The 72,089-nt window shown below is 37.1% G+C and overlaps 1 protein-coding gene and 1 pseudogene across 2 annotated transcripts; both read left to right on the top strand.

Annotated features, from left to right (window-relative positions):
• Window positions 1-19,066: 19,066 nt before the first annotated feature.
• Window positions 19,067-19,712, top strand: LOC110287245 (high mobility group protein B1 pseudogene; annotated as a pseudogene).
• A 1,200-nt stretch (window positions 19,713-20,912) lies between these two features.
• Window positions 20,913-49,834, top strand: LOC110286832 (vomeronasal type-2 receptor 116-like). Of its 2 annotated transcripts, XM_021153449.2 has the most exons (6): window positions 20,913-21,281; window positions 29,955-30,249; window positions 30,572-31,363; window positions 32,013-32,228; window positions 35,581-35,704; window positions 45,643-49,834. In XM_021153449.2, exons 1-6 carry the CDS (start codon window positions 21,064-21,066, stop codon window positions 46,572-46,574), a joined length of 2,577 nt encoding a protein of 858 aa, XP_021009108.1. In that variant the 5' UTR covers window positions 20,913-21,063; the 3' UTR covers window positions 46,575-49,834. The 2 variants fall into 2 exon arrangements, with proteins under 2 accessions (XP_021009108.1, XP_085688771.1); XM_085832645.1 differs by lacking the exon at window positions 32,013-32,228.
• The last annotated feature ends 22,255 nt before the right edge of the window (window positions 49,835-72,089 follow it).

The following is a 72,089-nucleotide window of genomic DNA, read 5'->3' as shown; positions in this document are numbered from 1 at the left end:
CTGTATACTGTTACAAAGTTATGTCAAAATTATTAGTAGCCATCCTGTATATAAATGATTAACAGGCTGTAAAAGAAATCAATGAAACAGCACCCATCACAGTAGTTACAAATAATAGAAAATTATCATATTATAATTCTCACAAAGGGAGTATAAGTCCAGTGTGACAAGACCTTCAAGACATTGAGGAAAAAAGAAATAATGATATGAGAATATGTAAAAATCCCCTGTCATGGTTTGGAAGAATTAACAGAAGTAAATGCCATCCTAGTAAAAGCAATGTACAGATTCAATTCAATTTTCACTAAAATTCTAGCACAATTTATTATATAACTTGAAAGAACAAATCTCAGGGTCGTATTGAAAAGCAAATAACTCAGTACAGCTACAATAATAAGGCACATTAAATGACCTATTAGAGATAACACCATCCTGATATCAAGTCGTACTACAGATCAAGAATTTTTAAAAAATGCACAGTATTGGTATGGACATAGATACATTGATTAATAAAATAGATTTGAAGACATAGAAATAAACCCACATACCTAGGGACACATGATCTCCTTGACAAAGAAGCCATAAATATACAAGGAATAAAAGAGAGCATCTTCAACAAATGGTGCTGGTATATTTGAATCTCTGCATGTTGAAGAATGAATACAGATGAATATTCATCACTCTGCAGAAAATTCAAGTAGAAGTGGATAAAATACATCAAGATAAAACATAAATAATAAAGCTAATTGAAGAGAAATTGGAAAAGAGCCATGAATATATTGGCATAGAAGACAACTTCCTGAGATCATGAAGAGCTCAGTCAGTAAGATCAACAGTTAATAAATCAACCTTATAAAAACAAAATATTTTATAAGATAAGAGATAATGACAAAAGTCCCAAACTGCAACCTATAAAATTGGAAAAGTCATTCTTTTCTTTTTTCTTTAGTTTTATATATTTATTTGGTTGGTTGGTTAACTTATTCACTTTACAACCTACTCAGTGTCCCCTTTAGTTAATCTCCTTCCACGATTCACCTCCCCATGCAATTGTCTCCTTCTCATCTGAGCATGAGTTTTCTCCACTTGGTATCCCACAATTTTGGCTTTTCAAGTGTACAAGGCTATAAAATCTTCTCCCATGGAGGCCAGCCAAGTTAGCCCAGTTAGAAGAACCTATATGACAGCAAGCAAAAGCTTTTGGGATATCCCTCTCTCCAACTGTTTAGGATCCACAAATAGACTAAATGCACATATACTTCAAATGTGCTGGAAGGCCAAAGTATGGACCATGTATCTCCTTTGGTTGATAGTAAAGTCTCCAAGTGATCCAAGATTTCAGGTATTTGACTCTATTGGCCTTCCTGTGGAGTTTCTATTCCCCTCAGAAACTCCCAATCCTTCCTCCAATTCTTCCATAAGAGTCATCAAACTCTATCTACTCTTTGGAAGTGGGTGTCTGCATCTCTCTGATTTAGCTACTATGCAGAGCCTCTCACAGGACAACAAAGCTAAACTCATGTCTGCAAACATAAAAGAGTATGATTAACAGTATCAGCTATGTGTGCTTAACCATGGGAAGGATATCAATTTGGCAAGATTATTGATTCACTATTCTGTAAGTCTCTGCACCATCCCTTACCCATTCACTTCTTTCAGAGAGTATAAATTCAGGATGATTTTTTTTCTTTGCTGCACATCATAAAAGACATAATTTATGAATAATAGGTATAGAAGAAGAAAAGAGGCCCACCTCCAAGCTCCCTTCCCCCCAAAAAAAACCATTTTAAATAAAATCAGAGAAGATAATTTTCTGACCTAAAAAATGAAATACCTATAAACAATGTCATCAAGAATGCCAAGTAGGTTGACCAGAAAAGACAATCACCCACAACCTAAAAATAGCAACACAAAACTAAACAATAAAGAGAAACATATTAAAAGAGACATTGGAAAAAGATCACATAACATATCAGAATTAAACTTGTTTTCAATAGACTCCCAAGTCAAAAACGGCCTGAATAGGTGCCTTGAAACATCTAATAAACCATATGTGTTATAATAGAATACTAGACACAGAAAAAAATTCAGTCATCATACATGGAGAAAACAAGATAGTCCAAAACAAATCCAAAATCACACAATATCTATCAAATTCAGCCCTACAAAATATACTCAAAGGAAAACTCCAATCCACCAAGGAAAACTACATCTAAGAAAATACAGGAAATAGGTAATTCAGTACCAGCAAAATCAAAGGAAACATGTCTGCACACACACACACACACAGACACACACACACTTGAATTGACAATCACTGGTCATTAACATCTTTGAACATTAATGTAGTTTATTCCTTAATTAAACAGCACAAGCTTACAGAAAAGATGTGAAAACAGGATTCTTCATTCTGACACATATAAGAAAAACAGCAGCAAAATGAAACTAACACATTATAAATCAAAAGAAACTAAGCATATCTATACAATGTATAGAATGTTTTATCCAATCAGCACCTCCTAAATCTTCTCCAAAGTTGACCATATAGTCAGTCACTAAGCAAGCCTCAACAAACACAGAAATTTGAAATGATGACTTTTGTTTTATCAGCCCCCCCTTGGATTAAAGCTGGACTTCAACAGCAAAAGAAACACCAGAAACTCTAAACACTCATGGGGAAATATTGTTACCAGGTATATGTTGTCGATGGCCTTTGTGCTGCCTGTATTTTGATGTAATTCTGCTTTCCCAGGAGGAGTTGTCTGGAATGAGGAAAGAGTCATGTTCTCAGAAGCCTTCTTGTGAACCTTCTCCTTAATGAATAAAGGGACCAAGTGAGTAGGTGTTACTTCCAATTTCCATGGCAAAAGAGAGGAAGCAAGACAGAGTGAGAGGATTTTAGAGGGGGATAGCAAAAGGACAAGACATAGCTGCTTTGTCTCCAAGTTTCAGTAGCAGATCAACCAGGATTTGCTGCCAGAATGTTTGGATTAAATATGGTTTACAAGATCAGGATTCAAGTTTCTCCCAGCAATTATGTTAACATTGGTTCTGAACTAAGTTTGTTTGGTATGTTCCTTCAAGGGGCATTCCAGAGAAATTGGTACAGTGTCAAAGCAATGGTTTTCCAGATTTGCACCACAAAGGCCTTGGAGGTTTTGTAGTTTGGGGCTGGCATGGTAGCAACCCACCAGCTAGAACTTAGCAAGTAGTGTGGAGAGACTTTGAGAGCTCCAGGCTCCTGAGTCTGTCTAGATGAGAATACCGTACTGATGCCATCTGGCCTGCTCCTTCTGGTCATAGTGTGGTATACTGTCATTTTCAAAAAAAATATTTCCCACAACAGCTACATATCTGTCAGCATGAAGATTTCCGAATTATATAATAAACTCAAGAAACTAGACAACAACAAACCAAATAACCCAATTTCTAGACAAAAATTTTCAGTGAAGGACACTTTAATGGCAAAAGAACACAAAGGGTGGAAAGAAGTAAATGGCAAACTGAATTTGAAAATTTTCACAAAAACTACCCAATATTTTAAAGTTATCAAATATTGCCAAAAAAATGACAGGAATGGTCACAAGATGGCTTAGTTAGAGCACTTGTTTCTATTACAGTGATAAAAAAAATAACTGAATTTTTAAAAATAATCATTCATCTCCTTTACATCTCAAATGATATCCTACTTCACTGTTAACCCCTCCACCACACCAGGTTCCTGTCACCAAACACCTCTTGACCATGGTAATAGTGTTGGATTTGTTGTCTGCATACATGACGAATCCCCAGGTGGGGCAGTTCCGGGTTGACCCCACCTTCAGTCGCTGTTCCATTTTTTCTTCTAGTTCTTTGTTTGGACAGGAACATTTCTGTGTTAAAAACTTTGAGATGGGTGGATGACTTCATCCCTTGACCAGGGCCATGTCTATCTACTCAATGTGGTCACTACAGGTTCTATCTTCCACTTCCTTGGGCATTATGGTTAAAGTCAATTCCATTGGGTCCTAGGAGCCTCCAGATTCTAAGGTATTTGTGACCCTCAAGTGTTGTCCCTAGTTCTTCATCCTCCCTGCTTCTAATTTTTGTCCAATTTCCTGACCCTCAGTACCTCTCTCACTTCTCCAGTATCTAATATTGCCACATTTATTTCCTGCTCCTCCGTTCACTCTCCTTGTCCTCATTTCCTTCCACCTTCCATAACTGCCCAATTCTCCCCTAAGTATAACACTGAAGCATCCAACTACTGCTCTACCTTCAGTACTCCATATGGTCTATAGGTTGTATTACAGGCATTGTAAGCTTTTGGGTTAGTATCTATATATTAGTGAGTACATAAAATGTGTGTAATTTTTTGGTCTGGGTTACCTCATTCAGGTTGATAGTACCATGCAAATTTCATCAAGTCATTGATTTTAGTGGCTATGTTGTACTCCATTTATCTATATGTACGACATTTCCTGTACCTGTTCTTCTGTAGAGGGACATCTGGTTTATTTCCAACTTCTGGTTCTTACAAATAAGAGTGCTATGAACATAGTGGACCATATGACCTTTTTATATGATGGAGCATAATTTGGGTATATGTCCAGGAGTGATATGGCTAGGTCTTCAGGTAGAAATAATTGCAGTTGTTTCAGAAACTGCCAGACTCTTTTCCAAAGTGGTTTTTATTAGCTCATAATACCATCAACAATGGAAGAGAAGTATTCTTAAGTATCCACATGTTAACAACTGCTGTGACTTGCATTTTTTTTATATTTTTATTAGGTATTTTCCTCATTTACATTTCCAATGCTATCCAAAAAATCCCCAATACACTCCACCCCCACTCCCCTACCCACCCACTCCCACTTTTTGGCCTTGGCATTCTCCTGTACTGGGGTATATAAAGTTTGCAAGTTCAATGGGCCTCTCTTTCCAGTGATGGCCGACTAGGCCATCTTTTGATACATATGCAGCTAGAGTCAAGAGCTCTGGGGTACTGGTTTGTTCATAATGTTGTTCTGCCTATAGGGTTGCAGATCCCTTTAGCTCCTTGGGTACTTTCTCTAGCTCCTCCACTGGGGGCCGTGTGATCCATCCAATAGCTGACTGTAAGCATCCACTTATGTGTTTGCTAGGCCCCTGCATAGTCACAGAAGAGATAGCTATATTAGGGTCCTTTCAGCAAAATCTTCCTAGTGTATGCAATGGTGTCAGCGATTGGAAGCTGATTATGGGATGGATCCCTGCATATGACATTCTTTAGATGGTCCATCCTTTCGTCACAGCTCCAAACTTTATCTCTGTAACTCCTTCCATGGGTGTTTTGTTCCCAATTCTAAGAAGGGGCAAGTGTCCACACTTTGGTGTTTGTTCTTCTTGAGTTTCATGCGTTTAACAAGAAGTATTTTATATCTTGGGTATCCTAAGTTTTGGGACTAATATCCACTTATCAGTGAGTACATATTGTGTGAGTTCCTTTGTGATTGTGTTACCTCACTCAGGATGATGCCCTCCAGGTCCATCCATTTGCCTAGGAATTTCATAAATCCATTCCTTTTAATAGCTGAGTAGTACTCCATTGTGTAAATGTACCACATTTTCTGTATCCATTCCTCTGTTGAGGGGCATCTGGGTTATTTCCAGTTTCTGGCTATTATAAATAAGGCTGCTATGAACATAGTGGAGCATGTGTCTTTCTTACAAGTTGGAACATCTGGATATATGCCCAGGAGAGTTATTGGGTGATCCTCTGGTAATATTATGTCCAATTTTCTGAGGAACCACCAAACTGATTTCCAGAGTGGTTGTACAAGCTTGCAATACCACCAACAATGGAGGAGTGTTCCTCTTTCTCCACATCCTCGCCAGCATCTGCTGTCACCTGAGTTTTTGATCTTAGCCATTCTGGCTGGTGTGAGGTGGAATCTCAGGGTTGTTTTGAGTTGCATTTCCCTGATGATTAAGGATGTTGAACATTTTTTCAGTTGCTTCTCTGCCATTAGGTATTCCTCAGGTGAGAATTCTTTGTTCAGTTCTGAGCCCCATTTTTTAATGGGGTTATTTGATTTTCTGGAGTCCACCTACTTGAGTTCTTTATATATATTGGATATTAGTCCCCTATCTGATTTAGGATAAGAAAAGATACTTTCTCAATATGTTGGTGGTCTTTTTGTCTTATTGACGGTGTCTTTTGCCTTGCAGAAGCTTTGCAACTTTATGAGGTCCCGTTTATCAATTCTCGATCTTACAGCACAAGCCATTGATGTTCTATTCAGGAATTTTTCCCCTGTACCCACATCTTCGAGGCTTTTCCCTACTTTCTCCTCTATAAGTTTCAGTGTCTCTGGTTTTATGTGGAGTTCCTTAATCCACTTAGATTTGACCTTAGTACAAGGAGATAGGAATGGATCAATTCACATTCTTCTACATGATAACCTCCAGTTGTGCCAGCACCATTTGTTGAAAATGCTGTCTTTGTTCCACAGGATGGTTTTTGTTCCCTTGTGAAAGATCAAGTGACCATAGGTGTGTGGGTTCATCTCAGGGTCTTCAATTCTGTTCCATTGGTCTACTTGTCTGTCGTTATACCAGTACCATGCAGTTTTTATCACAATTGATCTGTAGTACAGCTTTAGGTCAGGCATGATGATTCCAACAGAGGTTCTTTTATCCTTGAGAAGAATTTTTGCTATCCTAGGATTTTTGTTGTTCCAGAAAAATTTGCAGATTGCCCTTTCTAATTCCTTGAAGAATTGAGTTGGAATTTTGATGGGGATTGCATTGGATCTGTAGATTGATTTTGGCAAGATAGCCATTTTTACAATGTTGATCCTACCAATCCATGAGCATTGGAGATCTTTCCATCTTCTGAGATCTTCTTTAATTTCTTTCTTCAGAGACTTGAAGTTCTTTTCATACAGATCTTTCGCTTCCTTAGTTAGAGTCATGCCAAGGTATTTTATATTGTTTGTGACTATTGAGAAGGGTGTTATTTCACTAATTTCTTTCTCAGCTTGTTTATCCTTTGGGTACAGAAAGGCCATTGACTTGCTTGAGTTAATTTTATATCCAGGATGAAAAAGAAAACAACAAAGTAGATGAAGATCTGAAATTTGAACCCATTACATGGGAATAACTCAAAGAAAGAGAAGTGGAAAAACCTTTGAATGCTTAAAACTTCATTCTGGTTATGGTATTTATACTAACTATTCAGGTCATAATGCTTTTTTTTTTTTTCCAGAACAACCACAACTATCATTGGTATAAGTAGAGGAAACATAACCATCTATCCAGTTCCTAATGAAACTTTTTGGTAACCAGGTTTTCTTGATTTACTATTACAGGTCATCCATTAATAAAGTACATTTGGGGATATGACCCACTATTATAGTTTCTTTATGCAGGCCAAAATGGCTTAAAAAGATGGATAGATGCCATTCACATGCTCATGCATAGTTCAGAGGAAATATTAGTTGCTTTGTGCATACCACACTTTTCATTAATATATAAATACAAAAAAGATCCAACAATATTACTTTTAAAACATTGTTGATTTTCAGAACAAAAGCACTAGATAACAAGAAAGTTAATATTATCCTGACAATATTCTCTCTAACATGGTAAGACCAACATCTCTTCCAGACTTCTGTCAGGTAGAGGTATTCCCTCAAAATCTGCATCCAAGACAGTTTTGAAGACAGGAGCCATAGATGTTCCAGACTCTATGACTGCATCAGATAGACTTGTTGTTTTCTGATTACAGATGTTACCAAAAGGTTTGTACACTGCATGAAAGAGCCAGATCTCCTAATACTTGGCCAATATCCCTATTTTCTTAGTATCTACAAACATGTTGTTGTTGATACGTAACAGGAAACTTTCCATAGAGAACAATTCTTTCATTACTGGGAGAGTTGGAGAGGATGGTTACTGTTGCCAGATTTTGGTCATATAGGAAGGTTGGTTGCAGTTTTTAGATGGTCAAGAATGAAAGCATTCATGGATCTCTTTGTGTGCCTCTCTCTCTCTCTCCTCTGTCCTTTCTCTTTTGTCTAGTGTTAGGGTGTGAAACTAGGGGCAATTATGTGAGGAAAAGAAAAGAAAGGTGTAGTATCTCATTTTAAAATATGAAAGTAATATAAGTCTAAAACTTCTTGTTAGTAATGATTTTAGAAGATGATTGAAAAGTTATTGTCATAAAGATCTAATTAGATTAAGAATAATTAATGTAAGATGTATGTTTAACTACTTATGCCTTTGAGATTTGCTCCTCAGAAAGCTGTTAAATACTTTACATGAGTAAAAACACAGATTTTTTTGGTTCCCAAGAAAATCTTTTCCCAAAGTCATTCATTTAGACAGGAGACCAAATCCACCAGAAGGCTTAAGAAGGTGGATTATTGCTAAAATGAGAGTAATTTCTCTTATCTTTTGGATGAGAAACTTGTGTCCCTTCAACTAATATAGGACTGGTACCTGTTGCCATGTCATAGTCAATGCTGGATCCAAGAATTTCTGTATGAATTCCTGGAAGAGAGTTTTGGCAACTTAGAATTTCCATTTATCCCATGGAGTGACTATATTTGGGGGGGGGGGGTACAGGGTTTCCCTGTGTAGCCCTGACTGTCCTATATCTCATTCTCTAAACCAGGCTGCCCTCAAACTCAGAAATCTGCCTGCCTCTGCCTCCCAAGTGCTGGGATTAAAGGTGTGAGCCACCATGCCCAGCTTTTTTAGTTTCTTTATTGTGTCTGTTTTCATGTTCATTTAAGTGGCCCGTTTCCTTATAGACTTTGTCCATGATTACATGTTTAAATTGATAATAAAAGAGTTTGAGACAAGCCTCTTCCGGTCAGAAAAGCACCGGGGCAGCTGGGGCGCAGGGTCGGCTGACACTCGCCAGCTACCCATAACACCCGCCACAGGATCTAAAGACTTCTGGTGAGTGGAGCACAGCTTCTGCTCCAATCCAATTGCGCAAGGGACCTGAGACTGCATTAGTTAGGGAAGCAGAAACCGGCCTGAGTAGGGCCACAGGCCTCATCCGGCCGGATCAGCACCGGGGTAGCTGGAGTGCAGGGTTGCCTGACACCCGCCAGCTACCCACGACCCCCGCCGCAGGATTTTGGGACTGCTGGTGAGTGGAACACAGCTTCTGCTCCAGTCCAATCACGCGGGACCTGAGACTGCTCTGGTTGGGGAGAGAGAAATCCGGCCTACATAGGGCCACAAGCCTCTTCCGGTCAGAAAAGCACCAGGGCAGCTGGGGCGCAGGGTCGGCTGACACTCGCCAGCTACCCACAACACCCACCACAAGATCTTAAGACTTCTGGTGAGTGGAACACAGCTTCTGCTCCAATCCAATTGTGCGCAGGACCAGAGACTGCATTAGTTAGGGAAGCAGAAAACTGGCCTGAGTAGGACCACAGGCCTCTTCCGGCTGGACCAGCACCAGGGTACCTTCAGCTACCCACGACCCCCACCGCAGGATTTTGAGACTGCTGGTGAGTGGAACACAGCTTCTGCTCCAATCTTTAAACAGTGACAACGATAACAACTAACCCCAGAGATTACCAGATGGCAAAAGGTAAATGTAATAATCTTACTAACAGAAACCAAGACCACTCACCATCATCAGAACCCAGCACCCCCACTTCGCCCAGTCCAGGGCACCCCAACACACCGGAAAAGCTAGACACGGATCTAAAAGCATATCTCCTGATGATGGTAGAGGACTTCAAGAAGGACTTTAATAACACACTTAAAAAAATACAGGAAAACACTGCTAAACAGGTAGAAGACACTAAAGAGGAAGCACAAAAATCCCTTAAAGAATTGCAGGAGAACACTGCTAAAGAGTTACAAATCCTTAAAGAAAAACAGGATAACATAATCAAACAGGTAGAAGTCCTTACAGAAAAACAGGAAAACACATCCAAACAGATGATGGAAATGAACAAAACCATCCTAGACCTAAAAAGGGAAGTAGACACAATAAAAAAAACCCAAAATGAGGCAACACTGGAGATAGAAACCCTAGGAAAGAAATCTGGAATCATAGATACGAGCATCAGCAACAGAATACAAGAGATGGAAAAGAGAATCTCAGGTGCAGAAGATTCCATAGAGAACATCGGCACAACAATCAAGGAAAATGTAAAATGCAAAAAGATCCTAACTCAAAATATCCAAGAAATACAGGACACAATGAGAAGACCAAACCTACAGATAATAGGAGTGGATGAGAATGAAGATTTTCAACTCAAAGGACCAGCAAACATCTTCAACAAAATTATAGAAGAAAACTTCCCAAATCTAAAGAAAGAGATGCCCATGAACATACAAGAAGCCTACAGAACTCCAAATAGACTGGACCAGAAAAGAAATACCTCCCCACACATAATAATGAGAACAACAAATGCTCTAAATAAAGATAGAATACTAAAAGCAGTAAGAGAAAAAGGCCAAGTAACATATAAAGGCAAGCCTATCAGAATTACACCAGATTTTTCACCAGAGACTATGAAAGCCAGAAGATCCTGGACGGATGTTATACAGACACTAAAAGAACACAAATTCCAGCCCAGGCTACTATACCCAGCCAAACTCTCAATTAACATAGATGGAGAAACCAAAGTATTCCACGACAAAAACAAATTCACACATTATCTCTCCACGAATCCAGCCCTTCAAAGGATAATAACAGAAAAAAACCAACACAAGGACAGGAACCACGCCCTAGAAACAACAAGAAGGTAATCCATCAACAAACCTAAAAGAAGACAGCCACAAGAACAAAATGCCAACTTTAACAACAAAAATAACAGGAAACAACAATTACTTTTCCTTAATATCTCTTAATATCAATGGACTCAACTCCCCGATAAAAAGACATAGACTAACAAACTGGCTACACAAACAAGACCCAACATTTTGCTGCTTAAAGGAAACTCATCTCAGAGAAAAGGATAGACACTACCTCAGAATGAAAGGCTGGAAAACAATTTTCCAAGCAAATGGCATGAAGAAACAAGCTGGAGTAGCCATTCTAATATCTGATAAGATTGACTTCCAACCCAAAGTCATTAAAAAAGACAGGGAGGGGCACTTTATACTCATCAAAGGTAAAATCCTCCAAGAGGAACTATCAATCCTGAATATCTATGCTCCAAATACAAAGGCAGCCACATTCATTAAAGAAACTTTAGTAAATCTCAAAGCACACATTGCACCTCATACAATAATAGTGGGAGACTTCAACACACCACTTTCACCAATGGACAGATCATGGAAACAGAAACTAAACAGGGACACAGAGAAACTAAGAGAAATTATGAATCAAAAGGATCTGGCAGATATCTACAGAACATTCTATCCTAAAACAAAAAGATATACCTTCTTCTCAGCACCTCATGGTACCTTCTCCAAAATTGACCACATAATTGATCACAAAACAGGCCTCAACAGATACAAAAATATTGAAATTGTCCCATGCATCCTATCAGATCACCAGGCTGATCTTCAATAACAAAATAAATAATAGAAAGCCAACCTTCACGTGGAAACTGAACAAAACTCTTGTCAATGATACCTTGGTCAAGGAAGGAATAAAGAAAGAAATTAAGGACTTTTTAGAGTTCAATGAAAATGAAGCCACAACATACCCAAACTTATGGGACGCAATGAAAGCTTTTCTAAGAGGAAAACTCATAGATCTGAGTGCCTCCAAAAGGAAACTAGAGAGAGCACACATTAGCAGCTTGACAACACACCTAAAAGCACTAGAACAAAAGGAAGCAAATTCACCCAAGAGGAGTAGATGGCAGGAAATAATCAAACTCAGGGGTGAAATCAACCAAGTGGAAACAAGAAAAACTATTCAAAGAATCAACCAATCAAGGAGCTGGTTCTTTGAGAAAATCAACAAAATAGATAAACCCTTAGCCAGACTCACTAGAGGGCACAGGGAAAGCATCCTAATTAACAAAATCAGAAATGAAAAAGGAGACATAACAACAGATCCTGAAGACATCCAAAACACCATCAGATCCTTCTACCAAAGGCTATACTCAACAAAACTGGAGAACCTGGATGAAATGGAGAAGTTCCTAGACAGATACCAGGTACCAAAGTTGAATCAAGATCAGGTTAATGATCTAAACAGCCCTATATCCCCCAAAGAAATAGAAGCAGTCATTAATAGTCTCCCAACTAAAAAAAGCCCAGGACCAGATGGGTTTAGTGCAGAGTTCTATCAGACCTTCAAAGAAGATCTAATCCCAGTTCTTCACAAACTATTCCACAAAATAGAAACAGAAGATACTCTACCCAACTCATTCTATGAAGCCACAATTACTCTGATACCTAAACCACAAAAAGACCCAACAAAGATAGAAAACTTCAGTCCAATATCCCTTATGAATATTGATGCAAAAATCCTCAATAAAGTTCTTGCTAACCGAATCCAAGAACACATCAAAACAATCATCCATCCTGACCAAGTAGGTTTCATCCCAGGGATGCAGGGATGGTTCAATATACGGAAATCCATCAACGTAATCCAGTATATAAACAAACTCAAAGACAAAAACCACATGGTCATCTCCTTAGATGCGGAAAAAGCATTTGACAAGATCCAACACCCATTCATGATAAAAGTCTTGGAAAGATCAGGAATTCAAGGCCCATACCTAAACATGATAAAAGCAATCTACAGCAAACCAGTAGCCAACATCAAAGTAAATGGTCAGAAGCTTGAAGCAATCCCTCTAAAATCAGGGACTAGACAAGGCTGTCCACTTTCTCCATACCTATTCAACATTGTACTTGAAGTCCTAGCCAGAGCAATTCGACAACAAAAGGAGATCAAGGGGATACAAATTGGAAAAGATGAAGTCAAAATATCACTTTTTGCAGATGATATGATAGTATATATAAGTGACCCTAAAAATTCCACCAGAGAACTCCTAAGCCTGATAAACAGCTTCGGTGAAGTAGCTGGATATAAAATTAACTCAAACAAGTCCATGGCCTTTCTCTACACAAAGAATAAACAGGCTGAGAAAGAAATTAGGGAAACAACACCCTTCTCAATAGTCACAAATAATATAAAATATCTTGGCGTGACTCTAACTAATGAAGTAAAAGATCTGTATAATAAAAACTTCAAGTCTCTGAAGAAAGAAATTATAGAACATCTCAGAAGATGGAAAGATCTCCCATGCTCATGAATTGGCAGGATCAACATTGTAAAAATGGCTATCTTGCCAAAAGCAATCTACAGATTCAATGCAATCCCCATCAAAATTCCAACTCAATTCTTCAACGAATTAGAAAGTGCAATCTGCAAATTCATCTGGAATAACAAAAAACCTAGGATAGCAAAAACTCTTCTCAAGGATAAAAGAACCTCTGGTGGAATCACCATGCCGGACCTAAAGCTCTACTACATAGCAATTGTGATAAAAACTGCATGGTACTGGTATAGTGACAGACAAATAGACCAATGGAATAGAATTGAAGACCCAGAAATGAAGCCACACACCTACGGTCACTTGATCTTCGACAAGGGAGCTAAAAACATCCAGTGGAAGAAAGACAGCATTTTCAACAAATGGTGCTGGCACAACTGGTTGTTAACATGTAGAAGAAAGCGAATCGATCCATTCCTATCTCCTTGTACTAAGGTCAAGTCTAAGTGGATCAAGGAACTTCACATAAAACCAGAGACACTGAAACTTATAGAGGAGAAAGTGGGGAAAAGCCTTGAAGATATGGGCACAGGGGAAAAATTCCTGAATAGAACAGTAATGGCTTGTGCTGTAAGATCGAGAATTGACAAGTGGGACCTCATGAAACTACAAAGCTTCTGCAAGGCTAAAGACACCATCAATAAGACAAAAAAACCACCAACAGATTGGGAAAGGATCTTCACCTATCCTAAATCAGATAAGGGACTAATATCCAATATATATAAAGAACTCAAGAAGGTGGACTCCAGAAAGTCAAATAACCCCATTAAAAAATGGGGCTCAGAACTGAACAAAGAATTCTCACCTGAGGAATACCTAATGGCAGAGAAACACCTGAAAAAATGTTCAACATCCTTAATCATCAGGGAAATGCAAATCAAAACAACCCTGAGATTCCACCTCACACCAGTCAGAATGGCTAAGATCAAAAATTCAGGTGACAGCAGATGCTGGCGAGGATGTGGAGAAAGAGGAACACTCCTCCATTGTTGGTGGGATTGCAAGCTTGTACAACCACTCTGGAAATCAGTCTGGCGGTTCCTCAGAAAATTGGACATAGTACTACCGGAGGATCCAGCAATACCTCTCCTGGGCATATATCCAGAAGATGTCCCAACCGGTAAAAAGGACACATGCTCCATCCACTATGTTCATAGCAGCCCTATTTATAATAGCCAGAAGCTGGAAAGAACCCAGATGTCCCTCAACAGAGGAATGGATACAGAAATTATGGTACATTTACACAATGGAGTACTACTCAGCTATTAAAAAGAATGAATTTATGAAATTCCTAGCCAAATGGATGGACCTGGAGGGCATCATCTTGAGTGAAATAACACAATCACAAAAGAACTCACACAATATGTATTCACTGATAAGTAGATATTAGCCCAAAACTTAGGATACCCAAGATATAAGATACAATTTGCTAAACGCATGAAACTCAAGAAGAATGAAGACCAAAGTGTGGACACTGTGCACCTTCTTAGAATTGGGAACAAAACACCCAGGGAAGGAGTTACAGAGACAAAGTTCATAGCTGTGATGAAAGGATGGACCATTTAGAGACTGCCGTATCCAGGGATCCATCCCATAATCAGCTTCTAAACGCTAACACCATTGCATACACTAGCAAGATTTTGCTGAAAGGACCCAAATATAGCTGTCTCTTGTGAGACGATGCCGGGGCCTAGCAAACACAGGAGTGGATGTTCACAGTCAGCTATTGGATGGATCACAGGGCTCCCAATGGAGAAGCTAGAGAAAGTACACAAGGCGTTAAAGGGATATGCAACCCTATTGTTGGAACAACATGATGTACTGACCAGAACCCCGGAGCTCTTGTCTCTAGCTGCATATGTATCAAAAGATGGCCTAGTCGGCCATCAATGGAAAGAGAGGCCCATTGGACTTGCAAACTTTATATGCCCCAATATAGGGGAATGCCAGGGCCAAAAGAATGGGAATGGGTGGGTAGGGAAGTGGGGGGCTCTATGGGGGACTTTTGGGATAGCATTGGAAATGTAATTGAGGAAAATATGTAATAAAAATATTAAAAATCAAAAAAAAAAAGAGTTTGAACTTAAAATCCTTAAAAAGATACTGTTCCATATTAGCATGGCTACTCCAGCTTGTTTTTTCAGACTGTTTGCTTGGAAATTGTTTTCCAGCCTTTCACTCTGAGGTAGTATCTGTCTTTCTCCCTGAGATGGGTTTCCTGTAAGCAGCAAAATGTTGGGTCCTATTTGTGTAGCCAGTCTGTTAGTCTATGTCTTTTTATTGGAGAATTGAGTCCATTGATATTAAGAGATATTAAGGAAAAGCAATTGTTGCTTCCTGTTATTTTTGCTGTTAGAGTTGCGATTCTGTTCTTGTGGCTGTCTTCTTTTAGGTTTGCTTAAGGATTATTTTCTTGCCTTTTCTAGGGTGTAGTTTCTGTCCTTGTATTGGTGTTTTCTCATTATTATCCTTTGAAGGGGGGATTTGTAGAAAGATAATTGTGTGAATTTGGTTTTGTAGTGGAATACTTTGGTTTCTCAAGCTATGCTAATTGAGAGTTTTACCCAGGTATATTAGCCTGGGCTGGCATTTGTGTTATCTTAGTGTCTGTATAACATTTGTCCAGGATCTTCTGGCTTTTATAGTCTCTGGTGAGAAGTTTGGACTAATTCTAATAGGCCTGCTTTTCTATGTTGCTTGATCTGTTTCCCTTACTGCTTTTAATATTCTGTCTTTATTTAGTGCATTTGTTGTTCTGATTATTATGTGTCAGGAGGAATTTCTTTTCTGGTCCAGTCTATTTAGAGTTCTGTAGGCTTCTTGTATGTTCATGGGCATCTCTTTCATTAAGTTAGGGAAGTTTTCTTCTATATTTTTTTGAAGATTATAGAAGATTGTAGAAGATTGTAGAAGATTATTGCTGTCCCTTTAAGTTGAAAATCTTTATTCTCATCTAATCCTATTATCCGTAGGTTTGGTCTTCTCTTTGTTTCCTTGATTTCCTAGATGTTTTGAGTTAGGATCTTTTTGCATTTTGCACTTTCTTTGATTATGTCCAAGATTTCTATGGTGTTTTCTGCACCTGAGAGCCTCTCTTCTATCTCTTGTATTCTGTTGCTGATACTTGCATCTATGGTTTCTTTCCTAGGGTTTCTGTCTCCAGAGTTGTCTCTCTTTGTGACTTCTTAAAAATTTTTTCTACTTCCATTTTTAGATCCTGGATGGTTTTGTTCAATAACATAACCTGTTTGGTAGTGTTTTAATCTAACTCTTTAAGGGCTTTTTGAGTTTGCTCTTTAAGGGATTCTAGCTGTTTAACTGTGTTTTCCTGCATTTCCTTCTTAAAGTCCTCCTTCACCATCATGAGAAGTGACTTTAGATCCACGTTTTGCTTTTCCGTTGTGACCCTGAATCCAGAACTTGCTATGTACAACAACTCTGAAAATCAGTCTGGCTGGCGGTTCCTCAGAAAATTGGACATAGTACTACTGGAGAATCCAGCAATACCTCTCCTGGGCATATATCCAGAAGATGTTCCAACTGGTAATAAGAACACATTCTCCACTATGTTCATAGCAACCTTATTTATAATAGGCAGAAGCTGGAAAGAACTCAGATGTCCCTCAACAGAGGAATGGATACAGAAAATATGGTACGTTTACACAATGGAGAACTACTCAGCTATTAAAAACAATGAATTTATGAAATTCCTAGGCAAATGGATGGATCTGGAGGATATCATCCTCAGTGAGGTAACCTAATCACAAGAGAACTCACAGAATATGCACTCACTGATAAGTGGATATTTGCCTAGAAACTTAGAATACCAAAGATACAATTTATAAAACACATGTAACTCAAGAAAAAGGAAGACCAAAGTGTGGACACTTCCCCCCTTCTTAGAATTTGGGACTAAACACCCATTGAAAGAGTTACAAAGACAAAGTTTGGAGCTGTGATGAAAGGATGCAGCATGTAGAGACTGCCCCACCTGAGCATGGCTGTGAAATGCAGTTACTGTTGCATACACAAACAAGATTTTTCTGAAAGGACCCTGATATAACTGTCTCTTGTGAGGTTATGCCAGTGCCTGGCAAATACAGAAGTGGATGCTCACAGTCAGCGATTGGATGGAACACAGGGCCCTCAATGGAGGAGCTAGAGAAAGTACCCAAGGAACTAAAGGGTTCTGCAACCCTATTGGTGGAACAACTATATGAACTAACCAGTACCCCTAGAGCTCGTGTCTCTAGCTGCATATGTAGCAGAAGTTGGCCTAGTGGGCCATCATTGGAAAGAGAGGCCCTTTGGTCTTGTACACTTTATATGCTCCAGTACAGGGGAACACCAGAGCCAAGAATTGGGAGTAGGAGAGTAGAGGAGCTGGTGGTGGAGGGGAGGGTATAGGGGACTTTCTGGATATCATTTGAAATGTTAATGAATAAAATGCCTAATATAAAGAAATAATATAATATACCTAATTGGATAAAGAAAGAAATCTACTTTATAAACTGTTAGTAACAATTAAGAAATTCTTGTTGGAAGTCAGTCATCTTACAAATGATAAAGTCCATTAGTGCATTAAGAGCAAATGCTGTGGCCATGCTCACTGAAATATGTGGATAAGCCTAACATTATCTGCTGTACATGTACTGCATCTTATGCTTAGAATAACTAACAAGCAAAACGAATTTTTTTTAATGTTGATAGACTTTATACAGGTAGGTAGTTCTCACACACTCAGTGACCTTGAGAATGTGGCATTTAAGATATTTTTATAAACAAGCTTTTTTGTGATAGACAAATCAAATAAGGCAGCACTCTGTATCTGCTCCAAAGAAAATTATGGGCAAAAGTCAATTTTCCTCTTGAGTTTGCTACAAATGTGTGAGAACTGCCCACTAGGCTATAAAGTGCCCATTATCTTGACTGATGAAAGTATACAGTACAAACTGTGGACAAGCAAGATACTGAATAGGCAATTACCCCATATTTCCTAGAAAAGATAGGAGATTCCTAAAAATTTCTGCTTCATAGTCAGAAGTTCTGAGAATGGCTGCCAAAATAGATGTCTGCACTGACACAGATAAATTTGAGTGACTGTCTCAGGAGTCATTATGTCTCTGTCTTTTTATATAAAACAGAAGCTACTTGGTCAAAACATCCTTCTTACTCAGGTGAAAAATTTCCCTCACAGGTATTTGATGGGTTTGAAAAGTAGATTAATGATAGAGATTCCTATTCCGTCCCGTGGGATTCAGTTATTCGTCGGTGCGAGGGGGACCGCAAACCTGGAAGGAGATGGGAGGAAAAGAAAGAGAAATAGGAGACCAAGAATGATACCTATCAAGGTCTCGTTTATCATGCTGAGGTGCCTTCTTTTTAAAGCATACATCGCGGGGAATAGGGGAGGGGTCAAGGGAGAATTATACAAAGAACAAAGAAGTGGGCATCTGCTGACATGGGGACCAAAGTCAGGCGCCAAGCAGTGGGCACTCTGCATCTTATCTCTGGAACATAGAATCTCCTTGACAGCCTTGGGTGTCAGGCTGGGCTCATGCATAACTCATGTCCTTGGATGGCATAGGAGTTCAGGAAGGGATAGGGAAGAGGGGGCTATAATTCAGCTTTTACAACCTCAGGTGCCAGGAAGGGAATAGGGAGGAGGGGGTGATAACCAGCTCCTAGCATGAGGCCATTTGGCCTGTCAGGGAGATTGTGAAGGGCTCACTTTCTCACGGGATGGTCTCTGACAGATTCCTAAATCCACAGTTAACATTAATCAGCACTGGGTGACACTGTTCCTCGCGGAGGCAAATCAACTAAACATGGGCAAAGAAGATCCTAAGAAGCCGAGAGGCAAAATGTCCTCATATGCATTCTTTGTGCAAACCTGCCGGGAGGAACACAAAAAGATGCACCAGGATGCCTCTGTCAACTTCTAGAGTTCTCCAAGATGTGCTCAGAGAGGTGGAAGACGATGTCTGCTAAAGAAAAGGGGAAAATTGAATATATGGCAAAGGCTGACAAGGCTCGTTATGAAAGAGAAATGAAAACCTACACCCCCCCCCCAAAGGGGAGACCAAAAAGAAGTTCAAGGACCTCAATGCACCCAAGAGGCCTCCTTCAGCCTTCTTCTTGTCCTGTTCTGAGTGCCGCCCCAAATTTAAAGGCGAGCATCCTGGTTTATCCATTGGTGATGTTGCAAGGAAACTAGGAGAGATGTGGAACAACACTGCAGCAGATGACAAGCAGCCCTATAAGAAGAAGGCTGCCAAGCTGAAGGAGAATTACAAGAAGGATAATGCTGCCTACAGAGTTAAAGGAAAAGCTGATGCAGAGAAAATGGGAATGGTCTAGACTGAAAAGAGCAAGAAAAAGAAGGAAGAGGAAGATGAGGAAGATGATGGAGAGGATGAGGACGAGGAGGAAAAAGAGGAAGACGAGGAAAAAGAAGAAGGTGATGATGAATAAGTTGGTTCTTGTGCAGTTTTTTTTTTCTTGTCTATTAAGCATTTAACCCCTCTGTACACAACTCACTCCTTTTAAAGAAAACAAATTGAAATGTAAGGCTGTGTAAGATTTGTTTTTAAACTGTACAGTGTCTTCTGTGTGTGTTTGTGTGTGTGTGTGTGTGTGTGTGTGTGTATAGTTAACACACAAGAATGTATCTTTAAATAGCCCTGCCCTGGTGGTACTTTCAGTAGCCACTAAGCATGCTGGGTACAGTCTAGGGGTTGTGAATTGACATGGAAATTTAAAGCAGGTCCTTATTGGTGCAAAGCACAAATTAGTTGTATATGGAGATGTAGATTTTTTTATGGTTTTTGTTTTGTTTTGTTTTTTTCTTTTTTTTTCTTTTGGTTTTATTTTTGGGTTTTATTTTTTTCACCTTCAGTTGTCTCTGATGCAGCTTATAGGAAGATAACTGTTGTTCTGTTAACTGAATAACTTTCTATAATTGCAGAAAAAAATACAGCTCGTTTGTTAACATTCTGAATGCTTCTAAGTAAATACAATTTCTTTTATTAGAAAAAAAAAGAAATGCAGTTTTAATTTTGCTCATTTTACATAATCCCTTTACAGAACTTTGGACTACATAAGATAGAATAGAAGTAACTTACTGAAAGCTGTAAATACAAATGAACTAGACTTATTTAGAATTAATAGTAATTCTTACCTTGATAATTCTCATAAGTTTATTGTGTAAAGTTTAAGGATATTAGAGATAATTTCCTTTTCTTATACTAAAAGCAGGAAAAGGTTGGGATAATGTACACCAATGCTTATTGTACCAAATGTCTTGGAAATTGTTTCCTATAATTCATACTTTTTAGTTGCCACCAAAAGCTCTGCAATATATTAATTTTGAGTGGTTATACCTGCAATGCTTACTTTTTAGCCTTTTCACTTTTCAGTTAGTTGGCCTCCTATGAGGTAACCTATGGGGAACAGCCTAAATTGTTCTTCATATTAAAGGTTTCTTGATTCATATTGTTAGGCAATTCATCCCAAGAGAAGATCAACCATGAGCTCTTTCTGTTTTTAGTCTGTGCTGAAGTCATAGAGCCTTTGGCTAGTGAAGAATGTGAACAAAAATAATTCCAAACTTGTTTTGCACTTGAATAAAAGGCCTCAGCAGCAGAGTCCATGTGAAAAAACAGTTTCAAAATTCCCAAAGTCATTCTGAATCCCTTGGAATAATTAGTGTGACAGACTAAGTCATCAACAAGTACAAAACATGCATAGCCACAAAAATATGAACCAAGCATATATGTACTGGACACTATTTGTTCTGCATCAAACAGACCCATGAACTAATAGGATGTTCACTTGGATTTTTATCTTCTGGTTCATGCAAATAAACAATTGTGTCTCTGCTCTTGTCAATAATATCAGTAGATGTTATTACAGAATCTCTGAAGAATTTCATCATGAAGGAGATGTTGTGATTGGTGCATTTTTCCCACTTCACACATTCCACACTAGGAAGGAAAAGCCTCATTCAACTATACCATATTACTATTTGGACAGTAAAATACAGTAAGTTCAATTATTTATTTTTCAAGTTCAGCATTCTTATATCTTAAATGGTAAAGTTATTAAAATTCACTAAACTTTTATATTTTATTTTGACAAATTCACTCAGATTTTTAAAAATCTTTTCATCAGTTTTATTTTCCTTACTTAGGGGGAAAGAAAATGGAAACTTCAACTGTGTTCACTTTAGTTTCTTCTTTGATTGTTAACCATAAACTCTTATTTGTTATTGTTTTTATGCCACAATTACTGAAGAGATTTCATTGTTATGATTTCAAGGAAGAATGATTTATTCTAAGCCTGTCCTTATTGTTCTTAGCATTTTGGAAGTACTGATTGTACCTGTGGTATTAGATGATGTCACTTAATGCTTTAAGTTCTATGTAAATGTTTTAAAACGTGAGTGAAGAGGTTATGTGTGTTACATGCAGCTCATTCCAGAGTTAACAACATCACATTTACAAGTAGAGAATACATCTATGCTATATAAATATTTCATCTATCTCGTGTTTTTTTAAGTGTCTTTTTGATAATTTAAATTATAATCTCAGGCAGCTTACCTGTGTTTACCTGTTTAATCCATTGGTTTGCAGCATTTACTCTCATTTTTTATATATGTGTCTACCAAAACTTCGTGAATATAAGAATGTAAATTAGGAAACACCTAATTAAGAAAAAAAGAGTTTCATCTTGGTGCTATTTCTTAGCTTTAGTTAAATAATTCAGGTTAATGCATAGTGTCAGGTATTGTTGAGGGGAACAAAAACATTCTTGTATATTTCTTAATAAAGTAAATAAGATGTTTTTATCCAAGACAAATTCCTTTCCCAAGAATACCTTATTATGTATGTATGGAATAGGTAGTGTGGCATGGAAATAGAACCATACTTCTTATGTATCTCTGTGAACACAAGAAAAATATATTAGAAATCGAGAAGCAGAAAATGACCAAAAGAAATAGAGGAGAGACTTTAATATCTCTAAAAGGGAATTTGTCAAAATAACAATAAAAACATTAAATAAAGTGTAAAGGTGAATTATGCCCTATGAGACAATACTCTGTGTTTGGTAAAATCTTTTGAGGTATTAAGCAATTAAATCAAAGAAAGTGTAGGGGGAAAATGTTTAGATATGAATTAAAACCTAATTGTTTTTTGTTGGACACATTAAATTTGAATCATTTGAACATCAAATATGGGTATATAAACTTTGTTATTTGGAAAAAAATCTTTAATGGTATTTCTAAATTTTTAGGGAATCATATGTTGACTCAAAGGAAATCATAATATTTTCTCATGTGCTTAGTTGTCGGGGCAAATTTAGTTTTTGTGTAGGCGCTTTTCTATTTTGTCATAACTAATGCTCCTTATAAATTCACTTTTCTGGTGCCCATTACTCTCAGTAGTTCAGGTACCAATGTGTATGGTTTCTCATATTTTGTGCAGCAGCAAGCATCTCACTGTTAAAGGCTGTAGTTCTGGATATATGACCAACTAGTCTGGTTTTACTCTTCATAGTTTGATAAAATTGATATATTATATGAATTCCATTCTAGGCAGTAGTATTTTTAATAGATTTTATTATGTTACTGGGGCTATGTACCATTGTTTGCAATTTCCGTATTAAAAGGCAAGCCAATTTTCTCAAACATTTCTCATGTAGGTAATGTCATTCTGAATTCTTTCTACCCTGTCTTCTCTCCTTTACATGAGCAGTAAGTGAATATGGCCCCATTCCTAACTTTATTGTGATTCTGAAATGGCTTTATAATTGATCTCACTCTTCCTTTGAATTTAACAAAATGCAGTTTTTCAGTACAAAAACATTAACTGATTTTTAATGCAAACACAATTCCTTCATAGCCTTATTTTTACTTGAGTTAACTACAAAAGTTAGTTTTTGGTACTTGCCCTGTTGTAACCTCTTGCCTTCATTCATCGCATTTGTACTTGTCCTTGTCAGTAACGCCTTTTTTGTGAACTCTCTTTTTCTCTGTGTATATTCTAAGGAAGACATAACCTGCAGAGTTATAGTCAATCAAATTTAAAAATACAACAAAAAAAAAGCAGCTTATGGCATATATTTCAGGCTTGAGGCATAAGTTTGTTTGGCAAGTTCTCACTGTGGTAAGGACTGATGGTACGTTTTTGTCAGTACTGTAAGGTTTATTTTACCATTCATCTTCTAGAAGTGGGTGTGTGCATCCAACTAAAACATAATCATTCTTTATCTAATAAGACAGATGTAGAGTGGTTTTACATAAAATATTTCATGGGAAAATTATAATATTTCCTGTGGAAGGATATTAAACATTGGGTAAACTATTTCACAGCATTCATTAGTTACCTACAATTGTGTGTGTGTGCACTCAAAGGGATGCTTCTGTTGTTTGTTTGTGTCTGTGTGTGAGGATACATGTATGTTTGTGTGTATGTTTGAGTTTTTGTGCGTGTACCTCTGAGTGGGCATTTGCATGTGTATGTATGCATGTCTAGTAAGTTCAAGTCCTCTTGGGCAATTAATGGAAGAAGACTCCATGAAATTAAAATGAAAAAGAAAGTACATAAGATTTTGCCTAGAGAGAATGAAAGAGGGAAATTATGCAATCATTTTAAAATCTCAAGAATATAAATGATAAAAATAGTTTTCATTTTCAAAATATATTTATGAAAAAGCATGTGCTTTAAAAATTAAGTATGCAAATGAGAGTGATCAAGACTGTTTTATAGAAGTTGACTCTGATCATTGTCCTGTGACTGTAGATATTGTGTTAATCTGCTCAGTTTGTATTGATTGTTATTTAATTCCCTGAATATAGAGAATTCTTAAAAATGATATGTATCTTTAAATTTTTATATGTATTTATTTGAATATATGTTTATATATGAGAAAATCTCATTGATATTATTTCTCAAATTAAACATCTTAATTATCAATTTTTCCTCCATCATATATTATTTCATTACATTTTATATGTCTGCTATCCTTTAAAATCTATATTTGTTATTTTTATCATTTAGTTTTTATGTCAAATAACTTTGTTCATCTTTCAAATAAAAATGAAGTTAATTTCAAACACAAGCATGAATTAACAAAATAGGGTTTTAGTTAATTTCATAGATATACTTAAGTACTTAGTATAAGCAATCTTCCTATACTGAGCATGCCAGGTTTTTGATCTTGCTTTTTTCTGTTTCTGTACCTCTATTACTTGCCATCATATTGATATTATTATGACTACCTTTTGTCTTTCTTTTTGTGTGTGTTTGTGTCTTTGTTGGTGTGTGACTATGTGACCCTTTCATTTTCATACCGATTGAATCTATTTCTTGTGTTAGATTCTCAATATTTGGATGTTTGTGAGCTGTCTCATATTATTTCTGGGAATCAAACTTGGATTCTCTGAAAAAATGACACCTTTATTTGCTGAGAAAGTCCTCCTCCCCACCATAAAAAAAATCTTTGAAAATCTTAATAATGATAATATATTTACACTTATTAGAAATTCAGTACAGAAATCATATTCTCCAGAGCCCCAAATAATCCAGTACCCACCCTCTTTCCCGATATTTCTCATCCCCAATTTTAAGTTTTGTCTGGAGCTATCACAGGACAAGCTAATAACTTCACATTAAATTATATCTATGACAAAGGTCCAATATGCAAGGCTTAGGAATAAATAATTTTTAAAAAAGTTACAGAGGAAGTTCTAGTAAAAATTACAGCTGCAAATCAAGAAGCATAGAGATGCTTGCACAGTAGAGATATCCAATTTCCAAAGGCTTGATAATATAATAAAGAAACTAAAAAAATATACTGAGGATAACTCTGTTGCTCAACTGATATAAGCTCTGAAGCAAAAGATATTGTTTTGAATCATATGTCCTTTGAAAATGCTACACCCATTTGGCAATGTCTCTTTTGATTATATATATATTATTATTACTATTATTATTATTATTTGGGTTTTTCGAGACAAGGTTTTTCTGTGTAGCCATGGCTGTCCTGGAACTCACTTTGTAGACCAGGCTGGCCTCGAACTCAGAAATCCATCTGCCTCTGCCTCCCAAGTGCTGGGATTAAAGGTGTGTGCCACTACAATCTCTTTTAAAGACAGTTTAAAAGTCTGGAAATGCATTTAAAGCATTTGCTGAGATTTCTACTTCATATTTTCAAGGTATATTCGTTACAACAACTTCAGGAGGACAGAACACTATGCAAAATCTTAATAATCAAAGAAAGAAAAAAATTACTAAATCAGGGTTGGCTCACAAATTTATTCAGGGAGAAAGCTTGGATATAATAGCAAACAATGTCTCAGTAAGGCAGGACATCCCATAAATTTTAATGCTCCTGGCCCCACTCAGAACAGAAATCCAATTAGATATCCACTTGGCATGAAAGGGTACCACTGTCATTAAGAGTTCTAAACTAGCTTTCATAAAAATGTCACTGCCTTATTTGGTACTATCATAATCCCTAATACTATAGGAATCTTATCAAACCAGGGAAACTGTGAGGAACCTACCTCAGGCCCCTCAATCAATATTGATATTTCAACAGCCTCAGGCAACCAATCCATTCGACAATGGAGACCTATCCAACAGCTGCATCAAGCAACCCCTGCAGTACAAGATTTAACCTCCACAGAGATATTTATAACTGACTCCTTCTCAAATAGGTTACCTCAATTATTAAGAACTTAAAACTATTTTATTTACACAAGAAATCTTTACTTAACCAGTGGAGCTTATGGCAGTAGTTCTTGGCTTTTAAATACTAAGGACAAGCCCTTTTTAAAAAGTTTTTGTCACTTTTTAATAGCTATTTTGCAATTTTAGCCAAAACTTTCAGAATTACAAACCTTGCTTCAATTTAGAAACTGCCTTTTCTCTATTGGATATGTTCTTGTTCCTACTATGCTTTCTGGTCCAAGGCATGAAGCTAAGGATAAATTTAATTCATTAACAAAATACTTTTGATATTTTTTGGAAGGTAAATTAGAAAAATCTTACAACTTCATGAAATCACCTCTGCACTCAGAAAAACTGCTCCTGACAAAGTTTAATACAATTCTTAATCAAGAACACTGTGTATTTCCTTTGAGGGTCAGCCATCCCAGAATAAGATTTGTTTAGAAGAAATCACATTATTGAAGAAACCTGACTCTGCTTCCAGAAGATATCAAATGGCAATACTTTTGTGCTGTTAGTAGAAATGGGCCCCAGAGATTCATGTATGTGACTACCTGGCCCATACTGAGTGGACTTTTAGTAGTAAGTGTGGCCTTTTTAGAGTTACTTTGTCCCTATCAAATGGTAATTTATAACTCCAAGAAGCCCAGTTTTGTCCACAGCCTTCACTTCTGCTTCTTGTGGATAAAAATGTATAACTTTCAGCTCCTTGTCCAAGACCATTTCTGACTGCACAATGCAATGTTTCCCACCAGGGTTAAATGGACATGATCTCTGACAGTGTAAGTTTTCCTTCATAAGATATATTATGGACGTTGTGGGTCTTCACATCCACCAAACACAAGGAAGACAAATGTTGATATTAGAGGAAGGGTTATTACTTTGAAGGGCTATGTTTTTCTGTGTTTTTTGTATTTTTTTATTTTTGGTTATTTATTTATTTATTTATTTACTTATTTATTTATTTTTGTGGAAGATTGACTTTGGGACTTTTTAAAGGGAAAGCAATGAAATACTTTATGTGCTGGTTAATGTGCCAACCATGGAAGTATGTGAAAAAAAAATGTTGCTGAGTGTAATTTGATATCTGTGTTGTTGACTCAAGTAGATAAGGAGGAGATGAGTATGAGTGTTTTTCTTTAGATATGTTGGAAAAGAATGATGCTTCATTTTAATTTTCAAGACATTACCTTGAATCTAAAGTGTAGCGTTATTGATTATTTTCATTGTCAAAGTAATTCTCAATGCAGCCTTTTATAGAATTGCATGTGGCCATTAATATTTAAGCATATGAAGAAAGGGATAAATCTGAGTAACAATAATTCACAATGTACAGATTGAGGAGAAATAGAACTAAAAACTGCCATTGACCTAATTCCTCTGTTCAAACACATACAGATATTTAAGGAAAGTCTAATGTAAAATGAAAAAAAAGGGGGGGTTGAAAATCTCTGGGCAAAATTCTTCCCATCTATGCTTCATATTTGTGAAATGGAGTTTAAGGCCAGCGTCTTGTATACAGAAGGAGTTTCAGGATATACAAATTTAGAAAATAAAAGAAAACAACAAGAATAGAAAACTGATAAATGGTTCCGGAATTAAGAGTCCAGGATTGAAAAAAATTGTTCTGGGAAGTTTCTCTGTAACTAAGGACATTAGTTAAGGTCAGTATTATAGCAGGGATGTATGTGTAAGGAGACATAGAGGATCCATTTTGGCAAATTCCAAAAGAGAAGCCTAAATGTTGAAGATGACAGAGCTGTGGTATAATTGCCCACAGGCACTGATAACAGGGAATGGAAAAAGCCCAAGAGAAAGAAGTGTTATGAAGTCAATAGAAATGAAAGGGTTTGGAGATGTAAAGATAAATTATAATCAGACATGGACTTGCAATGTTTGGAGTTTGCTCAGATTGTATTTGATCTTGCTTTGGTACATTATTTTCTGACTACATTCCTTTTTCTCAAATTTAAATGATTTTATGTTCCATTATATGTTGGAAGTATGTAATCTACATTTTTATTTTTATTTTTATCTTCATTGTTACACAAATTTCAGAAGAAACTTTGAACTTTGGACTTCAAACAAACTTGAGGCTGTTTTAGATTATGGGAAATTAAAATGGACTAAATCTATTTTGCACTATTTTATGGCTACAACACTATTATTGTCAAGGAATAGAATGTAGTGGCTTGTACAGGAATGGCTCCATACACTATTCTGCTTAGATGTTTGACCATGCTGTGTGGCACTATTAGCATATGTGTCCTTGTTGGAGTAGGCATGGACTTGTTAGAGGAAGTCTGTCACTTTGTTGGTGGAGGTACAGTTCTGAGAAGAACGAGTCCAGTCAGTGTGTTCCAGTTTCTACTTTAGGTGCCTGTGGATTTGGATATAAAACTATCACTTGAATTTTGACGACCATTTCTGCAGGAATACAGTCATGGTTCCCACCTTGACAATAATAGACTAAAACTATGAAATTGTAAGCTAGCCCCAGTAAAATGTTTTCCTTTATGAGAATAGCCATGCTCATTATGTCTCCTTACAGCAATAAATCCCTCACTAAGAATTCTCACTTAGATATGGTTTATACTTCATGCTGACCTCAATTTTCCTCTCTTGTTTTGATTCACTTGAACATTCACAGATCATTGAATGTTATTATATTTAGGCTGAGATCTTAAATATAACTTCCCACTTGTTTGGAGAATTCATTTTTTCCCCTAAGGTTATTGTTAACCTCTGGATCTTAGTTTCTTTCCACAGCTTTTGCCCTAAATTTTTAGCACTGGGGAAAAAGAAAAATTATATAATGAAAACTTAGTGACATTTTTTTTCTGTGATCCACTTTGACAGGTACATTAAGTAAGACTATTTTGTAAGTGTGGATTTTGAGCCTTTCAGAGTAAAGGGTATTTTTCAACAAAAGGTATAATTAAGCAGATAAAGAGATGTTTCAGAGAGTAGAAAACACCAATTGTGATGAACTGAGTTCATACCTCCCAAAATAATATGAGTACATGCCTGTAATCCAGTGATCATATGGAGGGTAAGAGAGTGAATCAGGAGAATCTCTACAGGTTTCCGATGAATAGTTCTAGGTATATGTGAGAAGAAAATAAAGAAATCCAGCAGGCAAATATGCTAGAACAAGACTTTATTCCTAGTAGTCTAGAAAAAGAGACTGGTGGATATTTCTGAATTCAAGATCAGTGTGATTTGCACAACAACTTACAGTCAAGTCATAGACACTGTGTTACTGAGTAAACCAAGGAAGCAACTAAATATTAAATGAATGAAATGCATAAATGCATAAGTGCATTGATATATATATATATATATATATAATTGTACATTCTAAGAGACATGCATGCATGCAATCACACATGAAGACATCATAAATAGAATGATAAAAATATATAGGGCATGGTACTGTACTATTTAATGTCATCTATTCACATTTAGAAGCAGTCTTTCCTTAGTTTCTCTAAGAAATTAGTAAATCCATGCTGCAATACTCAAAAACTTATATCAGAAAAATAGTTCCCATGGTCACATACCAAGAAATGAATTTCAAAAGATTTTTTAATTAAGATACTTTCTTTAAAATCTTGTTAGCTTGATAGTAAAATAGTGAGTTTTCATATGTTAAGATGACAGAAAGCCAAAGATCTACATTCCAACAGATGGTATATTTGGGGCAAAATGATTCCTGACTGGTAAACAAAATGTATAAAGAATAAATCTAAGAAATATAAATAATATATGCTTTGAGAATCAATAAATAATGAGTAGTAATGTTAAAGGAGCCTGCCTAAACCTAACATATTTACCTAATCCAGTTCTTCTGTTCATGGTAAAGAAATTAAATTACATATTTTATAGATTCAAAATTAAAGTATATAATTTACTGTACTAAATATGTAGATGTGTATGGTAAAGTTGACATTTATCTTATTGTTTTTTGCCACTTAAACAGGTATAACTTTAAGAACTACCAGTATATTCTTGCTCTGCAATTTGCCATTGAGGAGATCAATGGGAACCCCAATCTTTTACCCAACATATCTCTTGGATTTGATTTTTACAATGTCAGATTCACTGGGAAGTACAATCTTGATATTACTTTTAGTTGGCTCACAGCTCTTGGTCAGAGAAATTATTTACCTAATTACAATTGTAAAAGGAGAAATTTCTCTGCTGCACTCACAGGAACATCATGGATAACATCTGCCCAAATTGGGACATTGCTTCAACTCTTTAAATTTCCACAGGTGAGAAAATTTGGATTTTGGGAACTGAGAGTCAGTTCTCTTTCTTCATGTTATTGCTGTTTTTAACCTGAAAGAATAGTTGATCAATTATCCAAACATAAAAGCAATATTCAGAATATTGAGTGCAATCCAGGTTTATCTTGCTTGTAAGAGAAATAGTTATGAATAAATGAAGACAAGTAAGTCTTTGAATCTTACAGGCCTAACAAAAATGTAGCTTTTGTAATTTCCCTTTAAAATATTCTCCTGTCTTCTTCTATTCCTTAAGGAATAAAATTTATTTAGATGTTAATAATTTCCCTTCTTTCCAAATTGCTTCAAGATTACTTTTGGACCTTATGATCTTCTCCTGAGTGACCATGGTCACTATCCGTCACTCTATCAGATGGCCCCTAAGGACACATCTCTTTCACTTGCCATTGTTTCATTGATGGTTCACTTTAGGTGGTCATGGATTGGTCTCATCCTCCCCGATGACCACAAAGGAAATAAAATTCTATCAGATTTTAGGGAGGAGATGGAGAGAAAGGACATCTGCCTAGCTTTTGTAAAAATGATCTCAGACACATGGAATACATATGTTGCCAAATTCTGGGAAAATATGGATGAGACAAATGTAACAATTATTTTTGGTGACATTGATTCGCTAGAAGGTGTAATGAGGAATATTGAGCAAAGGTTATTGACATGGAATGTCTGGATCATGAATGTTGAACATCATGTAATTGACACAACTGATTATTTCATGTTAGACTCATTTCATGGAAGCATCATTTTTAAGCACAATTATAGAGAGAATTTTGAATTTACCAAATTTATTAAAACAGTTAATCCCAGTAAATACCCAGAAGATGTTTATCTTCCTAAGCTGTGGTATTTGTTCTTCAAGTGCTCATTTTCTGACATTAACTGTGATGTTTTGGACAACTGTCAAACCAATGCTTCATTGGATATATTACCTAGTCACATATTTGATACAGCCATGAATGAAGAGAGCATAAATATTTATACTGGTGTGTATGCTGTGGCTCACAGCCTCCATGAGATAAGCCTTCAGCAACTTCAAATGCAACCATATGAAAATCGCAAAGGGATTGTGTTCTTTCCATGGCAGGTAATAACCCTTCTACTGTATTTTATTGTCAGCACTCTGATATAAGAGATTTGCAATAACACTAGCTTAGGTATTGTAAAATTCAGTTATGCTGTCCACAATAAAGAATTGTGTTTCTAATCTTACCTACAAGTCAAGATAGTTTCAAAGATATGATGTTTTGAAATCATGTGCAAGATACCAGGAACAAATATGCTTTGTGAAAATTAAGTGTAAAATAACTAGCTATGCAGCCTTCTTACAGTAATAGAGACAATTAACATACTCATTACTTTCTATATTTGTTATAAGAGAAATTAAAACGTGGACACTTATGTGAAACATTGATGGTTGGTTTATATAGAAATGATGCCTTTTATTTAATTTCTTGACATAAGTATCTTCATTTTGGACTCTGTAGCTCTGAACATATTCTAAATTAAAGGACTCTTGCTATGTTTCAAAAACGTTTATCTCTTCACAGATCAGTTTTCATTGATGGCTTACTTTAGCTGTGTTCTAAGTTTTTACTTGAAGATCAATAATAATGGTACTCTGCACATCCTTTTCACTATCATCATTAATTGAATCTTCATTAATGTTGATATTCACAGCAGAATTTATTCTACCCTTATACACAATGAAATATAAAATTATGTTTCTCTTTAAGCTTAACATTTTTTTGAAGGATATTGAAATGAAAGACAAAAGGAGTTTAGATTGGAGACAGACAATAGATACAGAGTATGACATTCTTAACATTTGGAATTTACCAAAGGGTCTTGGATTAAAAGTGAAAATAGGATCCTTTTCTGCAAATGGTCCCCAGAGTCAACAGTTGTCTATATCTGAACAGATGATACAATGGCCAGAAATATTTTCAGAGGTGGGATATGTATTATCTAAATGGTTTGTGCTTATATTATTAAAACTGTTCTGTTCTGTGATATAATGATGATTGACTCAAGTTCCATTACACTGGAGTGTAAGTATAAAATAGTTTAAAGTAATTCTAGTATACTGGCTTTAAATTTTCCTTATGATCAATGGAAGTATACAGTGTTCAATAAGTCCCCCATTGATCACTCATATGAGGATTAGGTTTCCTCCATTTGTCATAAATGAGGGATGCGACAAATGGCATGAGGAAATATTTATCTCCAAATGGCTCATATGTTAATGTACTGGAGGAAAATCTCTTTTGGGGATTAAAATCATAAAACAATATTAAATTTATTTTGATTGTTCATTCAAATACTTTGACCAAAAATGACTTTTATAAGACAGACTATATTTTGCTTATGGTTCTAGAAGTATCAGAGTCTACAAAGGATAGAAGAATGACAACAAGTGGTCATACAGGAGAGAGGCTTAAAAAATAAAAAAAAATGTTTCTATCCAGAAGTATTAACAGTAAATTAGTATCCTAGAATGAAGGAAACATTTTCATTTTTCTATTTCCAACTAGTGTCCTAATTTCATAACAAGAGTGAATCCCCTAAATATTCAATAACTTTCCATATAATGTCACCAAATAGAAAATAAACATTAAAAGGACTTGTGTTATGTGGAATATTTTTCTTTAAAAATATCATATATCTCCATTAGCAATTCTTAATTGTCCATGGATTGTCAATATGTGATATCTCATTGAATGTTTAGTAATAATTTGAAGACCTTACAGACCAATGTGAGAACTCAAGGCATTATATTTGAATATGCATGGTTTTCATAAGAAAGAATGTACAAATGATATATCATTCTCTGAATACAGGAAGCAATTAATACTGCAGCTCTCTTCTATCTTCTCTGCAATTGTGATAGTCTTACAATAAGTAGTGACAATTAAATTTTAACTGAGCATTTTCTTTTATTTTTATTAATTAGGTATTTTCTTCATTTACATTTCCAATGCTATCGCAAAAGTCCCCCCATACCTTCCCCCCCACTCCCTTCTCCCCCCAATCTCCACCCCCCCACTCCCTCTCCTTGGCCCTGGTGTTCCCCTGTACTGAGGCATATAAAGTTTGTAAGACCGATGGGGCTCTTTCCAATGATAGCCAACTAGATCATCTTCTGATACATATGCAGGTAGAAACATGAGCACTGGGGGGGTTGGGGGGTACTGGTTAGTTCATATTGTTGTTCCACCTATAGGGTTACAGACCCCTTTAGCTCCTTGGATACTTTCTCTAGCTCCTCCATTGGGGGCCCTGTGAGCCATCCAATAGCTGACTGTGAACATCCACTTATGTGTTTGCTAGGCCCTGGCATAGTCTCACAAGAGACAGCTGTATCTGGGTCCTTCCAGCAAAATCTTGCTAGTGTATGCAATGGTGTCAGCATTTGGAGGCTGATTATGGGATGGATCCCCAGGTATGGCAGTCTCTAGATGGTCCATCCTTTCTTTTCAACTTCGAACTTTGTCTCTGTAACTCCTTCCATGGGTGTTTTTTTCCCAATTCTAAGAAGGGGTAAAGTGTCCACATTTTGGTCTTTGTTCTTCTTCAGTTTCATCTTAGCTAAATTGATCTATATATTTCTTCCTAAAAATATGTTTATTTTCTTCCATAATAATTTTAAGTACTCTTTTTTATTACATATTTTCCTCAATTACATTTCCAATGCTATCCCAAAAATCCCCCATACCCTCCCCCCCCCACTCCCCTACCCACCCACTCCCACTTTTTGGCCCTGGCGTTCCGCTGTACTGGGGCATATAAAGTTTGCAAGTCCAATGGGCCTCTCTTTCCAGTGATGGCCGACTAGGCCATCTTTTGATACATATGCAGCTAGAGTCAAGAGTTCCGGGGTACTGGTTAGTTCATAATGTTGTTCTACCTATAGGGTTGCAGATCCCTTTAGCTCCTTGGGTATTTTCTCTAGCTCCTCCATTGGGAGACCTGTGATCCATCCAATAGCTGACTGTGAGCTTCCACTTATGTGTTTGCAGGCCCCGGCGTAGTTGAAAATCAACATTCACAATACTGGAGGAAGTTGAGATGCTCAACACAGGTGTCAGAAAATACGAAGTTACTGATATTTCACAAAAATGTACTTAATTCATTAAGATCCTCCTTTTTTTTTTTTTTTTTTTTTTTTTAATTCACCTGCCTCTGCCTCCCAAGTTCTGGGATTAAAGGCTTGTGCTACCCCGCCCTGCTAGATCTCAAATTTTTTAATAATGTGATAATTGTCAAACCAAAATTTAAACACTATTGCCTTCTCAAGGGCATTGTCTTTTAATTTTTTTAATTCCTTTTAAAAATGTTTATTGATTATTTTATACATTTACATTTCAAATGTTATTCCCCTTCTCAGTTTCTCATCTGTATACCCCCTTTCACATCCCCAATCTGTAGCTTCCATGAAGGTGCTCCTCCTACCCCCATACTACTGCTTCATCACCCTAGCTGTCATTCCCCTATGCTGGGCATCAAGCCTTCAGAGGACCAAGGCCCTCTCCTCTCACTGATGCCAGATATGATCATATTCTCCTACATATACTGCTGGAGTCATGGATCCCTCCATGTGTATTCTTTGGTTGGTGGTTTAGTCCCTGAGAGCTCTGGGGATTCTATTTCATTGATATTGTTGTTTTACCTATGGGGTTGCAAACCCTTTCAACTCCTTCAGTCCTTAACTACCCCATTGGGCTCCCTATATGCAATCAGACAATTGACTGCAAGCATCCTCATCTGTATTGGTAAGTCAGTGACAGAGCCTCTCAGGAGACAGCTATATCTGACACCTGTCTGCAAGCATTTCTTGGCATAAGCAATAGTGTCTTTTTTGGTGATTATATTAAGGAGGTATCACCAGGTGGGATAATCTCTGTATGACATCTGTCAGTCTCTGCTCAACTCTTTGACCTAGTATTTTATTTAGATGTGAGCAAACTTTGGTTAATGTTTTTAAGATGTCTTGGTTCCCCTATCCTTCAACAAGGGGCCTTGTCTAACCTATGAATATGGCCTCTAAAGGTTCTCTCTCTGCTTTGTGGGGTATATCAACTAAAGTCATCCCCAATGGATCCTAAGCTTCTCTTGCATTCCAGGCAAGTAGGAATTTCTGTTAGCTACCCCAGTTCCCTGCCTCTTATTACTATAAATACTCTTTTATATAAGTCTAATTATTAATAAAATGTTTGCTTTTCAGTGTATGACTTTCAAAAAATTATTTTTTTCATTTTCCATAAAAAACTCTAAGCATTAAATAACAATATTCATTCTTCTCAGATCCCTCATTCTGTGTGCAGTGAGAGTTGTGGGCCTGGATCCAGGAAATTAAGTCTGGAGGGCAAGGCCATTTGCTGCTACAAGTGCACTCCTTGTGCAGACAATGAGATTTCTAATGAGACAGGTAAATGCAGATTTTATGGAAAACTTCCTATTTCTCCACTGTTTTCTACAATGTGCTAGCAATTTAAAAATATCCAAATAAATGTCAAATATGTGTTATTTTTATTTCTTTCTTATAGGAAATTAAATATCATATTCATCACCATCCCCTTGAAATAGGTCAAAACAGCCATTTCAAATTATTCTTGAATTATATCTTTAATCCAGTACCTATATTGATGCTGGAAGATACAGTACATTCCCCTGTACTTTTCAATGTTTTTCAATTTACTCTTCCATTTAACACATTTTAATTAAGTATCACAGATTTTTTAAAAATGTATTTCAATGATTTTCAAGAATCATATAAGGTTCAGATCTGTTGCACCTTCTTAGAGATAATTAACAGCTCATTTTTTATTTTTATTTGTTTGATAATTTCATACAATGTATTTTCATCACATTCATCATTCATACTCTTTCCTCATTCCCAAAATTTGTCATTACACTATCTAATACAGTTCATGATACTAAAGGATACTTACATGTGTGCATGTCACCTAATGGTTGTTAACCAACCATGTCCTGCAAACTGAAGTATAAAGCTTAATATCTGCCCTGTAGCTATCAAATGTTAATACCTCATTTTCTGGAGATGGGGAATTCTCAATGACTACCTCCAATATCTATACTGAAATTTGCCTGGGTTAAAGTATCTAAAACGTTTTTATGTGTGTTATGAGTTTATGGGAGCAATTTTTCTGTGATCAAAGAAACAGAATTATTTTTGTGGTATTCTCTACACTGAAGGTTTTTGATAATTTTCTGGCTTCTCTTGGCTTAGAATTTTATAGAACTTTTTATGTTGTTACGGCCCTATTAGAAAAGACTTGGGGTTATGGTCTTTTAGGGGAAGGTGCACATCTAAGGACTGGCTTTAGGTTTTAAAAGTCCTTGTAACATCTGGACTCTTTTTATTTATTTATTTATTTTTTTGTGCTGCTGCCTTCAAATCAAGATTTATTCCTAGCTGCTTTTATACTTCCTTCAATTATGTAAATGAACAAATATTCTAAATCTATAGCACACAGCACATTTAATGAATTAATTTATTTAGTTGCAATCTAATCCTAGTTAACACTCTGTGGCAACCCTCGCAGAGTTCATTAACACATTCCTTCACCCCTATCTTGGCCTTACCCCCTTCTAAACTTCTGAAACTCTGTGGGATGTATCCTAGGTTTTCTGTCCTTTTTGCCTAATATCAACTTACTAGTGAGAACATGTGATGTATGTCCTTTTGCATCTAGGTTACCACAGTCAGGATGATATGCAGTTTCATACATTATCTTTCAAATCTCATTAAAGCCTTGATCTTAATAACTGCGTAATAATCCATTGTGTAAATGTGCCACATATTCTGCACATCCATTCTTCTTTGATAGGACTTGTGTTACTTCCAGCTTTTGGGCTCTTACAAGTAAGGCCACTATTAACATAGATGAGCATGCATCCCTTGATATATTGGGCCATTTTTTTTTGTGTATATATCCAAAAGTTGTATAGCTGGGTATATTGGTATGAATGGGTCTATTTCCAATTTTCTGAGGAACTGCCAGATTTATTTCAAGAGTGGTTGTACCAGTTTGAAATTTCAAAATTGTGTGATGGAGCCCAGGTGGGACAGTCTCTGGATAGTCATTCCTTCAGTGTCTATTCCGAACTTTATTCCTGTAACTCCTTCAATGGATATTTTGTTCCCCCATCTAAGAAGGATTGAAGTATCCACCCATTGGTCTTCGTTCTTGAGTTTCATGTGTTTTGCAAATTGTATTTTGGGTATTCTGAGTTTCTGGGCTAATATCCATTTATCAGTGAGTGAATATCATGTGTATTCTTTTGTGATTTGGTTACCTCACCTGGATTATATCCTCCAGATCCATCCATTTGTCTAAGAATTTCATAAATTCAATTTTTAATACCTGCCTAGTATTCCATTGTGTAAATGTACCACAATTTCTATATCCATTTCTCTGTTGAGGGATATCTGTGTTCTTTCCAGCTTCTGGCTACTATAAATAAGGAACATATTGGAGCATATATCCTTATTATAATTTGGAGCATCTTCTTGGTATATGCCCAGGAGTGGTATTGCTGGATCTTCTGGTACTACAATGTTCAGTTTTCTGAGGAAGAACCAAACTGATTTTCAGAGTGATTAAACAAGCTTAGAATCCCACCATCAATGATGGTGTCTTCCTCTTTCTCCTCATCCTCACCACCCTCTGCTATCACCTGAGGTTTTGATCTTAGTCATTCTGACTGGTGTGAGGTGGAATCTTAGGGTCCTTTGATTTGCATTTCCCTGATGATTAAGTATGCTGAACATTTTTTTAGGTGCTTCTCAGGCATTCAGTACTCCTCAGTTGAGAATTCTTTGTTTAGCTCTGTTAAATTGGGTTATTTGTTTTTCTGTAGTCCAAATTCTTGAGTTCTTTATATATATTGGATATTAGTCAGCTATCAGATTTAGGACTGGTAAAGAGATTTTACCAATCTGTTGTTTGCCATTTTTTCTTTTTGACAGGGTCTTTTGCCTTACAGAATCTTTGCAATTTTATGAGGTCCCATTTGTCAATTCTCAATCTTATTTTTGTTCTATTCTGGAATTCTTTCCCTCTGCCCATATCTTTGAGGCTTTTCCCCACTTTGTCCTCTATATGTTTCAGTATCCATTGTTTTATGTGAACTACCTTGATCCACTTAGACTTGAGCTTTGTATAAGGAGATAGGAATGGATCAATTCACATTTTTCTATATGCTAATGACCAGTTGAGCCAGTACCATTTGTTGAAAATGCTTTCTTTTGTTCCACTGGATAGGTTAGCTCCCTTGTCAAAGGTCAAGTTACCATAGGTGTGCGGAATCATTTCTGTGTCTTCAATTATATTCCATTGATCTACAGACCTGTCATAGTACCAATACCATGCAATTAGTATTGAAATTGTTATGTAGTACATCTTGAGGTCAGACATGGTAAATCCACCAGAGACTCTTATTTTGTTGGGAATAGTTTTTGCTATCCTAGGTTCTTTGTTATTCCACATGAATTTGAAAATTATCTTTTTAACTCTGTGAAGAATTGATTTGGAATTTTGATGGGGATTACATTGAATCTCTAGATTGCTTTTTGCAAGATTGTCATTTTTACTATATCAATCCTGCCAATCCATGAGCATGGGAGATCTTTTCATCTTCTGAGATCTTCAATTTCTTTCTTCAAAGACTCAAAGTTCTTATACAGATCTTTCATTTCCTTAGTTTCAGTCACACCAAGGTATTTTATATTATTTTTTACTATTGTGAAGGGAGTTGTTTCCCTAATTACTTTCTCAGCCTGTTTATCCTTTGTATAGAGAAAGGCCACTGATTTATTTTCAGTTAATTTTCATCAAGCTACTTCACTGAAGTTGTTTATCAGGTTTAGGAGTTCACTGGTGGAATTTTCTGGGTCACTAAAATAAATAATATCATATCATCTGCAAAGAGTGATATTTTGATTTCTTCCTTTCCAATTTGTATCCCTTTGATCTCCTTTTGTTGTCTATTTGATCTGGCTGGGACTTCAATACTGTATTGACTAGGTAGGGAGAGAGTGAGCAGCCTTGTCTAGTCCCTGATTTTAGTGGGATTGCTTCAAGTTTCTCTCCATTTAGTATGATGTTGGCTACTGGTTTGCTCTATATTGCTTTTATTATGTTTATGTATGGGCCTTGAATTCCTGATCTTTCCAAGACTTGTATCATGAATGTGTGTTGGATTTTGTCAAATGCTTTCTGAGCATCTAACAAGATGATCATGTGTTTTTTGTCTTTGAGTTTGTTTATATAGTGTATTACATTGATGGATTTCTATATAATGAACGATTCCTACAATTCCAAAATTAATAGTGGAGAGTTTCATTTTGTCCACATCCTTGCCAGCATGTGGTCTTTCCTGAGTTATTGATCTCAGCCATTCTATCTGGTGTAAGGTGGAATCTCAGTGTCCTTTTGATTTGCATTTCACTTATCAATAAGGACTTTAGTTCTTAAGTGCCTTTTAGCCATTTAAGATTCGTCTGTTGTGAATTCTTTGGATTTTGCTCAATTCCTTTATCTACTTGGTGTTGAGTATTCTGAAAGATGATAATTATAGATCTATTTTCATATTCCTAAATACAGACTGTTAATGAGACCAGCATTATTTAAGCTTGCTTGATTTCTTCCTTCCTTCCTTCCTTCCTTCCTTCCTTCCTTCCTTCCTTCCTTCCTTCCTTCCTTCCTTCCTTCCTTCCTTCCTGTCTTTCTGTCTTTCTTTCCTTCTTTCTTTCTTCCTTCCTTTTTATTGCAAGTTTTTAGATTCTTTGCAAATAGAAAGCGTCCATATGTACGTATTCCATTGAATCACCTGTCTATAAATGTGCTAATACAATGGGTTTTTTGTTTGTTTGTTTATTTGTTTTGTTTTGTTTTCACTATTGCTCTGTAGTACAGCTTGAGTTCAGCGGTGGTAATTCCTCCAATAGTTCTTTTCATGTTAAGAATTGTTTTTTCTATGATGGGTTTTTGTTTTTTCTGTATGAAATTGAGAATTGCTCTTTCAATGTTTGTGAAGACGTGTGTTGGAATCTTGTTGGTGATTGCATTGAATCTATTGATTGCTTGTGGTAGGATGGTCATATTTACTATGGTAATATAACCAATCTATGAGTATTGGAGTTGTCTCCATTTTCTAGGATCTTCCTTAATGGCTTTCTTGAAGCACTTGAAGTTATTGTCATATAGATTTTCATTTGCTTGTTAAGTGTTACAAGATAATTTGTACCCCTTTTTCGTATTGTGAAGGGTGTTGTTTTTCTTTCTTTTTTTCTTTTTTTCTCATTCTTGTTATCCTTTAGTAGAGAAAGGCTAATTATTTGTTTGAGTGAAATTAATATCAAGCTACTTTCCTTAAGTTGTGTATTAGCTGTAGAAGAACTCTGATACATTTTTTTGAGGTTGCTAATGTGAACTAACCTATCACCCACAAATAGTGACACCTTGTCTATTTCTTTTCAAATGTGTGTCCTTTTGATCTGCTATTGTTGTCTCGTTATTCTCTCTAGAACTTCAAGTATTGAATAGGTATTGAGAGAGAGGGCATCCTTGTGTTGTTCCAAAATTTAGTAGGATTGTTTCAAGTATCTCTCCATTTAATTTGAGTTTCGCTGAGTGTTTGCTGTATATTGTTTTTATTATATTTATGTAAGGGCCTTGATAGCCTGATCTCTCCAATACTTTTAACATGATCGGGTGTTGTATATTGTCAAATGCTTTTTTCAGTTTCTAATGTGATAATTACCTTTTTTTCATTGAGTTGGTTTATATAGTCAATTACATTAAGGGCTTTTGTAAGTTGAACCATCTCTACATTCCTGAAATTCTATAAGAGAATTCCTACAGCTGAAAAAAACCCTCAAGAATGTAGCAGGATACAAAATTAACTCAAAGAAATCAGTACCCTCCTGTAAGTAAACAATAACATGTCTGAGAAGGAAGTTAGAGAAACAACACTGTTTATCATAAACAAAAATAATATATACTGCATGTGCCTCTAACCAAGTAAGCAAAAAATCTGTATGATACAAAGCTCAGGTCTCTGAAGAGAGAAATTAGGAAGATATGAAAAGATGAAAACATCTCCTGAGCTTGTAGATCAATATACTTAATATAGTGCAAATGGACTCCTAACCAAAAGAAATGTGCAATTTCAATGCAATTAACAACCAAAATTCCAACAAAATTCTTCACAAATTTTGAAACAATTATCAATTTCATATGGAGACTTCTGAGTCTTATGAAGTGTCCACACTCTCGTCTATCAATAATAATAAATTTTACTTTATATAAAATTTCACACAAGAGAAATTCTTACATATCACACACACACACACAAATATATAAGTGAATTCATGAATGTATCATGTGTATGCATAAAAAGAGTCATTCACACAGTAAGAACAAATCAGACCAGTGTCTGTTAATCAATTATATTGTTCAACTGTATGCAGCCAAAGAAAAGATAAACACTTTAAGTTTGAAAATACTTTTCATAGAAAATTGTACACTAAAATAATACTATATTTTAATTTTAAAATATCAATTCAATGTTATTAATGAAAGAAGACACTCTGATTATTAATTATATTTTTAAAAATATAGAAATATTGTGTCATAGGTTTTTAATGCTGTGAACAAACACCATGAAAAAGGCAATGCATAAAAGCACAACATTTAATTTGTGCTGGCATAGCAGTTCAAAGGTTCAGTCAATTATCATCAAGGTAGGAGCCTGGCTTCATCGAATTAGGCATGATGCAGTAGGGCTGAGAATTCTCTACCTTCTTCTGAAGGCTGCTAATAAAAGACTGGTTTCTTGGCACATAAGACAAGGGTTTTAAAGCCCCTGCCCACAATGACACACTTCCTTCAACAAGACACACTTACAAAGAGTGCCATTCCCCAGGACAAAAAATATTCAAACAAGGACATTGCTTTCCCTGGTTGCCATAGGTATGTTTAATCACTTGAATCAATAGGCAAAAGCTAGGAATAGCATTAAAAAAGTGTGTATTATCCAATTTATAACATCCATATATTTTATAAGTTTCAACAATGTTCAAAATCCAAGTTCAAATCTCTACAGAGATTAATTTACACTCTTCTGTGCAAGCCTCAAAGCAAGATAAGAGACAGTTAGGCAAACTCCAAACTCTGGATTTCCATGTCTGATGTCAATGAGGTCTTCAGATCTCCACTACATTTTCATCTTAGTTGACTGCAACGCTTTTTTTTTTTTTTTTCCACCTGGGCTGATTCCAATTCCTGCTAGTAGCAGGGATATATCCTCAGAATATATCCCATGGTTCTAGAATCTTGAACATTTTGGGATTTTTAAGGCTATTTCAACATTATGCTTCTTCTATCACAGTCTGGGGCCTACACATGATTTTCTAGGCTTCTCCAAAGGTCCTGCATTATTTCTCCAACACTGTTCTCTAGTACTCTAGGTTCTGGTTGACTACACTCAACTTTTGCTGTTTGTTTGGTGATAAAACCATGCTATTGGCATCTGCAGTACACTGGGTTTTTGCACTGCAGCTTGGCTTCACCAGTAGCCTTTCACAGGCTCTATTCATGGTGCTAAGTCTCAAGTTTTTTTTGAATGATCCCTTTATTCCTATGCCATCAACTTCAAATGAGGCTTTAAATTTGCCAATGCCATTTCCTGGCTTCTCACACTATCACACAGCATCAGCTACTCTTCATGACCCCTTCATACTTTCAAATCCAGTAACACCTGGGTGCCTCTAACACCAAGTTAAGGGGCAAATTGTGGTACAACATTGGGTATCTTTGGAACAGACCTTTTTTACTCTCAGAAAACACTTCCCAGACTATTTCACCTTATTGATGCTGATCTATTCTTAATTATTGCTAATTTATAGCTCCATCTAATCAGAATAAATTGTTCTGGGAGTCATTCTCTTTTTGACTCATCAGCCAGGGACACATGGCCAATGCTCCCAAGTTCAGCTGCTTACTGAGGCTAGAATATTGCTAACCCTAATTCTATTCCCAGCTTTTGTTTTACAACTCTATAACTACATAAGCTAGGCTCTCCTTGGACTTTCTCTGTAAATTGACCTTTAACTCAAGAGCTGTATGGCTCTGACTGCAGAATGCTGGGATGTAATGCATATACTAACATCCCTGGATTTAAGCTTATCTCTCCTTTGAACTTGGCCTGTCACAGGCTGGCCTCAAAACTCAGAGATCTGCTTGTCTTTGTTTCCTGGGATTAAAGTAGTGTACCATAATGTCTACGTCTAAATTTTTCATGGCTACTGTTTGCCATGATTCTGATCAAAATTCTGTGTCATCCAGCCTTAAGATCTTGTTCACATGAGTCCCCCCTATTTCTGGATTGTAGTTCATTCCATACTAAAACTCCAAAATATACCTTCTCAACTGCAAATACAAACAATCGTTTGGTTTGGTGAGATCTTGCTCAGAGATCACTACTCTATTTATTTATTTTTTCTTTTTGAAATTAGCATTCAGCTTAATTCCATTTCCTGGTGCTTCTTTATTTTACTTAAAACATATGTTTTCTATTTTTCCTTTCTGAGATTGCTATGCTTGTATGAAAATATTCTTCATATGACTTATCCAGAGATCAAAGTCTCTGTTCAGTTATTTGGGACTTCCTTTGTTAATTCAGCTAAGATAAACTTCTTTCTCTTAGCCTCAGGTAAGCTATTTAGACAAGGGCAAAAGGCATTCACACACTTCACCAAAATATTACAAGAGTAACCCCATATTAAAAATCTTCTCCTCTGAAACCTCTAGATCCAGGCTTCCACAGATAAAATTAACCTCATCAACAAAGGTTTCCATATTTCTACAAGGATGGCACATTAAGCCTAACTTAAATCATTCTACTTCTTTCCAAATCCAAAATCTCAAAATCCAAATTCTTCCAACCAAAATCATGGATAGGTCTTTCACAGAAATACCACTCTAGGTACTAACTTGTGTCTTAGTTAGGGTTTTGCTGCTGTAAATAATCACTTTGACACCATTAACTTTTATAAGTACAACATTTCACTGGGACTGACTTACAGATTCAGAGGTTCAGTAAACCATCCTCAAGTTCAGAGTATGACAGCATCTAGGCAGGCATGGCACAGGAAGAGCTAAGAATTCTATATATTTAGGGAAAAACCTTCTAGGCTATGACTAGAAGTATGACTAAAAGTATGACTTCCAGGTATCTAGGACAAGGTTCTTAAAGTTCACTTCCACACTTTCAACAAGGCCACATTTTAAAATAGTGCCACTCTATGGGCCAAGCATATTCAAACCACCATTTCAACATAATGTATTTTATAAATTTTTCTACATGTATTTTATGTTAATCATAGTATTTATGAAAATATTTAAAGTTCCATAACAGAGTATTTTTCCAAAATTCCCACTCATATTCTAGGAATATTTTATCTATGAAAGCATATGCTTGCTTTAAATATTATGAAAATATATTATTGGATGATTTTGATCACTATCAAATGTAATAGCATCTATTTCATAAACTCCAGCAGAGAATGAACAGAATTTAAAAATACAAGGTATTTTATGGAAAAAAGTACATTTAGGATTCATATAAGAGAAATCATTATGTGAAAAATTTAGCAAAAATATTTCCTCGAATCTAAATTTCCCATAATAAAATTAAAGCAGATATGTGCGATACGAGTACTATCAGGGTTGCAGAAGGTGTTTGCAATGTCATTTAGTATTGTAGTTAATTTCACAAGAGTTACATCATTGTTAGTAAAGGCAGAGAAATATTGTATTTACAGAGAACAAAAGCATTTAGGTAATAAAATTTAAATGACAATCGTGAATTTTTTAAGGAATTTATTGAAAGTTGAAGGGTACCTGAAAAGATACAACACTGTTCTTTACAAAGGTAGGTATTGAAAGTATAAATATTTCCCACTAAAGATATCTTCAGTTTTATAGACATCTAAATGGACTCAATGGTTATTAAAATTTAATAGGTAGATATAAGGAGCTCAAGGAGTTGTGAGTAATTCTGAGGGTAGGGAAAGGAAGGTGTGTGATGATAGTATTTAAATAAAGCTTGCATCAAATCCTATAGTATGTGAACATAATTATTGAAAGAAATATGTAAAGAACAAGAAGCTGTGTCTGAATCTAGATTTATTCATACCACTGTACTAATTACTTTGTCCATGAGAAAACAAAATACAGTGACTTCTGTGACTGTCCCTATAGTTAGAGATGTCTAACAATAAAAGAAATCTTCATAGACTGAACTCCTGATCTCAAGATAACCTATATTTTTGACCAGATATAGACCAGTGTGTGAAGTGTCCAGAGAGTCATTATGCAAATACAGTGAAGAGCAACTGCTTCCAAAAATCTGTAAGCTTTCTGGCCTATGAAGAACCCTTGGGGATGGCATTAGCATGCATAGCTTTGTGCTTATCTGCACTCACTGCCTTTGTTATTGGCATCTTTGTGAAGCACAGAGACACTCCTATTGTCAAGGCCAATAATCGAGCGCTCAGTTACATTTTGCTCATCAACCTCACATTCTGTTTCCTGTGTTCTTTGAACTTCATTGGTAAGCCAAACACAGCTGCCTGCATCCTTCAGCAGACCACATTTGCAGTTGCTTTTACTATGGCTCTTGCCACTGTGTTGGCCAAAGCTATTACTGTGGTCCTTGCCTTTAAGGTCAGTTTTCCAGGGAGAATGGTAAGGTGGCTAATGATATCAAGGGGTCCAAATTACATCATTCCTATCTGCACCCTGATCCAAATTCTTATTTGTGGAATATGGATGGCAACCTCTCCACCATTCATTGACCAAGATGCTCATACTGAACATGGACACATCATCATTTTGTGCAACAAGGGCTCAGTTGTTGCCTTCCACTCAGTCCTGGGATACCTTTGTTTCTTGGCCCTTGGGAGTTATGCCATGGCCTTCTTGTCGAGAAATTTGCCTGATACATTCAATGAATCCAAATTTCTGTCATTCAGTATGCTGGTGTTCTTCTGTGTCTGGGTTACTTTTCTTCCTGTTTACCACAGCACTAAAGGGAAGATTATGGTGGCTATGGAAGTCTTCTCTATTTTGGTTTCCAGCACAGCACTCCTTGCCTTCATATTTGGTCCCAAGTGTTATATTATCTTGTTGAGACCAGACAAGAATTCATTTAATCATATCAGGAAGAAAACACCCTCTAGAAGTAAGAATTTCCTAAAACATAGTTGAAAAAAAGCATTTAGCTTTTATTTCAACAATGTCATAAATGACATCTTTCATATATCATTCTAAAATAGGTTATACAGTTTCTCTGAGTCTAAGACCTGATGGCTTGATTCCTTGATCACATCAAATATTTGTGTCATTTCTCAATAGAAACTCTTCTTTTTTATTTATTGTTTTAATTTTATTAAACTTCATGAGAGCCGGGCAGTGGTGACACATGCCTTTAATTCCAGCACTTGGGATGCAGAGGCAGATGGATTTCTGAGTTCGAGGCTAGGCTGGTCTACAGAGGGAGTTCCAGAACAGCCAGGGCTACACAGAGTAACCCTGCCTCAAAAAACAAAAAACAACAAACAAACAAACAAATCCAAAAAAAAGCCAAACTTCATGAGAATTCTTAGCTCTTCCTGAAATAATAAAACATTATTTTAAAAAAATCCATTGGAATGTAATTTCTTAATTTCTATTATTTAATCATGTTATCAATTCAATTGTCATATAGTTTTCTTAAATTTATTACATACTTAATTTTCAATATGCCATATTTAAAATGAACAACACGGTATTTGTAAATCTTTCATGGATTTTAATTAATGTATAATGGTCTGTTTGAATGAAATTATTTATATTGAATGTAACCACCTGTAATAATTTAAATGAAAAAAATTATAATGCTATTGCATTCTAGTTCACAGATTATGTGTTACATACTAACTTAGTGGTGAAGTTCCATTTAGAAAAAATATTTTATTATACAATATAAAATATGAGTCAACCAGAACAATCTGTCTAGAGCCCACATTAATAATTTGACAAAATTTGTGACATGTCCAACTCTTTGTAAGTTTCCTGAATACCTTCACATACATTTACTTTTAGATTTTTACACATATATTATGTCGTATTTATGTTTCTGGTTCATCAACTCATCTGAGAATTCCTGGTAACAGAACTTTTTCATGTTAAATTTTTAATGTTTTAATATAAATTGGACAATTGATCATTTGATTTTTAGTAATTTAGTTTTCTATGACCTAATTTTCTGTAAATTGGTATAAATACTCAAACATAATCCAAAATCCCTTATAGCTTTCTATTTTACTATGACCCATTCCTCCATAATTCATTATTATTTTGTACAAATAATAGACATTTTACTTAAAACCATCAACTGGGGTAAAACTCAATGTTAACAACTGGGATCAAAAACAGCTCCACCTAAGGTCCCCTTAATCTTAGAAGCCAGGGACAAGGGCTATGCCCTTGACATAGTTCCTACTCTAGTCTATTGTATAGTCCACCTTCCCCCTAGGCCATAATAAATACTTGTTTGTGTATGGGTGTTACTCAGCTATCTATAGTTCTAAGTATCTACTCTGGTTCCTCTTTAGGTCACAAACTTCCTTCTTCCTAGATAATGTTAAATTTCTGTGTAGGGCAGTGACTTAGCTATCCGTGTCCAAGGATGGATCAAGGACTGCCTTATCTATATGTCAAAATATCAATCCTTAGGAGCACTTGAAATAAAGCAATATTAAGGCAAAGCACACAGATCTGTTTACCAACTAAAGCAAGGACATTGGAGCATTCTTTATACGGGATGCCACGGTTCTAGGAGACTACATTTCCATGAACTTTTCGCCTCCGGACAGCGCCCAGGTTTTCGGGGCCTGTCGCACTTGTCACTGCTGGAGTGGATGTAGCATGTGGATTCTTGGACCATGCAGTGTAGGCTCCTATCTTCCAACACCATTTTTTTTTTAATTTTTATTAGGTATTTTCCTCATTTACATTTCCAATGCTATCCCAAATGTCCCCCATACCCACCCACCCCCAATCCCCTACTCACCCACTCTCACTTTTGTGCCCTGGCATTTCCCTACACTGGGGCATATAAAGTTTGCAAGTCTAATGGGCCTCTTTTTCCAGTGATGGCTGACTAGGCCATCTTTTGATACATATGCAGCTAGAGTCAAGAGCTCTGGGGTATTGGTTAGCTCATAATGTTGTTTCACCTAGAGGGTTGCAGATCCCTTTAGCTCCTTGGGTACTTTCTCTAGCTCCTCCATTGGGGGCCCTGTGATCCATTCAATAGCTGACTGTGAGCATCCACTTCTGTGTTTGCTAGGCCCTGGCATAGTCTCACAAGAGACAGCTATATCTGGGTCTTTTCAGCAAAATCCTGCTAGTGTGTACAATGGTGTCAGCATTTGGAAGCTGATTATGGGATGGATCCCCGGATATGGCAGTCTCTAGATGGTCCATCCTTTCATCATAGCTCCAAATGTTGTCTCTGTAACTCCTTCCATGGGCAAACACCGATTTTTATCAGTAATAATGTCAGGGATTTGGTGCCTGCTCATGGAATAGATTTCAAGTTATGCCTCCCTTGTTCAACCATTCTTCACTCTGTACACAGATTTTGTCCTTGCCAAGGAATGGGATGTTATGCCTTGACAAAATATACCACAATATTCTTAAGTGTTAAGATATATTTGTTAAGGGGAAACAGTTGTAATAGATAATTCTGCTCTTTCATGACTTATCGATAACAAATAAACTTATAACTCCGGACATCACTATCAATAATAACTGTGTTCAATCAGGGTTTATAAATAATGACTAAAATTATATACTTTTGGTCAAGAAAATGTCAGAACACATGTGTTAGTGAAAAAATGATACACAATATGTTTTGCGAAAAAAAGTGAGTCAGTTTCTGGGTATAGCCTCTCAGAACACAATATGCTCATGTCTGCAAGTAAAAGATAGTATCATTGGTAGCTTTGTGGATTGGTATTTACCCATAGGACAGCTCTCAGTTTGGGCTACTTATATGATGGTCAATCCCTTAATCTCTGTTCCATCCACCATGTCTTCATTTCTTGTAGAAAATGTAGTTTGGGTTGAAATTATCTGGGTTCCTGCCTCAGAACAAGAGGTAGCCTCTTCATGTTCCACACCTTCAACAGAGTGAGCACATGTAAGGTAACCCCATTGACTCTTGAGTGCTTCTGTTATCCCAGGTCTCTGTTGCTTCGTGGCAATTGCCCCTTGCCAACTCCTCTATTCTAGTATTTGCAGATTTCACGTCATATTAATGGTAAATTAACCATTTCACCTAGGCTTTCACACTCCTGATTCTGTAACCTTCTTTCCCCTCCCTATACCCTCTCTGTTGTGTTCTAAAGGTTCACCCCGGGCAGATTACTCACCCAGATTCAGTCACCTACAGCCATGCAGTGGTGTAGATTGGGGACTCTTTTTTTTTTTTTTTTTTTTACACATTTTTTTTAATTAGGTATTTTCCTCATTTACATTTCCAATGCTATCCCAAAAGTCCCCCATAACCTCCCCCGCACTCCCCTACCCACCCCCTACCCACCCACTCCCACTGTATGGCCCTGGCGTTCCCCTGTACTGGGGCATATAAAGTTTGCAAGTCCAATGGGCCTCTCTTTCCAGTGATGGCCGACTAGGCCATCTTTTGATCCATATGCAACTAGAGTCAAAAGCTACGGGGTACTGGTTAGTTCATAATGTTGTTCTACCTATAGGGTTGCAGATCCCTTTAGCTCCTTGAGTATTTTCTCTAGCTCCTCCATTGGGGGCCCTGTGATCCGTCCAATAGCTGACTGTGAGCATCCACTTATGTGTTTGCTAGGCCCCGGCATAGTCTCACTAGAGACAGCTATATCAGGGTCCTATCATCACAATCTTGCTAGTGTATGCAATGGTATCAGTGTTTGGAGGCTGATTATGAAATGGATCACTGGATATGGCAGTCTCTAGATGGTCCATCCTTTTTTATGGAAGAATATGAGAAAGGATTACAGGCCCCAAGGGTATTGGAACTCCACAGGAAGATCAACTAGCCTGTACCCATGGGGATCTTATAGAATGAACCACAAAGTAAAGAACATATAAGGGCTTAACCTAGGCTTCCTTGCACATGTGTAGTAGATGTGCAGCTGGGTGTTCATGTGTGCAGGAACAACAGGAACAAAAGCTTTTGACTATAAGTGGGAAATATTCTTGTTGGGGTGCCTTGTCTGGCCTCACGGAGACTTGAAGTGCTATAATGGGAACATAGCCACGGTTCCCAAATCTTTGCTAGGAGAAGTGCAGTGTGATAGTGAGGGGAATTGTGGGAAAGAGTACCTGGGAGGGAGCAGTGAGCAGTAACTAAAGTGAATAATTAAAAATTAAAACAAGATAAATTTAAAAAGACTGATAAAATGATACAATATAAAACAAAACAAAAAGGAACAGATCTCTAGCTACAGGGTTTCATATAACTAAATTAAAAGGGAACTCTGATTATCAGGCAGTCAAGGTTGCAATATTCTCCTAAATATATTGTATAACTCACCTATTTCTTTCATCCTTATTACCTCTTCTTTTTTAACTACTGTCAGCTACTGATCCTGGCCCCAAGCACAACATTGTCTCAAAACATAGTAAATTGTGATGTTCATATTCACACATATATCTTGTTTCCTGCACTAATAAAGGAATGTCTCTCTGTAACAAATTCAGATCATTAAAGAAAACCAAAATCACTAGAAATTCAGAATTTGGAAATTCAAATTAATACTGATATATCTGCAACATACTAAGAAACAAAGGCTCAGGGTTAATTGGTAAAAACTGGTCAAAAAATTTCAAGAGCCATGAAACCAGAACATTTGGTAAGAGTTTGTATCTCTGAACAAGAAGCAGTTTCCTGTAAAATTATATAAAATATCACCAACATGACGGTCAATATATGACCAGAAACAGCGCAGCTATATATACATGCTGCTGTCAATGTAGACAGCTAATGAGACAATACATAAAGAGCTACAGACCACTAAGTAATGTTCAGAAAGCAATAAGCAGTCATGTTAGGATATTAAATCTAAACAGAAGAAAACACATTCTGGTCAAAATTGAAAGAAAATAGGCAGTGGTAAAGATTATTGTTCATTAAACCACATATGGTCCTGTCATTTGCATCTATGTTACTTACTTTCTTTTGTGCATGTTGAGAATACTATGTTTACTTTCATTTGGACATGTTGACTAATGGAGCACTGTTGAGAATCTCAGCACTTAGGAAATTTTCTCTGTGGACTTGAATCTAGGAACTTTTCTTTCCTTGGTTTAAGATTTTATTTTGATTTGTCTTTCTCTGATTTTGATATTTTAGCTTTTAATGACTGAGGACATTTAACATTTCTTTAAATGTTTCTTGTTCCTTGAGATTCCTCTGGACACAATTCTCTGTTTTGGTATGTGTGTGCCCATTTTTAAATTGGGTTATTTGTGTTGATGTGTTTAACTTATTTAAATCTTTATATTTTTTGGATAATAGCTGCTGTCAGATGAAGGATTGATGACTGTCCCTTCACAATGTGGAATCTTTTGTTTTGTACTACTAACAGTGTCCTTTGTGTTACAGAAGCTTTGCAATTTCATGGTTTCCTACTTACCACTTTTTTTTTTAGAGGCTGAGCCATTGCTGATTTGTTCACACAATTGTCCCCTTTTAAAATGAATTCAATAATTTTTCTCTTTCTCCTCTGTGAGGTTTAGTGTACCTTTTGGTTGTTACTGTAGTTGAGGACATTGATCCAGTTGAACTGGAGCTTTTTGGAGGGTGATAAATATGGATCTATTTTCATTCTTCTGTATGCAGACATCCAGTTAGACCAGTATCATTTGTTGATGATTCTCTCTTTTCTGTGTATGGTTTTGGTTAATTTAACAAATCAAATGTTCACAGGTATGAAGATTTACTTCTTGGCCTCAGATACAAGTTCATTGGTCAATGTGTCTCTTTTTTGTACCAGTTTCTTGTATTTTGATCACTACAGCACTTTAGTGCTGCTTAACATCAGGGATGTTAATTTTTCACAAAGTTCTGTTCTTTTTCAAGATTGGTTTGGTTGCCTTCTGTTGTCTTACTGTTTGTTGTTGGTGGTGTGCTTTAAAACGAAGTTGAAAAAATGAATGGTAACCTAGAACTGATGGGGATGAGGACATAGAGCACCTCTCCAAGAAGTGACATAGTCCTTGGGCATAATAGCACCCAGCAATCAATGGGGATGTCCATAAATGTGATTCACAGCATTGGGTCTATAGACAGTGGAGGTACCAATTACTGTTACCAGACAGGAAACCCAATAGTGTGATAGGGACTCTGATACACTCACCTAACTCTTAACCCAAAATTTAACCTATATACAGGAAATGCAGGGAGAGCGAATGGAACAGATCTTGGGGGAATGGCCAAACAATAACCAGCCCAACTTTAGACACATGCTCTGGGACAGTACCTAACTCTCACACAATTAGTTATATATTTACTGACAGGAGTCTAGCATAACTGTCCTTTTAGAGGCTCAAAACAGCAACTACTCAGAGAGATGTAGACATCCACACCAAACCATATATGGAGCTATTGAAGGACAGGAGGAAGTTTTGCAGCATCTAATGGAAAAGGAAATCAACAGGAAGACAAACAGAGTCAACTAATCTCCACCCTTGCAGATCTCAAAGACTGAATTACAAAATAAAGAATATTCATTGGCTGGAAGGAGGCCTCCCTGTACATGTGTAACAAATGAAAAGGTTTGTCTCCATGTGTCCCTCAAACAAATGAAATGGGGGATATCCCTAGAGCTACTGCCTGTCAATGGAATATGTTCTAAAAGCTGGAAAGCCTTGTGTTGTCTCAGTGGCAGGGGGCGTACCCAGCCTAACAGAGACTTTACATGCCTGGGTGGGTGCATACCCAGGAGAGCCCCCACCATTTATAGGAGAATGGTAGGGAGTATAATGTGAAGGATTTTGGAGGGGGAAATAAAAACAATAATAAACTTTAAAAGGATCTTATTTTCTTCATTGTCTGTTCCTCTTACTCTGTTTATTGGTCTCTCTGCTTTCTCTGTACATAACTATGCATATGTGGATGTATGCATATTTGTATGTTTATATGTCTGTATGTAAATATGTATGTATTCATGTGTTTATTCATGTACATATATGTAATTTATCAGCTCTCTACGTATCTATCTCTGTGTTGCCTCTCTATCCCTAAGTATCAAATAGATCATATTACGTGTATATTCCTCTATCTCTACTTATCTCTGACTCTCTGTCTTTGATCTGTCTCTTTCTGACTTTTTTTCTGTCTATCATCCATTCATAATCTATGTCTTCCTCTGTATTTTCTTCTATCCTAACTATATGTATATATCACAGGTACTGGGGACACATGAACTAATTATTCCACAAATATATTGTTTGAGTTTAGACTCATACTTAGTAAGAAATAATAAAAATTGATAGTATAATTAATAATTAATTTTTAAATAAAAAATCTGATCAATATATCAGTTCACAGATATATGAGTTGTCCTATATTTTAACAAATATTCTATATTTTGGTAATTTATGTCTCTCTTACTCATGAGAAATGAACTTATATAAAGCACTTAAGAGGACAATATTATTTTATATAGTTGTGTTCAATAGATTTCAGTCTATCAAGGTAGAGAAAGAGTAATGGAAGGATTAGACTAAAAAGATTGTTTTCAACTCCTCACACCATAGAGAATGAGGAGCAGGAAAATTGTCTATAAGCAAAATATAAAAAAAATTGTCAATGTTTTCTGACTATTGGTTGCTGTCCCCTCAGTGTTCACAGATCTCAAAGTTTCTAAAATATTCAAAACAGCAACATGTGTAGAAAAAGTCTGAAATACAAAATATATAGCGTATATCAATGGAAGTACCTAACTAGCATACATGATATCTTTGTTACAGTTAGATAGCCCCATACTTCTTAATACTGTAATGCTTATTACCTCTGTCTTGGTCAATATCCAATCTTAAGTATAGCTTTCTTTATATTACTTTTCTGTACAACACAAGTCCTATCCAGGCCTTGTTGCAGGCAGTTTGTGTTTGCTTTATACTGCAGTCATAGTGTCTAACTGAATTCTTAGTAGAAGCTTCTACATATCCCTCAACAAAGTTTAATTTATGCCTGTTGCATATTACCTTGTTGATGATTCTGCCCCAATTTGCTGGAAACTGAAATCTTTTTTTTTTTTTCATATACTTTATTTGAAGTTTCTACTGTGTGGTAAGTCATAAAAATTATTTTCTTAGTTTTTACATACCAAGAATCTTTGACCATCACTCAATGCTTGCTGTATCTCTCTCCAATAAATATGACTTTACTTTCTTGATTTATCTATGCATTTCTACCAACAATGGAAATTTGCTGCTTATTGAACCTGTACAAATATTTTTCCTTGCCTTGCCTTGCCTTGCCTTGCCTTGCCTTGCCTTGCCTTGCCTTGCCTTGCCTTGCCTTGCCCTGCCCTGCCCTGCCCTGCCCTGCCCTCCCCTGCCCTGCCCTGCCCTTCTCTTCTCCTCTCTCCTCTCTCCTCTCTCCTCTCTCCTCTCTCCTCTCTCCTCTCTCCTCTCCCCTCCCCTTTTCTTTTCTTTTCTTTTCTTTTCTTTTCTTTTCTTTTCTTTTTTCTTTTCTTTTCTTTTTTCTTTTTTCTTTTCTTTTCTTTTTTTGCATTCCCATATTTATTGAAACAATAGTTTCAGAGGAACAAATCAGCCTAAATTTTCATCAACATATGAGTAGGCAAAAATTACATACATACATACATACAATGAAAAAGTATTCAGCTGGATAATTAATAAATCCTGTCATTTCATATAACAGATAGATAACTTTGGAAGGACTTAAACTAAGGTAAAACAAAACAAAACAAAACAAAACACAAGCGTAGAAAAAAAAAGCTGCATAGCACTTTTCATATGTGTAATCTTTAAAAAAATTGATCTCATAGAAATGTAAACTAGTACAGTGGCTATTGAGCCTGGAAAATATGGGAGGCAATCCAGAACTTGGGAGGGGCTGGCCAATGAGTATCAACTCAGAGTTAAAAGGGGAGACAAAATTCTGGTGGAGACTAGTACAGTAGGGTCATTACACTAAATAATAATGGTTTCTTTAAGATACCAATAAAGAGAAGAGATGAAATGCATTTGACACAAAAAATGATGAGGATTAAAAGGGATATATACATTAATAATTATTCTGAATTGATTATTTACAATACATGAATGTATGGAGATACTACATTTTATCCCATAAACATGTCCAGTCATTTTGTAAATATATATGTAATTACACCATCCTTATATTGAGAAATTGCAAAGTTATAAATACCTCACAAAAATCAGGTCAGTATTCTATTTTTTTTTAAATTAGGTATTTTCCTCATTTACATTTCCAATGCTATTCAAAAAGTCCCCAATACACTCCCACCTCCTCTCCCCTACCCACCCACTCCCACTTTTTGGCCCTGGCGTTGCCCTGTACTGGGGCATATAAAGTTGGCAAGTCCAATGGGTCTCTCTTTCCAGTGATGGCTGACTAGGCCATCTTTTAATACATATGCAACTAGAGTCAAGAGCTCTGGGGTACTGGTTAGTTCATAATGTTGTTCCACTTATAGGGTTGCAGATCCCTTTAGTTCCTTGGGTACTTTCTCTAGCTCCTCCATTGGGGGCCCTGTAATCCATCCACTAGCTGACTGTGAGCATCCACTTCTGTGTTTGCTAGGCCCTGGCATTGTCTCACAAAAGACAGCTATATCTGGGTCCTTTCAGCAAAATCTTGCTAGTGTATGCAATGGTGTCAGCGTTTGGAAGCTGATTATGGGATGGATCCCTGCATATGGCAGTCTTTAGATGGTCCATCCTTTCGTCACATCTCCAAACTTTATTTCTGTAACTCTTTCCATGGGTGTTTTGTTCCCAATTCTAAGAAGGGGCACAGTGTCCACACTTTGGTATTCTTTCTTCTTGAGTTTCATGCGTTTAACAAATTGTATCTTATATCTTGGGTATCCTAAGTTTTTGGGCTGATATCCACATATCAGTGAGTACGTATTGTGTGAGTTCCTTTGTGATTGTGTTACCTAACTCAGGATGATGTCCTCCAGGTCCATCCATTTGCATAGGAATTTCATAAATTCATTCTTTTTAATAGCTGAGTAGTACTCCATTGTGTAAATGTACCACATTTTCTGTATCCATTCCTCTGTTGAAGGGCATCTGGGTTATTTCCAGCTTCTGGCTATTGTATATAAGGCTGCTATGAACATAGTGGAGCATGTGTCCTTTTACTGGTTGAATCATCTTCTGGATATATGCCCAGGAGAGGTATTGCTGGATCCTCTGGTAGTATTATGTCCAATTTTCTGAGGAACCGCCAAACTGATTTCAGGAGTGGTTGTACAAGCTTGCAATACCACCAACAATGAAGGAGTGTTCCTCTTTCTCCAGGTCCTCGCCAGCATCTGCTATCACCTGAACTTTTGACCTTAGCCATTCTGATTGGTGTGAGGTAGAATCTCAGGTTTGTTGTGAGTTGCATTTCCCTGATGCTTAAGGATGTTGAACATTTTTTCAGGTGTTTCTCTGCCATTCGGTATTCCTCAGGTGAGAATTCTTTGTTCAGTTCTGAGCCCCATTTTTTAATGGGGTTATTTGATTTTCTGGAGTCCACCTTCTTGAGTTCCTTATATATATTGGATATTAGTCCCCTATCTGTTTTAGGATAGGTAAAGATACTTTCCCAATCTGTTAGTGGTCTTTTTGTCTTATTGGCGGTGTCTTTTGCCTTGCAGAAGCTTTGCAACTTTATGAGGTCCCATTTATCAATTCTCGATATTACAGCACAAGCCTTTGCTGTTTTACTCAGGAATTTTTCCCCTGTACCCTTATCTTCGAGGCTTTTCCCTACTTTCTCCTCTATAAGTTTCAGTGTCTCTGGTTTTATGTGGAGTTCCTTAATCCACTTAGATTTGACCTTAGTACAAGGAGATAGGAATGGATCCATTCACATTCTTCTACATGATAGCCTCTAGTTGTGCCAGCACCATTTGTTGAAAATGCTGTCTTTTTTCCACTGGATGGTTTTTGCTCCCTTGTCAAAGATCAAGTGACCATAGGTGTGTGGGTTCATCTCAGGGTCTTCAGTTCTGTTCCATTGGTCTACTTGTCTGTCGTTATACCAGTACCATGCAGTTTTTTTCACAATTGCTCTGTTGTACAACTTTAGGTCAGGCATGATGACTCCACCAGAGGTTCTTTTATCCTTGAGAAGAGTTTTTGTTATCCTAGGTTTTTTGTTGTTTCAGATGAATTTGCAGATTGCCCTTTCTAACTCCTTGAAGAATTGAGTTGGAATTTTGATGGGGATTGCATTGAATCTGTAGATTGCTTTTGACAAGATAGCCATTTTTACAATGTTGATCCTGCCAATCCATGAGCATGGGAGATCTTTCCATCTTCTGAGATTTTCTTTTTTTTCTTTCTTCAGAGACTTGAAGTTCTTGTCATACAAATGTTTCACTTCCTTAGTTAGAGTCATGCCAAGGTATTTTATATTGTTTGTGACTATTGAGAAGGTTGTTGTTTCCCTAATTTCTTTCTCAGCCTGTTTATGCTTTGTGTACAGAAAGGCCATTGACTTGTTTGAGTTAATTTTATATCCAGTTACTTCATTGAAGCTGTTTATCAGGCTTAGGAGTTCTCTGGTGGAATTTTTAGGTTTACTTATATATACTATCATATCATCTGCAAAGAGTCAGTTTTGGAGAAGGTACCATGAGGTTATGAGAAGAGGGTATATCCTTTTGTTTTAGGATAAAATGTTCTGTAGATATCTGTAAGATTCATTTGTTTCATAACCTCTGTTAGTTTTACTGTGTCCCTGTTTAGTTTCTGCTTTCATGATCTGTCAATTGGTGAAAGTGGTGTGTTGAAGTCTCCCACTATTATTATGTGAGGTGTAATATGTGCTTTGAGCTTTACTAAAGTATCTTTAATGAATGTGGCTGCCCTTGTATTTGGAGCATAGATATTCTGAATTGACAGTTCCTCATCGAGGATTTTACCTTTGATGAGTATGAAGTGCCCTTCCTTGTTTTTTTTTTTTTTTTTTTTTGATGACTTTGAGTGGGAAGTCGATTTTATTAGATATTAGGATGTCTACTCCAGCTTGTTTCTTCCTACCATTTGCTTGGAAATTGTTTTTCCAGCCTTTCATTCTGAGGTAGTGTCTATCTTTTTCACTGAGATGAGTTTCCTGTAAGCAGCAAAATGTTGGGTTCTGTTTGTGTAGCCAGTCTGATAGTCAATGTCCTTTTATTAGGGAGTTGAGTCCATTGATATTAAGAGATATTAAGGAAAAGTAATTGTTGCTTCCTTTTATTTTTGTTGTTAGAGTTGGCATTCTGTTCTTGTGGCTGTCTTCTTTTAGGTTTGTTGAGGGATTACCTTCTTGGTTTTTCTAGGACATGGTTTCCGTCCTTGTATTGGTTTTTTTCTCTTATTATCCTTTGAAGGGCTGGATTCGTGGAAAGATAATGTGTGAATTTGGTTTTGTCTTGGAATACTTTTGTTTCTCCATGTATGGTAATTGAAAGTTTGACTGGGTATAGTAGCCTGGACTGGATTTTGTGTTCTCTTAGTGTTTGTATAACATCTGTCCAGGCTCTTCTGACTGCAATAGTCTCTGGTGAAAAATCTGGTGTAATTCTGACAGGCTTGCCTTTATATGTTACTTGACATTTTTCCCTTACTGCTTTTAGTATTCTATCTTTATTTAGTGCATTTGTTGTTCTGATTATTATGTGTTGGGAGGAATTTCTTTTCTTGTCCATTCTATTTGGAGTTCTGTAGGCTTCTTGTATGTTCATGGGCATCTCTTTCTTTAGGTTTGGGAAATTTTCTTCTATAACTTTGTTGAAGATATTTGCCAGTCCTTTGAGTTGAAAATCTTCATTCTCATCTACTCCTATTATCCATAGGTTTGGTCTTCTCATTGTGTCCTGGATTTTCTGCATGTTTTGAGTTAGGATCTTTTTGGATTTTGTATTTTCTTTGATTGTTATGCCGATCTTCTCTATGGAGTCTTCTGCACCTGAATTTCTCTCTTCCATCTCTTGTATTCTGTTGCTGATGCTCGCATCTATGGTTTCAGATTTCTTTCCTAGGGTTTCTAGCTCCAGCGTTGCCTCAATTTGGGTTTTCTTTATTGTGTCTACTTCCCTTTTTAGGTCTTGGATGGTTTTATTCAATTCCTTCACCTGTTTTGTCTGGTTTTCCTGCAATTCTTTAAGGGATTTTTATGCTTCCTCTTTAATGTCTTCTACCTGTTTAGCAGTGTTCTCCTGCAATTCTTTAAGTGATTTTTGTGCTTCCTCTTTAATGTGTTCTACCTGTTTAGCAGTGTTCTCCTGTATTTCTTTAAATGTGTTATTAAATTCCTTCTTGATGTCCTCTACCATCATCATGAGATATGCTTTTAGATCTGGGTCTAGCTTTTCCGGAGTGTTGGGGTGCCCTTTACTGGCCGAAGTGGGAGTGCTGGGTTCTGATGATGGTGAGTGGTCTTGGTTTCTGTTAGTAAGATTCTTATGTTTACCTTTTGCCATCTGGCAATCTCTGGAGTTAGTTGTTATAGTTGTCTCTGTTTAGAGATTGTTCTTCTGGTGATTCTGTTAGCCTCTATCAGCAGACCTGTTAGACAGGCGCTCTCCTCTGAGTTTCAGTGGTCAGAGCACTCTCTGCAGGCAAGCTCTCCTCTTACAGGGAAGGTGCACAGATATCTGGTGTTTCGACCTCCTCCTGGCCGAAGATGAAGGCCCAAAACAGGACCTTTCCCAGATGCTGTGTTGTTTTGACAGTTCACAGAAGCTGTCAGCTTGTGTGATGCACACTCTCACCTGTGCAGACTATGTTCGGTGGAGTCCCGGAAACAAGATGGCTACCACCAATCTAGAGGCAAAAGCCTCCCGGGCGGGTGGACACCTGTTTTCTTGCAGGAAGGTGGCTGGATGTCTGGGCCCCGAAAAGGGTGCTTCCTCAGTAGCTCTTTGGCTCCCGCCTGTTCCAGAAGCTGTCAGCTTTTGTGGTGCACACTCTCACCTGTGCAGACTAAGTTCCTAAGTTCGGTGGAGTCCTGGAACCAAGATGGCTTCCGCAGATCCTGAGGCAAAGGGCTCCTGGGCCGGGTGGACACCTGTCCTCTGGCTGGGTGGATTGCAGGATGTCTGGGGCCTGAAAAGGGTGCTGCCTCAGAGGCTCTGTGGCTCCCGCCTATCTCAGAGCTGTCATCTTCTGTTTTGCACACTCACACCTGTGCAGACTATGTTCAGTGGAGTTCAGGAACCAAGATGGCTTCCTCCAATCCTGAGGCAAAGGGCCCCCTGGCCGGGTGGACACCTCTCCTCTGGCCTGGAGGGTGGCTGGATGTCTAGGGCCTGAAAAGGGCGCTACCTCAAAGGCTCTGTGGCTCCTGCCTGTCCCATAAGCTATCAGGTTCTGTGGTGCACACTCTCACCTGTGCAGACCAAGTTCAGCGGAGTCCCGGAAACAAGATGGCTTCTGCTGATCCTGAGGCAAAGGGCTCCTGGGCCTGAAGGAGACCTGTCCTCTGGCCGGGAGGGTGGCTGGATCACCTGAAGTCTTAAGATCCTGTGGCTGGTGTTTTGAGTAGCTGGCAGGTGTCAGCCTACTCTGTGCCTAGCTAACCTAGTACTGGTCGGACCAAAAGGGGCTTGTGCCCCTACTCAGGCCGGGTTTTCTGCTTCCCTAACTAATGCAGTCTCAGTTCCCATGGATTGGATTGTAGCAGACCCTGTGTTTCACTTAACAGAAGTCTTAAGAACCCCTGGCAGGTTTCGTGCCTAGCTGGCGGGTGTCAGCCGACTTTGCGCCCTAGCTACCCTGGTGCTAGTCGGACTGGAAGGGCCTCTTTTCTTTTCTATTCCCTTCTTTCTTCTACACTACTCGTCTTTTCTTTTCTTTTCCTTTCTTTTCATTTCTTTTTTATTCTATCTTTGTTGTCTCTTTTTCCTTTCTTTCATTCATCTTCACTTTTTAATTTTATTTTATTCATTTTTCTTTTTCCTTCTTCCCTTTCTTTCCTTTATTCTTTCTTTCTGTCTTCCTTTCATTTGAAAACTAATGATTTTATTGGGATTTTCTGCAGACATATGGGTAAGGACTAACTTACAGGAGTAGAGACATCAGCTAAACACCCTCCCTCAGAATGGTAAGACTTCATGAAAGTTATACCATATAATATACCATATACCATATAATCTCACTCTAAAATGATCACACCACTCACCACATTTTTTAAATCTCCTCTTTGCCTGAAAGATATTACTGTTTTTTACTACAAGGTATAAAAGTTTTGATATTTTTATTATTTTAGGGTCTTTCAGACACTTGTGAGCTGTTTAATTCTGAGTCTAAAGGAGTAACTCTGTGTAATGGAATGTTTCAAGACAGTAACTTCTGAGTCATGAAGAACATCTCTCCAGGATGAAAAAGATTTAGTTTGGAAGACTATGTCTACCCTATAGCCAATGTTCTATGTGTTCTGTAAACATCCTTTACTGTTTTGAAACTACAGATTCTGATATCCCAAACAGTGGATCAAAGTATACAATAATCCACAGTGTGGACATGGGGATAACTATTAGTTGTAAGAAGAATGCCCTTCTCATAATATATAGATTTAAGATGGTATAAAATTCTGTTTCCAATGTATTTGGAGATATGGCAAGTGTTTTTAGATTTATTTACTTGTTTCAATCATCAGCTGAAAATTTCAATCCAGTTACCTTGTTAGGATAAGCTACTTCATGTTTTCTCTACTGTTACATTCCCCTTTTAAACACTTCTTTTTGATTCATCCTAAAGTTGAATCCAGGAACCCCAATTCTACACATCTCCCTGGCCATTTGTACCACTTTCTCACTTGCAACATTCCTCCTAAATTCAATAAAAGGAACAAAATATCTCTTTGTGGAAGGAATAGTCTGTCCATATGTCACACTGCATGTAGCTGCCTGCAGCCACAGGTTACTGGATTCCTGAAAGGAATGGTGTGGTTTTAGATGGGAAAAGCTGCTGGAGAAATAAGGAGCCTTCACACAATTTTCTGATCAAGGCCAATGTTTATGTAAGAGTTTCAGTTTATAAGAGGGGGGAACCCATCCCCCATCATTGCTTTTTTCAGAATCACTGCTTTGTGTTAGGAAAACAGGTCCAGCCTCTCAGCAGGCAATGGCATATTGGAAGAAAGCTGCAGATGTGGCAGGACAATAGACTTTACCTAGGTCTGAAGACTACTCCCTAGGTGGATTAGCAGGCTGTGGCAAACTAGGTCTGAGCCAGCATGCTCAAGGCTGGGGGGAAGGGTAAAACTACATACCACTTTGCCCACATTCCTTTACTTATAAGTGTTCACTGTATTGATGCTTTTATTTAGTCTGCGTCCTAAGGCTTGTAACAAACTATTGATATGGGATACTTACTAGGACTGCTCTGCAATGTCATATTCTAGCCTGGTGTCATTGACATCCTGCAGCTTTGTATCTGCAGGTCTGGGTCTTTCATGTACTCCAGCAGATAAAATAGTAAATGTGTGGGAGGACCAACCCAAGATTCTAGATCAATCTGTGTCTGGGTAGTTGATGAGTCACACCCATACTGCCAGAGCTGGATCTCCAGCTATGTCCTGGCTACCTTATCTAATCCTGCAACCAACAAGAGACAGATACAACATTCTTGCTCTCATGTCCTAAGGGCTATCTGTTCCACAATATGCAGAGCCATAAACAACTCAAATGTGCTCACAAGGATAGATGGTGGCCATACTCTTACAAATGATGTTCGAGGCAGAGACAGGAACAGTTTTCTTCCTCTCATTATTTCAGGCCAGCTCTCTTGTCTGACATAGTTGGTGGGAAGGAAGGCGGTTATTGACAGACGTCCATGGACCACAACAAGGCAAAGTAAATAAATTATAGGGCCAACGATCATGTAATCACAATATCACAGGATACTCAACTTTGTCCACACCAACAGCATCATCTCTACTGTGATAATCATGCGAAATACAGGGTCTTCTTTTTTTTTTTTTTAAGATTTATTTATTATATGTAAGTACACTGTAGCTGTCCTCAGATACTCCAGAAGAGGGCGCCAGATCTCGTTACGGATGGTTGTGAGCCACCATGTGGTTGCTGGGATTTGAACTCTGGACCTTCGGAAGAGCAGTCGGGTGCTCTTACCCACTGAGCCATCTCACCAGCCCCAAGCCATCTCACCAGCCCCAGGGTCTTCTTTTCAGAGTGTTTTAGTCAGTAAACAGTAGGGCATGCTCTGCTGTTGTCCTGAGCATTGAAATAGCTCCCCAGCTTATTGAAGGGAGTGACTAACTGTTCTTTTCTTTTGTATTTTTTGTTTTATTACAAATGCCTTTTAATTTATTAAGGAACAGATTGGAAAAATATACTTGAAACAATTATATTATTTTATAGGGTTATTCTCTTTCTTCTTTGGCATTATATTTTATTGGTTAAATTATATAACATCTATGTCCTGATTACAGCTTCCCCCTCCCTCCTCTCTTCTCAGTCTTCACATCTTCCCTCCTTGCCTCTATTGACCATGCCTGCCCTCTTCCTCTGAAATGGGGAGGATTTCCATGCATTTTAGTGAGAATTGGCATATTAAACTGTGATATGATTAACCACATCTTCCTCTGTTGGAGATATAAATAACTTTCCATTCAGTTGATACCTATCCAAATGAAGGTGATATAGATTAATTTTCTTTTCAATGGTTTTAATTTCTGTCACATTCTTAAATGATTTGTTTGAAAAATTGTTTGCAAATCTCAAATTCCTTAGTCTTTTTTCTCATTGACTTTCTTTGTTTATACAATATATGGGAACAAGTTTGCTTTCTCTGTAATCTTGAATAATAACAGTCAGAATTAAATATTACTTGACTAAAGTTCGGACTCTTCTGTAAATTGTTCCTTCAATTGTTTAATGTTCACTGTCCTTCAGTTTACTAGAAAAATGATAGAATGCAATTGAACCTATGGTGAAGTCCTGACTGTGAAAGACTGGAAAGCTGAGTTTCATTCAAAGAAACTATGTAAGCATGTAAGAAGTAACTGGTAGGTACATAATTGTTTACTGGCCTCTATGTTTGTGGCAGGTGCATATACCCATACTGTTGTATTATGGATACTTAAATAAGAATATTTTGTGACTTAGGTGGAAAGTATTTGCCACCACTTCAATCACTTTTCCTAAGAAATTATGTAATGTCTGTCCACTAACAAACAGATATGTAGTTTATCTTCTAGATTTCCTTCTTGTCTTTCCTGAAAGCTCTGATCACTGTTTCTTAACGACTCTCCAGATGTCTGACCTGGCCGTAAGAGTTACGTTGCAAGTCATTGTCTTTTTGTTCCCTAGAGATTTCTCTCAGGCTACTCAAAGCTTTAATAAAAATATTCAACTGATTCTGCCCATTTTACCAGTTATTTTCTATCTCTTGTTGTGTTAAGAATACTATGGATTCTGAAATTAATTCTCCATGATCTGAGTGATGTGGTCTCTGTTCTTTTAAATACGTCTTCAATAGTATATCTGTTTCTGAAATAGAAATAGTACATCTTCTAAAGGGTCCGTGTAGTTCAGAGTCCTGAATGGAGATTTAAGCCTCCTCCTTGAGTGGCCCTTTCCAGACAGGACTCCCCAGACATTTACTAGCTTAGTACAAACATTTGTTCCTGCTCTGAGCCCACTCTAATTTATTCTTATGAGATACAGATTTCTATACTTTTGGGAGTCTGTCCCTCCTCCTCAAAGCTAAAGGTTCGCACTACTAGAAATTTTGCCTGTGGACAAGAAGGGAAGAAGTCCCCAAAACTGATCAGAGTGCACAGCGGACCTTAAAGGTGCAGAGACTGTCTATGGTTTAAGAGCTGTATTATAGAAATGCAGGGGGAAAGAGATGGTAGAAGAGACAGAGAAAGAGAGAGAGAGAGAGAGACAGAGAGAGAGAGAGACAGAGGGAGAGGGAGAGAGAGAGAGACAGAGAGAGAGGGAGGGAGATGGAGAAGGAGGAGAAGAAAGAAGAAGAAAAAGAGAAAGAGAAAGAGAAAGGGAAGAGGAGAGGGAAGTGAAAGGACAAATGAGTGAGAAAGCATGGTAGGGGCTGAGCACAAACACACCCTTTTCACCTTTTTTTTTGTTTTGTTTTGTTTTGTTTTGTTTTTTGAGACGGGTTTCTCTATATAGCCTTGGCTGTCCTGGAACTTACCTTGTAGACCAGGCTGGCCCTGAACTCAGAAATCTGCCTGCCTCTGCCCTTTAAGTGCTGAAATTAAAGGTGTGTGCCACCATGTTTGGCTGAGAACCCCTTTTTATGGTTTTCACTGTTGCTAAGTAACTGGGGAGGACTTTAGCCTGAAGGTCAGAAGCTTGGGCCATGGCTTATGTGATTACTGACCATGCTTCTCTTGTGGGAACTGTGGGAGGTGGTAATTTAGGCAGGGGCTGGAGTTCCAGGAAAATGGGGGAATGCTTACCATGTCATGTAGGTGAATTATGACCATCAGGGTTCAGACCTCAGCTCAACTGGATACCACCCTCAATTCCACAAAGTACTATGTCCAATTTTCTGAGGAACTGCTAGACTGATTTCCAGAGTGGTTGTGCAAGATTGCAATCCCACCAGCAATGGAGGAGTGTTCCTTCTCCACATCCTCGCCAGCATCTTCTGTCACATGAATTTTTGATCTTAGCCATTCTGACTTGTGTGAGGTGGAATCTAAGGGTTGTTTTGATTTGCATTTCCCAGATGATTTAGGATGTTGAACATTTTTTCAGGTACTTCTCAGCCATTCCATATTCCTCAGTTAAGAATTCTTGGTTTGGGCTGGTGAGATGGCTCAGTGGGTAAGAGCACCCAACTGCTCTTCCAAAGGTCCAGAGTTCAAATCCCAGCAACCACATGGTGGCTCACAACCATCCGTAATGAGATCTGACTCCCTCTTCTGGAGTGTCTGAACACAGCTACAGTGTACTTACATATGATAAATAAATAAATCTTAAAAAAAAAAGAATTATTTAAAAAAAAAGAATTCTTGGTTTAGCTCTTTGCCCCATTTTTTAATGGGGTTATTTGATTTACTGGAGTCCAGCTTCTTGAGTTCTTTTTACATCTTGGATATTAGTCCTCTATCTGATTAAGGATTGGTAAAGATCCTTTCTCAATCTGTTGGTGACCTTTTGTCTTATTGACAGTGTCTTTTACCTTACAGAAGCATGGTAATTTTATGAGGTCCCATTTGTTGATTCAAGATTTTACAGCTCAAGCCATTGGTGTTCTGTTCAGAAATTTTTCCCCGGTGCCCATATCTTCGAGGGTTTCCCCACTTTCTTCTCTATGAGTTTTAGTGTCTCTGGTTTTATGTGGTGTTCCTTGTTCCACTTAGCCTTAAGGTCAGTATATGGAGATAAGAATGGATCAATTTTCAGTCTTCTACATGATAACAGCCAGTTAAGGCAGCACCAAAGAAAATGCTGTCTTTTTTTCCACTGGATGGTTTTAGCTCCCTTGTCAAAGATCAAGTTACCATAGGTGTGTGGATTCATTTCTGGGTCTTCAAATCTATTCCATTGATCTACCTGTCTATCATTATACCAGTACCATGTAGTTTTGAAGTCAGGCATGGTGATTCTACCAGAGATTTTTTTATTGTTGAGAAGAGTTTTTGCTATCCGAAGGTTTTTTGTTATTCCAGATGAATTTGAAAATTGCCCTTTCTAACGCTGTGAAGAATTGAGGTGGTATTTTGATGGGGATTGCACTGAATCTGTAGATTATTTTTGGCAAAATAGCCATTTTTACTATTAATCCTGCCAATCCAGGAGCATTGGAGATCTTTTGATCTCCTGAGATCTTCTTAGATTTCTTTCTTCAGATACTTGAAGTTCTTATCATACAGATCTTTCTCTTCCTTATTTAGAGTCATTCCAAGGTATTTTATATTATTTGTGACTATTGTGTAAGGTGTTGTTTCCCTAATTTCTTTCTCAGCCTGTTTATCCTTTGTGTAAAGAAAGGCCACTGACTTGTTTGAGTTAATTTTATATCCATCTACTTCGCTGAAGCTATTTATCAGGTTTAGGCATTCTCTGGCGGAATTTTTAGGGTTACTTATACATACTATCATATCATCTGCATAAAGTGATCTTTTGACTTTCTTCCTTTCCAATCTCTATCCCCTTGTTCTCCTTTTGTTGTCTAATTGCTCTGGCTAGGACTTCTAGTACTATATTGAATAGGTAGAGAAAGTGCTCAGCCTTGTTTAGTCTCTGATTTTAGTGGGATTCCTTCAAGTTTCTCTCCATTTATTTTCCTGCTGGCTAATGGTTTTCTGTATATTGCTTTTATTATGTATAGGTATGGACCATGGATTCACCAAGAAATTTCTTATTAGCACAAGTTTCAGTGAGACTCTGTGTTTCAAAACACACATGAACAGCTACAGTTTCCATATTTTAGGAATAAATAAAAAACATACCTTGACACCAGTACTCCTTGCTCAAGAATCACTGACAAAAAATTCATCTGCCTTCAGAATTAAATTACTGGTGTATCTTTCAACAAGTACATATTTAAGTTCAAATTCCAGTAGAGATATTCACTCTGTGTCTGAAATATTAAATTTCCATGAAAGTACAAATGGAATATAATTCAACTTTCAGATACAAACCCTCTGAAAAAGATTTTAGGAACCAGTGAATAATCTTCAAAACACCAACAAATGAGACTTCAAGAATTTAGTTATCCACAGCAAAGGAAACTGTTCCCATAGTGACTAAAGATCGTATGAAATTAAAGAAAATAATGAAAAAGTCTATGTTACATTGTGTTTCTTATAAAAGTCCAAGCCAAATAACTCTGACAATAACATGCTTATGAATAAGTACTGTAATTTGACGAAAAGACTTTTCAAAAATTATGAAACATTAAGGCCAATAGTGATTTCTTTGCAGTAAATTCAACATCATTGCCTATCAGAGAAAGCTAAATCAATAATAACTTAATATCCCATTTTATCAGAGTAGAAGAGGCTACTTCAAAGACAGTAAGGAGAACAGACTGAAAGTCGCCTGTTAGAATATCAGAATATTTTTCCATTTCTAATATACTTAATGACTACAAAGCTACTATTGAAATTTTAGTGGAAATTCTTAAAAACATTACAACAGGACAAGGAGACTTATCATTTCTGAATAGAATACTAAAGTATTCTTCATCCAACTTAGGAATACTTACTTTGCTATGTTCTTTGTTACACAATTTTTATTCACAAAGCTAGGATTCAGTGGCCAAGCTAATATTCCTTAAAAAGTCAGTGGTTAAGAAAACTGTACTATATGTAGACAAATTTTTGTTAAGTGTTCAAAATGAATTTGTGAAATTTATAATCAGGACTTAATATTTCATCCCAAATATCACAGTATATTTTGGAGACCATACCAGCACCACAGGCTAAATTACTGACCCTATTATATGCTACAACTCCCATTAATGTAGAACAAATAGACATAAATTCTATCCCAAAACCTGGGCCCCAAATTATGCCCCACATATTTATCATAAGGCCTCAGCATTCCAGAAGGTCATACTTAATTTCAGAATCCCAGAGGCAACATTGGTAACCATAAAGCAATAGGTGATGAATGCCAAAACAAAACAAAACAAACAAAAAACAAAACACAATGGAACCACCCAAGTACATCTGAAGATTAACTGATTCCCAAAAGCATGGGGTATGAAGGCCAGAGAACAAGATATAAAAATCAGAAAGCAATAAAGACAGAAATTACTACAGCAAACTGGAAGCAAACGAGATATCCCTCAACTTAACAATGGATAAAGAAAGTATATTTCATCTATAGAGTGGAATACTTTCCAGTTATTAAAAAACAAAGACATGGTATAGAACTAAACCAAGATTTCACAACTGAAGAATCTTGACTGGCTAAGAAGCACCTAAAGGATTGTTCAAAATCCTTATGGATCAGAAAATAAAAATCAAAACGGCCCTGAGATAATACCTTACACCAATTAGAATGGCTAAGATTAAAACCTCAGGTATAGACACATATTGAAGAGGTTGTGGAGAAAAGGAACAAACTTGTACAATCACTCTGGAAATAAATCCGTAGGTTCCTCAGAAAATTGGAAATAGACCTACCTGAAGACCCAGGTATACCACTCTTGAGAATATACTTAAAGAATGTTCCACCATGCCACAGAGGATCATGTTCCATTATGTTCATAGAGGCCTTATTTTTGATAGACAGTAGCTAGAAACAACTTAGATGCCCCACTACAGAAGAATTGTTGGGAGCTAAAACTAAATTCTTTATAATAATCCAAGTGAAAAAGATGATTACCAAGTCTTGAGACATAAAGCTGGACCTCCTCCCCAAGATGACTAAGTCCAGATGAAGGTCACCAATGGACTGTTTTGAGAATTACCACAAGATGATTCCAGACCTGACACAAACAGCAGATGTCATAACCAGAAGACGTGCTTTTAGATATCATACCTCCCCTTGTAGTCACCAAGGAAAATTACCACTGCTTCCCCCTGCCCTTCTGCATAAGGGTTATTTCCCCTTTGATCTCTTTGTATAAAACCTCAAAGTTTTGCTGAATACAATGAGATCTTGACAAGATTCAGATTGACTCCATGTCTTTTCTGTGCTTGGTCTCCTCTCACCCCCCATTTGGTTTTCAGGAGCAGTCCCCTCGAGACCCACGGATAACTGGACCTGTTGGATGGGTCAAAGAATGGATACCAAAAAATGTGATTCTTTTAAACAATGGCATTCTACTTAGCATAAAGAACCAGGACATCCTGTGTTTTGCAAGAAAATTTAAGGAACTAGAAAATGTCATCCTCAGTGAGGTAACTCAGATCCAAAAAGACATACATGATATGTATTCACTAATAAATCTATATTAACCCTCCCCTTAAAAAAGTAAAGAATACCTAAGATATAGTCCACAGAACTGAAAAAGGTCACCAAGCTGAAGAGACCAAATGATGACACCTTAGCCTCACTTTGGAGGGAGAAGAAAGCAATTTATGGAGGAAGAGAGATTCCTGGGATGGAAAGTAGATGGGGACAGGGGAATGGTGAGGAGAGGCTGAACTTGATGTGAAATTAGGTGAGGGAAAAGGACTGAAGCTCTGATTGCGAACAGAAAGAAAGGAAACAGTCAAACTCTGGAGATAGGAGGTTGGACATGGAAACTCCAGAATGTACCAGAGTACTGGGAGGAGAGAGATTCTCAGGACTCAAATGGAGGGATCTTAGAGGAAATGGCCATCTGTAGGGAGAGGGAACTACTTGAGCCCACCTCCAGCTGGAAGACAGGGCATCAAATGAGGGAGAGAGGGACCATCCCATCTCACAAATCTGACTCATAATTATTCCTTTATGAAAGAATTACAGGGATGGAAATGGTGAGGAGCCTGAGGAAAAGAAGATCCAGCAACAGGCTCAAAGTGTGATGCAGCTGAAAGGAAGGTTCCAATGCCTGACACTATTACTGAGGCTATGGAGCACTCACAAAAAGGAAAAAAGGACCTAGCCTTACTGCACTCCAGAAGACCCAACAAAAAGCTGAAAGAGTCAGATACAGATATTTGCATCCATCCAGTTTACTGAAGTAGCTGACTCCTCTTCTTGAATTTGAGAAGTCTAAAAGAAGCTGAGGAGAAAAATGACCCTGTAGGAGGACTAATAGTCTCAATTAATCTGGACCCCCCCGAGATTTTTCAAATACTGGATCACCAAATAGGCAGTATACACCAGCTGATATGAGGCCATGAACACACATAGAGTAGAGGACTGCTGGGTATGTGTTCATTCACAGACGATGCATGTAACACTCATGAGACTGGAGGCCCCAGGGAGATTATAGGTTAGGTGAGTTGAGGGGGTGGGAACATCCACATGGAGACAGGGTTTGGGGAGTAGGTATGGGATGTGAAAAATGGGGGGATGCATGGGGGGATAAAATATAGAGGGTAATAAATAAATAAATTAATTAAAAAACAAAAGAAAACTAAACAAAACAAAAACTAAAGACACCCTAAAACGTTCAGCAAAATAAGTGAAATTTGAACATATCATCCTGAATGCTGTAACACAGATCCAAAATAACATGAATGCTATGTAATTATTAATAAGTTGGAATTAGCCATGAAATACAGGATAGCCATGTTATACTCTACAGATGCAAAAGTGCAAAACAAGAATGGATATCTATGAAATGATGCTTGAAATTTCTCTTAGAAGGGGGAATAAAATATTTATAGGAGGCAGACGGTGCTAGGCAACTGGGCTTTTGAAGAGCCAGGGCAGCAATGATGGTCCTTTCAGGATGAGGTGAGGGAAGAGACATGGAATATGGCCAAATGGCCATGAGCCTAAATGGAAAAGTAAAACTTACTGGGGTTTGAGGGTGGGAGGAGTTTAAAGGATGTGTCAGAAATGCGGTATAGGGAGGCTACCAAGAATT

The sequence above is a fragment of the Mus caroli genome, unplaced genomic scaffold, assembly GCF_978045245.1.
Source record: "Mus caroli unplaced genomic scaffold, Mus_caroli_1 scaffold_18, whole genome shotgun sequence".
Lineage (NCBI taxonomy): Eukaryota > Metazoa > Chordata > Mammalia > Rodentia > Muridae > Mus > Mus caroli.
This window is presented reverse-complemented; position numbering and strand designations above follow the sequence as displayed.

Coding starts and splice junctions, on each gene's coding strand:
- LOC110286832 (XM_021153449.2), top strand. CDS start 21,064: ATGTTCACTTGGATTTTTATCTTCTGGTTCATGCAAATAAACAATTGT. Junction 21,282..29,954: donor TATTTGGACAGTAAAATACA/GTAAGTTCAATT, acceptor CCACTTAAACAG/GTATAACTTTAAGAACTACC. Junction 32,229..35,580: donor GGCCAGAAATATTTTCAGAG/GTGGGATATGTA, acceptor CATTCTTCTCAG/ATCCCTCATTCTGTGTGCAG.